This window comes from Stegostoma tigrinum, chromosome 22, assembly GCF_030684315.1.
Source record: "Stegostoma tigrinum isolate sSteTig4 chromosome 22, sSteTig4.hap1, whole genome shotgun sequence".
Taxonomy (NCBI): domain Eukaryota; kingdom Metazoa; phylum Chordata; class Chondrichthyes; order Orectolobiformes; family Stegostomatidae; genus Stegostoma; species Stegostoma tigrinum.
Window position 1 is genome coordinate 22,630,772 of NC_081375.1, and position 72,089 is coordinate 22,702,860.

At 39.0% G+C, this 72,089-nt stretch overlaps 1 protein-coding gene across 2 annotated transcripts; it reads left to right on the plus strand.

Annotated features, from left to right (window-relative positions):
• The first annotated feature begins 40,214 nt into the window (after positions 1-40,214).
• Positions 40,215-45,131, plus strand: LOC125463874 (chromobox protein homolog 8-like). 2 transcript variants are annotated; one of them, XM_048555643.2, is made up of 5 exons: positions 40,215-40,421; positions 40,550-40,593; positions 40,684-40,749; positions 40,872-40,938; positions 41,060-45,131. In XM_048555643.2, exons 1-5 carry the CDS (start codon positions 40,353-40,355, stop codon positions 41,930-41,932), a joined length of 1,119 nt encoding a protein of 372 aa, XP_048411600.2. In that variant the 5' UTR covers positions 40,215-40,352; the 3' UTR covers positions 41,933-45,131. The 2 variants fall into 2 exon arrangements, with proteins under 2 accessions (XP_048411600.2, XP_059509679.1); XM_059653696.1 differs by lacking the exon at positions 40,684-40,749.
• Positions 45,132-72,089: the final 26,958 nt, after the last annotated feature.

The following is a 72,089-nucleotide window of genomic DNA, read 5'->3' on the forward strand; positions in this document are numbered from 1 at the left end:
TATGAAAGGATTCAACAGTATGATTATCACTGGTGTGCATGACTAAACAATAGATATGAACAGGCAGCGTGAAGTTTCTGTACTGTCTGCATCATTTCCATCGGTCAGTGAGAAATTGCCTACTGCAATCCTTGTGCCCATTGTGGGCTTTATCAATTTTATACCTATTTTGTTATAAAATCTGAATTAATTCACCCAGCAACAACATGCTCAACTATTTAAATACACGGTGTTCCATTCTGCTTCTTGTCACCGATCTGCACAATTGAGTTACTGAAAGCCATACTGTCCTGACAATAATCATTGCCACAGCATTCAGAGTCATCATAACATGGAGAAGGGTTGAGCCTACAGACACACAACAATGTTAAATGACACGTGGCTGAGTTATTTGTTCTCATAGGAGGAGGGTTGGCTGTTGCTGTGTGAAATGCCAGTATTGCATGATTTCTGTTCAGTTATTTTGCAATTTTGACTTCAATGGATATTTCAAGAGAGCAAATAGATACAACACATTTTTTGATACTTTGCAGAAGCCAATGGAAACTGAGGTTGTTGCAGTTACTAAGACACTTTTACACAAATGTTATTCCACTGTGTAGATTGTTAACAAGCAGATCATGCCTGGTTCCAGGACATTATTCACCAATACATTTCAGAAAGAGTAACCTCACAGATTGCTTATTCTGATGGTTGAAGAAATTCTGTAAAACGCTACACGCTTGCTGTCATATAGTAGTTGTGGACCCTCTGTTTCAACCTTAAATTTCCTGGTATTATCTTGCTCCTGATCAACCATCTGTCTAGTAAAGTGAAACTGACTAATAAATCTATGCTGTGGCATGGACTAAATAATTAAGTCTTTCCTATCGGTTTCCCTTACCAGCATGAATTGTCACTTCTTTTTGCTATCCTTGTAGTGACAGATTTTAACATGATGTGAATTGGAAAATGAACCTCAGATCTAAAGATGAAAGGAGGATAACTTTCTATATATAGCACACGAAAAAGTGACATTAACATCTATTTTCTGAACTAAATGTCTGTAGCAATCTTGTTTAATTTTAGAAAATATCCTTAGAAAAGTAATATGTAAATGTGGTGTTATGCACTTTCTATCATGGCTACTTCACAGACCAAACATACCTTCTGATCTCAGGATGAATTGGTCAAAACAACAACATAATACTACTTTGTAGATATGTCCTCTCTCTGCCACACACAGTTCATGCCAAGCGTACCTATATCCTTGAGAATGACCTCTGAGGGTTGATTACCAGAACAAACAGAAGTGACGACAGCAATTTGATAAAGTGCTTTTCCCAAAGTAAAATAAGCAATATCTTTCTATGGCATTTCTAGGACAATTACACTTGATGTATAATACCTGTATAGAAACAGCAAGATTTACTGAGCAGCACAGTTCAATTACATCATAGAAGAAGTTTATTAGTTTTAACTGGATACTAAAGAATTGTTTTCTCCATATTCACAGTGTAAACTCTTTTGTATCAGCAATGTGTAGTTGAATTATCAACTTAATTAGATTTTTTAAGAGTAATTTATTGTATTAAACTATTTTATTGACATTTAAACCGTATTCAGTCTGCTTGGCTCCAATATTGTGCCTTGATTTGTGCAATCACCTACTTAATAATTTATATCAAACGCGCAGAAAAATTAAAATTCATTACTCAGCCTTTCTACAGAAATCTGATTCTCAAAAGGCATCACTAAATTAAGAAGAAAAGAAAAGAAACATAAACCCACCCTCTCTTCTGACAAATGTCTCCATTTAAATTTTAACCTGCCAAAGGTTAATGGATCCATGGTTTTTATTTTAGATTTCTGTTTACAGCTTTTCATTTTTCTGTGCTTTGTACTTATAGTTTCCACTTAATTTGCTAATAATATTAAGCAAAGTGAAAAGACGGAAGACTGTAATAATGAACTGCAGTGCAAAATGTTTGGGAAACAAAGTTATTACTTCAGTTAATGAAAACATAACTTGGTTAGTGTATCGAAACAAGTGCTCCCAAAGGTGTCCTCATTAAGAAGAATATACTGTATTATGTGGTTAGTGTGTATTGTAACATTCTCGTCATGTTTTGCTGCATCTCAAGGGGATAACTACTGTTTCACTATATGAACTTTTTAAAGCTTTATGGATTATATTTATGTTTATTTTTGAAAGATTCCACCCTTCCACGTTTGAATTAATACAGAAGCAGCCGGCATTTGTCTAGTTTTTTAAGTACGAGGTTTTCTTTTGACAGTTAGTCCAGACATGCTTCAAAGCCATGATAGGATCTTTTCTTGTCATCAACTGTTATTCTCAGTTGAGTGGAACTGAATTGCTGATTTGTAAATATGTTCGAAATTAAATTTGATAGTTTCCTTGAATCATCTATCTTGGTTTTAATGGCTGAGTTAATTAAAGTAACAAAGGCACAGCATTTATTTTTGAGAAACTACAAATAATATTTATTTCAAGGCTTTTAAGTATTTTGTTTGTTTCCTGATTGAAAAGTAATGTAGCAATCAGCATTAAAATATGAAAATTGCACACTGGCCGATAATTCTGATAATATAATGTAAGCAAAAACTATCGCCATGGTTATTTGGACTAGAATATTTTTCGGGTTAGCTATGAAAATTAAAACTTACGTTGAAAAGGAAGTATTCTTCACAAAACAACGCACAAACTTAGAAACATGCTGTGTTGCTTAGAGTTAAGTGCTAGAAATTTCAATACTTAAGTCTTCATTGAAGCCGCATGCCAAAGGTAATTGAGTCAGTGTACACAGTTAGGCTTCAAACAGAACACAGATGCGTTCTTGCTAACCAGATTGCCAATGAGCATTTACTATTAAATTTGCAGGGACAATATGTATGTTTACCACCTGCTCACATGGAAATTGTCCCGGCTAACTAAGGAGGCTATCAGAGGTAACATAAAAGCATAAGAAATAGAAGCAGAAATAAGCCTTTCAGCCCAAAGATTCTCTACCCATTATTCACTATGTTGACTGATCTTTTATCTCAACAACACCTTCTAGCTCTGTCACCATGCACTGTTACCATGTCCATTACTTTCCTTAGTACCAAAATTTTATTAATTGCTGTCTTCAATATAACTAAAGACTGAGTATCGACAACTGACTGTGGTACAGAATTTCAAGAATCCACAAATCTTTGAGTGAATAACTTTTTTCTCATTTTCTCCAGTTATAAATAGCTGGCTTCCATAATCCGTTCCCTAGCCAAGGGAAAATATGTCACAGCATCTACTTCTATCCCATCAAGCTCCTTAAAAAATTATATGTTTCTGTGACATCAGCTGTCTTCCTTCTAAGTTCAAGACAGTATGGGTTTAATCTATTTAATCATTCCTCATAGTGTAATCTCATCTCAGTACACAGCCTCGCAAATTTTTCTTGCACTTCCTCAAGCAAGTAAATCCTTCCATCCGTTATGATGTCTTTATCCACTTTTGTAATTAGTTTCTTTCTTAAGGTTACCACATTACAACATTATTAATGATAAATTTTTGCAATATCCCTACTCAAAATCAGGCTAACTGAAGTACAGTTCCCTTTTTTCCTTCCCCTGCCTTTTTTGTCTCATGAGTAATACACTTTTATATTTACAATTATTTAGATACCTTCAAACCCAGGGGAACTGTTCTAGAATCTAGGGAGTTCTGGAAAGTCAAGACAAATGCATCCATTATATCTGTAGCTAATTCAATTAAAATTATACAAGCCATCAAATTCAGTGGATTTGTCAACTGTGTGTCCTGTTATTTTTTTCATTATTATTTTGTTGCTAAGAATATTACTAAATTTCTCATTCTCACTGTACTCTAGGTTTACTACTCTTTCAGGAGTGTTGTCTATGTCTTCTACATGAAGTCAGTACAAGGTATTGGAGTTTGGGAGGGTAGATAATGAGATGGAGAAAGGAAAGCATTAGAGCAGTTAACTTTAGAGGCATGATTCAGGGTTTCAGTGTTGGAGGGATAGAGGTAGGAATGCATTTAGACACTTCTGCCCAGATATAAGTAAGCAATATTATGATGGATAGATTATGAGCTTTCAAGCTCACTTGAGGATTGAATGCAAAGATTGTGAATATTGTGATTTAGATTGAGAAAGTGATGCGTAAGATGCAGAAGTTAAAGACAAGGAAATAAAGTTATGACAAGGGACAAAAAAAAGGACATTGGTCTTGCCTTTTGTTAATCTGGATGAAGTTACAGCTCATCTAGGATTTGATGTTGGACCAGCAACAGGCTGCTTAGTGTCAGTAAGTAAGTCATGAGAAGTCATGGAGAGTCAGCAGTAATGGTCATTGGTGGACATGCAAAAGCTGACAGCTGTTATATAATGGAGAAATGCCATGTACATAAAGAGGAGGATGGTGGAAGAATGGTATTTTGTGGAACTTGAAAAGTAATATATTTTTGGGAAAGAAGAGATTGACAAGACTTTTTACAATGAAACAGCCAAAGGTTTGTAGCATGATTCAATTAATAAATACAATGAAATTGCCTGGACACATTCTAATCAACCTCTACACTCTTAGGGATACTATGAATACTCATACATTGGGTTGTGATTTTCACATGTGGAGTTATCTTAGTACTGAATGCAACAATGAATAAATAGAGGATCGTTGCCCTTGGAATGATAAGCGTATTGAAACTGAGTATGAAGACTGTTATTTTGATGGTGCAGGCTTTGCTGAAAGGCCATTATTGACAAATCCATTTAGCATTCTACAGCCGTGCTGAGAAAGTGAAAAGAAACTATTTTCTTGAGGCTAAAACTGGAGTTAGTGAGCTGAATAGTTACACAACTGAATGGGGAAAGGGGATTCAGGGGCAAGACTAATAGTGCTGGAGATAATGCAGTAACTCTGCTTGTGCTCTAGGCACAGTCTTACAATACATTATAAATTATACACTCTACCCTGAGACTGTATATACATCATCTCATTCATGCATCACAATTTTGAAATATTTTCATATTTGTTTTATTGTTGTGGTTTTGTATCAAAACTCACACCTCTTGTTACAGCTCTGATGTCTACATAGCACTTTGTTCATGATTATATTCTTTCAGAACATGTTTTAATTTTTTAAAAGAAAATATATTAGTCATGATATTCATTATAATTAGCTTCTACAATGATAAAATAGTTTGAGATGACTTTAAAACAATATTCTGCAGGAAATCTTCTTTCTCATTTTATAATATGTATCCTAAAGATGAAACTTTTTAAAAATGATGCTAAAATCATATGAAACAGAGGTTATGATGACCTTACACATTATATGAGAATTAGTATTCATGCCTCAAAGGAGATGATCTCAATCCAAGTGAAAATGTTGACAGGTCACAGAATACAATCGTATTGGTTACAATACAGTGGCTAAAAGAAGCCACATTGCAAGTACTAAACATGTAAATCTGACCTTACACTGTGTTATTGAATTACTAAACTCTTTTCCCATGCTAACCAATAGATTTCCCTTTCTCTGCCAATGTACAGTTTTTTTTTTATTTTCTGTCAATGTTGAATTTAGCCATAGTTTTAAAAGATAAATAACACACACTTCTCATGAACTATTTTACTGGCACAAAAAGGCCATATTAAGCAGAGGTTAACTTCTTTATATTTTACTTTGCAAAAACCACTACCACATTTTTATTTGAGGAATGTCACACATGGAAAGAAACGAATAATGAAAATGGCACACATTAACAGACAGCACTCATTCAACCAATGGGCAGTGATTACCAGAAGTAAAAGTATTTGGAGCATTTGTACAAAGCTAAACAGAATGTTTATTTAAAGTGACAACTCAATTTTGTAATCAAAACTTCTTTCCATGTAAAACATATTTAGTTATACAAAGTGGCAGTTTTCGTAATCAAATTGATTTTGTTCAGAAGCTGCTTATAGATTACGAATCTCACATTCATCTAGTTTAATTCATTTAAATTCATTTTAAGAGTCTTTGTTCCTCTTTTCTCAGGTTACTGCATGAATCCTTGACTTAGAACATGGGCAGTCAACAAGCTGCTAAATCACACATTAGGACTGATTTATTGTGTTAAGAGTTGCCAGGGTAGATTGATTACTTGCTCTACACCTCTCTGCATTGAGCTCTTTAGTTTTGCTCTATCTCAAACAACCCCAAGTGAGATTGACCTTTTTCCATAAGGGAAATTTTTGGCACTGACCCATTTTCTAAATCTCTGTTATTTCTTTCAAAGTTTCTTTTTCCTAAGTGGGTTAGAAACTCTTTAAGGGATAAGTTTTAGGTGAAACATTTCCTTCTTCCATTCAGCCAAACCATTCTTTCTGTGATTGTAGGTCTATTGACTTATGTTTCCTGGAGAAGTCAAGAAATCTGATTCAGTACATTTCTTTAATAAGTATCTTGTCAAGACCATCTAAAGCACTCATCAAACGTCTGTTGGAAAAGCTGAAAAAGGCCAGAGAAAGGTTCAATCTGAAATAGCTAGGAATGTTCCATATATCTTCGGATGCCCGAATAGAGGGAAGAAGTAACATCCATCAATATTCTTATTCTGGATTGCTACCTGATGATAACTGCAAGAACATTTCTACTTGTGAATTTCAGAGAAAGAATGTCACTAAGGTGGCTGTGATGCTCACATGGTCAATACACTGACACAATGTCTAGGCTCAGCCATAAAATGTCAGTATTTGGGCATGGTACAAAAAGGTATGAGATAATGAGTCTTGTACGAGTTAGTGCTTTTATGGGAGGAGAGTCAACACTAAAAAAAAGGCTGCTTCAAACTATTTCCAGGAATTGTTCTCAGAGTCATTTGCCTCAGAAAATTCTTCCAGAAAACCAACAGTGAAAGGGACAAATTCCAGCTATGAAACAGTTCCTTGGGAAATGGAGAAATGAGCATTGTATTTACTCAGAAATTACAGCATAATAAACAGTGTAATGACAGATGTATAACAATTTTTGTATTATAGGTTGGAGATATAAAGTGAAAAAGAGGAATGGGTGACAATCTCAAACATTTTCAGCCATTATTATATCAACAACTGTTCAGATGTGCCATTTGGTAAAATTATACTTCTATCATGTCAATTATATTTTCAGTACTAATCGGAGATAAGCCAGAAAATTGAAAAAAATGTCATTCAGAAGGTCCCTCCTATTTGTAGGCATAGCTCAGGTGTATGCAATTTTGGGAAATAAAACCATAGCTAACCCTGAAGGAATTATCTGTAGAAAATTGTTTTGGAACCTAGGGAAAGTATAGGCAAGAACTGAAGCTTTCTAGCCATAACATGTATGAATATTTCCACTACAAATAACTGTTTCAGGAAATACTGATCCATTTGGATTGTATTTATTGCTTTCAACTTTTCAGGACTAAAATAAACTTCTTCCAGCTAAAGGTGTGAAGTTTATGACTTTCAATCTGCTCACGACTAGTTCCTCGGGGGCAGGCAACACGCAAACTTTCAGCTGTCTCCTCCTTTAAATGTTTGTAGTGTTCAGCCGAGCGGGACCCATGCTGCTGGCTGTCGAAAGGTATTTGCGATCATCTGCCTCCAGCTCTTAAAGGTAGCCTTCCCTTCTTAAAGAGGTTTTGCTTTTGGATTGTATGGAATGTGCAGTTGACTGTCAGTATTGTAATTATCTCAGTGATATGGAAACGAAACAAAGGGGAGAGAGGGGGTCTTCCTGGTTCATTGATGTGGCACCAAAGTAATGCAGGCGAATGCTGTCATGGGGCCCTGAAATCCCTCCTTTGGGGAATTGGAGCAGCTGGCCATGGAAGGACACCATTGGGGTCTGGCTATATTCCACTGTATGGAACAAGCGAATGAAACCAATATGGGTAGTCAAGATCGATGAATTCATTGTCACGTGGCATCGTTTACTGACCACAACATCAGCCTATAGTCTTCTAACACACCACAGCCTTCTCAATTACCCAGGCACTGGCACACAGGATTCAGGCCTGACATTCGGAGGCTCATTTTACTGTCACACACATTACAATGTTGCCCACAACATGTCTGCCTCTCGCTGGCTCCACGTATTTCAGCTATTCAGCTTTGGCAGGCATATCAACTAAACATAGTCACAGACATTTTTCCCTCTCATTTTCAAGCCAGTATGTGGAATGAAATGCCAGATGGATGCTGGTACAGTTACAACATTTAAAAGACATTTGGATAAGGACATGAATAGGAAATGTTTGGAGGGATATGGGCCAAACACAGACAAAGTGGTATTAGTTTGGTTTGGGAATATGATTGATGTGGACTAGTTGGGCCGAAGGGTCTGTTTTCATGCTGTTGTGACTCTATGACTCTGTGACTCTATAATAGATATTAGCAAAGCACCCCAGCACTGCCTTAGCCACAAAGATGAGATGGTGTTCCAAAACATGGGCCAACAGTGACTGATCCTATCGCGTTCAACATCACAGTGAGCATTCACGATGATGTTATGTTCTTGCATCATGCTTCAGATCCCTATCTGCTCATCCTCCTACCAGGCATGAGGTGCAAGTTGCAGATGATACAAACAGGAATCTCTTGCTTTCCACCACAACCTCTGGTTTCCAATTTTCAGATGCAGGAAGTCCTCACTTAATACTGTGGTTGTGATTTTGAAAATTGAATCTTTAAATTAAATGGCTAGGGGTTAATCTACTAAGGTTAGTCATGACAGTCACCCTGCCGGCCAGGAGGACAGAGACGAAGGTCGAGCTCTCACAGCCAGTCAAGAGGAGGGGCACTATTGCCTCTCAGAAATGCGCTCTCAGGCAATGGCTGCGCCATGGCAAGGACTAAGCGAGGCTTGAAACAGACAGCCTGGAGCCCAATGAGTAAAGGCAGCTGGTGCACAGATTTCAGGCCCCACTTTCAGAGGTTCAGGGAGGTGGGGGGCTGTATAGTCAGAAAGTTGAACACCAGGGAGAGGCCACAAATTGGAAGATTGAATGTGGGGAGGCTGGGAGTGTGTAGCGGCCTTAGGTCAGAAAGCAGAAAGACCACACCGGATGGCACCCGCTACGAAAGGAAAATAATGTTAAGAAGAATCTCATGATGCATAACAAGACTGCTGGCTCTGATAATGTATCCACAGTAAAGTGAAACAACTTTAAATGGGGCAATCTTAAAAGGGATATTACTATAATAATACCACTAGGCTAATGACAGCAATCTCAGCAGGAAAAGAGAGAGCGAGAAATCAATGCTGTAACTCTTTTGAGGAAGTAGGGCAGGTGGTGGCCTTGTGGTATTATCGCTGGACTGTTAATCCAGAGACCCAGACAACATTCTGGGAACCTGGGTTTGAATCCCCCTATGGCAGATGGTAGAATTTGAATTCAATAAATGTCTGGAATTAATCTTCTAATGATGAACAACAAATCCATTGTTGATTGTTGGAAAAACCCATCTCGTTCACTAATGTCCTTCTGGGGAAGGAAACTGCCATCCTTATGTCATCTGGCCTACATGTGACTCCAGACCCACAGTGATGTGGTTGACTCTTAATTGCCCTCTGGGCAATTAGGGATGGCAACAAATGCTGCCTAGCCAGCGATGCCCTCAACCCGTGAATGAATAAAAAAAACCATCAATGCTCTGACAGTCTCTGCTAAAAGCTCAGACACTGACACTGTGCAAACTTTAAATGTTAGTACAAAGTTGTGAGCAATAGATATTGAGTCACCAGGTGTGAGAGAACTGTAGCAAACCCAAGGAACAGAACACCGACACTTCACCGGAGGCACACTGACAAAGTTACCTAGCAGGGTGACCAAACGTCTGCAACCAAACCCACCGGCTCAGCAAGCAAATCTGCAACCTGATCCCCCAAAATGTGGAAGCATTACTTTAGCACACTGATGGTGTGCTCCACAAGGTTTCTGGTGGCTGTATAACTTTCATTGTATGCTCATTATATGCACATAGTCAAATGGTAGAAAAGCTTCATCTGCAGGGTGCAGAGCAGGTATTTGTCATCTCCTGGTAATCAGCTTATTTTCTTGGATGCCCCAAAATGGCAGGAACAGTAGAGTGCCTCCTGCTGTTAGTATCGTGGGCGTTCGTTGAAACTATGGTTCATGCGTGGTCGAACACTAGTTCTACCTTAATGGGATTGTATCCTTGTGGTTATTGTACACATGGGGTTTCCTCAGAGCTATGTATGTGTATGCAAGAGATCCCTGCGCCATCAGAAATGGCTCCACCCTGGGAACGTTAGGTGCTATCTCATCCTGCTTCTTCCTGTTTTTACAGAACCTAATACAAATACCAGGTCACTACATCCCACCAGTCCAGTGATGGCTAATGTATGGATGATAATGATCCAATCACATAGACATTAAATATGACTGTGAACTTGACTCCTGGCTATACAGCCACTAAAAGGCTACAGGCTCCATTGAAAGAGACAACACAGTTCAGTGACCATGTCCTTGTTGAATCACTTATATTGGTCATTGCTTTTGGGTGAGGTGGAGATATGAGAAATGCTCTTTAAAATTCACAGTGGGCAGGAACCACTTCTGAGTGAGCTTGACAGGAAGATATTTTCATTAGTAGGGGAGTTTTGAACAATGGTACATAATTACAGAATAAGTGGACACTCATTTAAAACTGAGATGTGAAGGAATTTCTCTGCCTGCAGGCCGCTATGGTAATCATTGCCAATAATCAGACTTAAGGTATATAACATTATGAGGAGAATGGTAAGGGTGAATAGAAAGAAACATTCACAATTGGAAGGATCAAGAACAAAAGGGCATAATTTTAAGGGGAAAGGCAGGACGTTCAGAGAGGATTTGAGGAACATCATTTCACCAGGTATGTGATGGGTGCCTGGAATGCACTGCCTGGGAGGTAGGTGAGGTGAAAAGCTCACAATCTTTAAAATGTACTTGGATGAGCACTTGACATGTCACAAAGTTCAAGGCTATGACTTCGTGTGGGAAATTGGACTAATGCACACTGGAGTGGATTTTTGGCAGTATGGACTTGATGAGTCAAAGCGCCTTTTCTGTACTGTATAAGTCTACGAATCCATGAGGGTGGCAAATGTTTAGAATTCTCTACCTCAGACATACTCCTTTAATTGTGGAGACTAGATCACTGAAGCATTTAAAGGAAGTGAATGATGCCAGGGTGTCGAAGGCTATGGCAAGCTGAGGGAGAAAGAGTTTGAGGCCTGGTGCATATCAGCAATGATCTTATTAAATGGTGGGGAAGGTTGGAGGGGCTGAATGCCCTTGTCCAGATACAAAAAAGTATGGTAACATATCTCTATCACATCTCATGGTGTGCAAATGTGGCCAATAGCCCTATCCTCCCTAATTGTTTACAGCAGTTTACCAGCAGGCTTCCACAAACAATTTTCACAAATTTGTCCATTGTATAAGGAACTCAAAAACACCTCATCTGCAAGTTGGTTAGTTGCACCTTTAAATAGCACTGATGAGGGCTGTAATCCCTCTAGAACATGTTCAGCTGGAAGTGATCACAGTTTCACTGGAACTCTGTGGTCAAAGTTACAAAATTCATGTTAACATTAAAATTAATTCCCCTTGTAATGATGGCAAGACATTATGAGCTGTGTCCAGTTACTGCTACTATGTTGTACATTGCAGTTACCAATGCTGTCTATGGACCCAATGCTTATATGTTGTGGTTAATGCAGTGATAAAAAATGTTAGTAATAAAAGTGCTTTGGTTTATTGCACGAAGCAGATATTGCACAACTTCACTTAAGGCAATGCCCAGAGGAATGGTATTACTTAACCATTTCATTAAAAATTGGGTTAAATAAATTTTCAAAGAAATAAATCACGTGGTAGTCCTTTCCTGAAGCCATGCAATCAGAGGAACATGTGTAAGCAGCCCAGATGCTTTGGAAGGACTTGCACAAAGGTACTTGCCAGTTTTAAGTGGAAGTGGAACCGAAACTAGTTCACAAACTTCACACAATTGGAGCTATTAAAATGTTTTCCTTTTTTTATTCCTTTAAGCGCAGCTATTTAGACTGCCCAAGACCAGGACTGACTAGACCTGAATAACCGAAAACAAAGAGCTGCGGATGCTGAAAACCTGAAACAAAACCAGACATTGCTATAAAAACTCAAAGAGGAATGGCGGCATCTGTGGCGAGAAAATATGTTTAATGTTTCGAGTCCACTGATCCTCCTTCAGAACAGACCATCTCAAGAAGAGTCACTGGACTCAAAATGTTAACTGCTTTCTAGACCTGAGCAACAACTGGGCTAAGCATTAATGGTACAAAACTCACTCATGTGCAAACTAAGTTTGAAGAAGATGCGACAGCTGGTGTCAGAGTAATGACTTGCATATGCAAGCTGCTGAATACCTGTTTCCAGAGGGTGTCACTCATACTGAGAATTCAACATTTTCTAACTGAGGTAATGTGATTTTTATCTGATATTTGTCACCAGCAAAATATTAGTCTTACACCAAAAAAAGGCATGTGAAGTTAAATTTCTACAATTGCAGGGCATTCTGCATAATCCCTGGAATTGGCTGTAGGCAGGATATTGCAAAGACACCTCCTCATAAGACATCATTAGCAACTGTTGCATTCAGTAAGTTTTTTTTTATGTACTTAATATGATTAAGGCAGAGACTGTATTGAACAAAAATTGTGATTGACAGATCATAATTTTAATTACCTTTGGAAGTAATTCTCAGAAAACATCTTTAGAATTAGGAAACCTGTTCAGCATCATCAACTGCTGGAGATTTCCAGGGAAAAATTGAAATTAAAAATGACTGTACTGTTGGTGGAAAGGTTACTTCATCATTTTTAAAAGGTTTTATTTTCCAGAATATTACACTCCCTGTTCTGTTGGCAGTTCAGATGTATTTTCAAATTTCTAATTTTAGTGCCAAAGCAATTGTGAAGTGATAAGATGTGAATTTTGCACTCAGAAATGCTCATGCAGCGAGTTCTAAACTGATCCTGATTAATGATGTGGGGCTTTGGATGGCAGGGAGACAGTTGACGCCATAAGAACCAAAGAAGCAAACAGTGAGTCATCCCCAGGCTGATCCTGAAGAAGGAAAATTCAACAGATGCTAGAGACCTGCGCAAAATGATTGTTGAGATTGCAACATGTGCCAAGAGATGTTTGATCGAGGTCTGATTGGAGTTGATCTGCAGACAGGTCCTGTGCAGGAGAGTGGGGGAGGTGAAATAGAGGGGCAGGGTCTATATTGGATACAGTCTGCAAGCAGGCCCTATGAGGATGGTGAACTGGAGGCACCTGGCCTACGCCAGGCAGTCTCCAGTATATTTGTGAAAACGCAAGGTGCAATCCTTATCCTTCCAGCTCCACAAAATGCGAATATTGAGATGCTTTCTTACTTTTTTGAGTTTAAGTAGAACTATTTAGTCTACTTAAGGCCAGGAATAACTGGGCTGAGCACTTATGGCACAAAGAAATTGAGCAGTTTAGGCCAGAGTTTAGAAGAATGAGAGGAGATCTAATTGAGGTACATAAGATGCTAAATGGGATTGACAAAATAAATATAGAACAGATGTTTCCCCATGTTGGGCAATCTAAAATGAGAGATCATGGCTTTAGGATAAGGAGCGGCAGATTTAAAACAGAGATGAGGAGGAATTATTTCTCTCAAAGGTTCATGACTGTGGAATTCACTACCCCAGAGGGTGGTGCCTGGCGGGACATTGAATAAATTTAAGGAGGAGATCTCAGATTTTGAATTAGTGATGAGTTAAAGGATTATAGGGAGTAGGCAGAAAAGTGTAGTTGAGACTGAGATAGATTTGCTGTGATTGTACTAAATGGTGGAGCAGGTGGGAGGACCTGAATTGCCTATTCCTGTTCCTAATTCTTATGTACGTATAAACTCTGCCAATTTGCAAACCAATTTTAATTGAGATCTAGTAGCAAGATTAGGGCTCTGATTTGCATGTGCAAGCTGCCTAATACCCACTTCCAGTAAGCGTCATTCACACCTAGATGTTAACTTTTTCCAGTATCAAATGGCAATTTTATTTGATGTTGATCTCCGCTGAACTATTGACTTTGCACTATGGACTGTAAAGATGAATTTCTCTCCCTTCTTCAGGCACCCAGTATAACTTCAGGAAATATTTGAAATATTTCAGTGAAATATTTGATAGTTCACAGACCATGGGCCCTGATCATATCCTGGCAATAGTACTGAGGACTTGTGTTCCAGAACTAGCCATACCTCTAAATGAAACTGTTCCAGTATAACTAGAAAATAAAGCATCTCTTACGTGGAAAATTGCCCAAGTTACGTGTTGTCCCAAAAGGGAAGGGCAAACCTAATCCAGCCAATTATTGCCCAACCAATCTGTAAAAGAGAGGAACTCAAGAGCTGAAGTAAAAATGATTGCCTATGGCATTAAGGCAGCATTTGACAAAGTATGGTATCAAGGAGCCCGAGCAAAACTGAAGACAATGGTGACGGGGGGAATCCCCTTTGTTGGAGTCATACTTGGCACAAAGAAAGGCGCTTGTGGTTGTTGGAGGTCAATCATCTCTGTCACAAAGATATTACTGGTGGAAGTCCTTAAGGTAGAATTCAAGGCACAACCATCTTGAACTGCATCCCCAATAGCTCCTGTATCATAAGGAGTAGTGTGGATGTTTACTGATGATTGCATAACGTTTAGGAGTAATTTCATTTTCTCAAAAAACTGAAGCAGGCTGTATCCATAAGCAGTGAGCTAAAACTCAAATTTGAGACTGCAAATAACATTCATGCCACACAGTGCCAGGCAATGATTCTCAAAGCAAACATAATCTAATCATCTCTTGTTGATATTCAACAGCATTAGGATCACTGAAACCTGTGCTATATACATCCTGGGAGTTGCTATCAGCAAAGAACAGAACTGAACCACCCATATAAGTAACATGACTACAAGAGCAGACCAGAGACTAGGAATACTGTGATGATTAACTCACGTCTTATATCCTTAAATTCCATCCACCAGAAACAAGGCATGTCGAGATACTTCCATTTCCTCGGGTAAATGCAGATCCAACAAATGTCAAAAAGCTCAACATCATCCAGCACAAAGTGGCTCACTTGAGTGGCACCCAAACTACCACCTTAACCATTCCACCTCTGACATACTGTGGCAGCACAACCACAAGTCATATTATAGTAATTTGCAAAGTGTCCTGCAACAGCACCTTTCAAATTAGTTGCTTCTATCACGCTGATGACTTGTGTGCTGCTAAAAGTCTTTGTTCACTTTTGTTCAACACCCCTCTAAGATCAAAAATGACTTCAGAGTATTCTGAAAGTGGCTTAATTAGTTTCATGTTATGACATGACTAGGTTCCAAGATATGCCTATGCAGCCTGAGATTGCTTTGGGGATGAATAGTTAAAAAAAAATACAAATGCGCTCTAATTGCAATCGGGTTGGGTCAGGCAGCGTTGCATGGATGGCGTTTCAGAATGCACTGAACATTTCTCCAAAAGAGAAACAAGCAAAGTTATTTCCAAGTGGAAAAAAGTTTCTGTTTGTCAGTCTGCAAATAGATCCTGATGTAGAAGTAAGTCTCTGAGAATAAGCCAAGATTGTTTTATTGAGTCGGAAAGAGCAGAAAGTGGAGGATAGGAGTGGCAACACATTTTTGGACAATACATATCCAGAACCCACAAGTCAATTTAAAGGGGTCAGGGAGGTGAGCCTTTGGATGTTCTGTGCTTTCAGGTGTGCCATGACCCAAGTGAGAGAGAATTGATCAATGTGCAACTTTGTTAGTGATAATTGTTTTTTGGGATGACTTTAGACATAATATGCTTACTGATAGATGTGATTCAAGGGCCAAATAATTGCATAGGGTGAGAGTGACCTGTGTAGTGAGGGCCAAGTTGAAAATTCCGTGATCCATTTGATAGTCTATGCACTTCTGACTGTGTGAGACATATCTTTGTTGTATCAACTATCTAATGTGAAACTTTATTTTGCATAATCTGTTAATTAATTGGTGAATTATATTGGGTTTAGTTGGTTTTTTGTAGCTAGAGCCTTTAAAAATGAAATTTTCTCTGGTGATTTTCTTTGTGTTGGTGCTATGAGCAGTTCCTTCTATAAGTTAGCTATTTGGTCTTGATAGGGATCAGAGCCAAACTTGAAGGACAAAGGCAGCAGATGCTTGGGAAAACCACTACCTGCAATTTCTCCTTCATGCCATCATGACTTGGAATGATGCTCCTTCACTTTTGCTGGTCCACAATCCTGGGAATCCTATTCTAATAACTCTGTGGGTGTACCTGCCAGATGGACTGCAGCGGTTCAAGAAGGCGGTTTGCCAATACATTCTCAAGGGCAATTGGCAATATGCCCACATCCCGTGAAAGAATAAAAATGCCCTCTCTTTAGAAATATGGTACTTGAAATAGGAGATATCTAGAGTTGGAAGTAAAGAAAATAGCTTTTAATTTAGTGACAAGAGAATTGATGTGAGCATCTGTCCTTTTACTCAAAAAGCTGTCTTTCCTCTCTTTCTCTCAAACTACAGACTTGCGACAATGGCATCTAGGTTCAAAATTGTAATTGCCATTCTCCATATTATCTGTTTAAAATGTGATTAAATTCTGTATTTTCTAAGTTACAAGTCTGGCCTTTTATTTATTGCTGTTCTTTTGCAACTGTAATTTTTAAGACAGCCATTTTATTAGTGCTTTCTCAAGGTGTCTCTATTGTTTTTTTTAATCATGCAGTTCATTCAGTACTGGTTTCCTTTTCTTGCTGACTCATATTGAAAGTAAGTAAATAAACACTGTGTTGTAGTCGCACAGTGTGTGGTTTATTTCCATCAGAGTGGGACACAGCTTCTTGCCAATGATTCTTCTCATAATGAGTTCTCATTTCATCCTATGCCAAATGTGGGGGAGGTGTAGGGTGGAGTACAGGCATTCGAAGGAGCAGAGCATCAGAGATTACATTTGAGTAGGCCGTAATATGCCTCTCAGGATCTAATTACTAAGCCACAGTGACCAGGCTTTTGATTTTCCTAAGGTGCATTTACACTGCAGCTACCAGTCTAAGATTGCACTTTGGGTTCCAGCCAGGCAGAACCCTGTTTACATTGCTGGGCTCCTGCCTGGCTGGAACTTTAACTGTCCTGTTTGATAGACAGGTTTGCACTTGCCTGAATATTTGCATGGGGCACAGCTGTCTCCCAAAAATGACAAATCTAATTGTTTTGAGAGCAGAAGGTATAAAGGGTAAGGATGGTCGGTGATGTGATCTGGGAATCCCAGCAATCATACTTTTAAATTAAGGTTGAATAAGGTGATAAAATATATGCTGGGGGAGTGGGGTGGTAGGTGGGGATGATGGTGGATTTAAACAGTCTGCAGTGTTTAACACTGCATTAGGTTTACATTTTGCATGGTCGAAACCAAAGTGGTATTGGTTGAACTCCACCCAGTTAGGCCATTTTGCCTTGCTGCTAGTGGCTGTGATTACTTTCTGTATCTTCACTTGAAAGAATCCAGGAATCCACCCGACTCTTCACACACTGACGGTCACACACACTCATACCATTCCTGCCTGAGATCAACTATTTACCCCAAATAAAAATTATTTGTTCTAACCACAAACCGTCTCAGTCTTTCCCTTGCTCAGTTCTGCTCTGCATGTGAAAATGCCTGCATCCCACCACAAGTTTATGATGTTGAAATAATCAACCAACTGGCGCACTGCGCTGATTGATGTGTGTCTCAGGTCTGTCAGAGTGTTTGTTCTGAAATTCCATCATGGCAAGAATGCCCCACATCCAATGGAAACACACAAAGAAAATCAGCTATCAATGCTTTCAAAGTGGAAAGTATTCACGCCTCAGCCAGGATGCACCCTGTGATTGTGAACTACAGAGACATGCATGACAGTCCTGGTTTTATTTCTGTGTTGTTGCTTCAGACTAACCTGAGGTCTGCCTGTACGTTTACTCTAACACTGCCTTTGTGGTGATTTGGCATCATGCCAGAATAACACTTGCAATTTGGTGCCAGTTTTAACTAAACTGACTTGATATGAATGTTAAACCTACTGTAGAAGCAGTACAACCAGAATGTCTCACACAGATACTATAATCATAGCAGAAGAACAGTATGAATCCAGCAACAAGGCCCAACTTGACAGCACAACAAATTGCATTGAAACTTCTTGTCGGAATTTAACACTGAAATGTTTGCTTTTTTTTGAGTCAATCTGGATTTTCCCATCTGATGTACTTTCTATGTTTAACATCAGTGCAGAACAATCTGAGTCTTGTACCAGTTGATCTTGCGGAATGTGCATATGTTGTAAATTGTTTACTTTCTTGTAGTCTAACTGCTGAAGGCAGGACAAGGTGGATGTGCCAAGATGACATTCCAGAGATCAAAACAATGTGCTAGCCCCTTGTAACCCATAACTCCCCTTCAATAGCTAGAATGAAAGTAATTTCTGTTTTATTACAGTACACAAGAGGATACTACTTGTAACAATTACGTAAACAGGACATGATTTAATCTATACTTTGACAGGCTCCATGCATTAAGTTATTAAATTACAATTGGTCTCAGCAGCATGAAATGTTTTTAGAACAAATATCAACCCATATTGTACAACACTCCAATGGCTTCAGTGGGAAAGAAAGTTGGGCATCATGCAATTGGTCTGTCTTTTTGAAAGAACAGTAGAACTAAAACAAAAAGTAAATCATTTGGCTCTTCCGATCTTTTCTGTTATTCAATACAATCTGTCCCAACTGCAACTTTCTGCATTTCCTTAAGATCCTTTCACCCTGCTTATATGCAAAGATTTATTGATCTCTGACTTGAATCTCCTCAACCACCAATTATCTGTAGGCATTCTGAGGTAAAGAATTTCAAAGATTCACAATAATGATGAATAATTTTTTCAAATTTGTCCTCAATGACTGATTCATTATTTTGAGACTGTAGTTTTACTTCTGGAAACTCCTACTAAGAAATGCATCTATCTAGCATCTGGATGTGAGTTTGCTTGCTGAGCTGGAAGGTTAGTTCTCAGACATTTCGTCACCATTCTAGGTAACATCATCAGTGAGCCTCCGATGAAGTGCTGGTGTTATGTCCCACTTTCTATTTATCTGTTTAGGTTTCCTTGGGTTGGTGATGTCATTTCCTGCATTGGTGATGTCATTTCCTGTTCTTTCCTTTCAGAGGATGGTAGATTGGCTCCAAATCAATGTGCTTGTTGATGGAGTTCCGGTTGGAATGCCATGCTTCTAGGAATTCTCGTGCGTGTCTCTGTTTGGCTTATCCTACGATGGATGTGCTGTCCCAATCAAAGTGGTGTCCTTCCTCATCTGTATGTAAGGATACTAGTGATAGTGGGTCATGTCATTTTGTGGCTAGTTGACGTTCACAAAATGACATGACCCACTATCACTCGTATCCTTGCATACAGATGAGGAAGGACACCACTTTGATTGGGACAACACATCCATCCTAGGACAAGCCAAACAGAGACACGCACGAGAATTCCTAGAAGCATGGCATTCCAACCGGAACTCCATCAACAAACACATTGATTTGGAGCCAATCTACCATTCTCTGAGAAAAAGAACAGGAAATGACATCACCAATGCAGGAAATGACATCACCAACCCAAGGAAACCTAAACAGATAAATAGAAAGCGGGACATAACACCAGCGCTTTATCGGAGGCTCACTGATAATGTTACCTAGAATGGTGACAAAACGTCTGAAAACTAACCTTCCAGCTCAGCGAGCAAGCTCACATCCAGAACCTCAACCTGAGCTACAAATCTTCTCAAAACTCGCTATCATCTATCATATAGAGCCCTTCAAGTATTTTGTATCTTTCAATAAGATTCCTGCTCATTTTCCTAAATTTCAGGAAATTCAGACCTAGTGTACTGAATTTCGCCTCAAAGCACAATCCCATATTCGCTGCAATCCATTTTTTATATCTTTCCTTAGATAACGATAGTTCCTGTTACATGCAATCGTTTATCTACAATTAGTTAGTAACATGAACATTACATGACTGTGAACGCCTTCTATTTACAAAGGCCATGGGTTTGATATAAAGAGTCTGATGCTCATATGTTTAGAATGCTTTCTATTCCAGGATAGCTTGCCATCTGGAGAAAGCTGCCACTTATTCAGCAGGTATTCTTCCCAACAGACAAAGTGGTGATGGTGATGATCTCTGCAAGCACTGTGTTGCATGCTTGATACAGGTGCACTCTGCAGGTTATTTGATGCAGCACATGCCCCTGGGTGGCTTGGAAGTGTCCAACAGCATAAAATATTCATGTCATGTTAACCTTTACTGCTAAATGAAATGCCTTCCTTGTTGTGTGTCACTCTGCAGCAGATGGCGCAATGTGTGACAACTCATCTCATGTAGAGGAACTGCTGAATGCTGATCTCCTCTGACATGTCCAAGCAATGTGAAGAGCTTTACATACATGAGCCTTAGTTAAATATCAAGTGAGGACAGAATGCTCAGGCATCATTTGCATTTGCTTTTGGTGTCCCTTGCGAACTATTTTGAAGCTTTGGCATGTTTAGAAACCTGAAAAAAAAGCACTGATCCCAAAATCACCCCCAAAAAATTACAGAGTATGCACCCAAATAAATAATGCATGTAGGAATTTCTGCAATATTTACCAGAAAATACAAAAATAATATAAATAATTACAGGTGCCGTTCGGTTATCATTGAACAGGTCTGGCCAAATGTTGTCGGGAAATGAAATTGCATCATGTATTATACAGATAAGAGACAGTTTTTTTTAAAATTCATTTGCCAAAATTGTTTCAGGTGGTGGGAAATGTGTATCAGGGACTTCAAGTTTCTCCATTCAGCAAGAGGAAAAGATTTTCCCAAGGGTCCATTTTCCACTGCAATAAGTCAGAAGTCATACGACACCAGATTATAGTCCAGCAGGTTTATTTGAAATCACACAAGCTTTTGGTGCACAGCCCCTTCATCAAACGCAGTGAGAGAGCAGCGCATACAGACACAGAGTTATAGGCAGAGAGATCAAGTGCAGAGAGATCAAAAGATCATACAACTGATGTGAGAAGGGCATTAGATGATCAGTAAAGTTTTTATAAAGTCAATGTCACTGCTGTGCTGTCATGACAATCAGGCAGGACATTAGAAATATACAAAAGGTGACACCTCAGGTCAGACACTGAATTGTAGATGTAAGGCCTGGTTCAGAATCTGTCTCGGGTTTTAACCTGGGATCAAGCAGGTTTTATTCCAAAAGCAGGAATTTATAAGATGATACACTGACTAATTGTGACCATGAATTATATGTTTTTTGAACAAAATAGAATGTATCTGCATGTAAACAAACATCTTGGATGAAATGATTCACCCCGTAGATTTATGAGTGTGGTTGTGTGTGTGTGTGTTTGTGTGTGTGTGTGTGTGTGTGTGTGTGTGTGTATGTGTGTGTGTGTGTGAGAGAGAGAGAGAAAGTGTGCATGTGTCTGTGTGTGAGAGAGTGTGTGTTAGTGTGTGTATATGTGTGTGTGCTAGAGAGAGTGTGTGTAAATGTGAGAGTATATGTGCTTCAGAGAGTATGTGTGTGAGAGAGTGTGTGTGTGAGTCTGAGTGTGTATGTGAGACAGGGTCTGTGTGAGCTTGTGTGTGTGAATGTGTGTGAGTGTGTGTGTGAATGTGTGTTTGAAAGAACGTGTGTGAGAGTGTGTGTGTGAGAAAGAACGTGTGTGAGAGAGTGTGTGAGAGTATGAGAGTGTGTGTGAGACAGGGTCTGTGTGAGTTTTTGTGTGTGAAAATGTTTGTGTGAGAGACTGTGTGTGTACATGTGTGTGTGTGAAAGAACGTGTGCAAGAGTGTGTGTGTGAGAGAGTGTAATAAGTAATTCAAAACAGTAACAATTAATTGAGGTAGAGAAATTATAACAATTTATCAAAGTGATGTTGTCAAAACAGGAAAGTAGGGAAGATTTTACAGATACAGAAAAGTGTGGTGGGGTCACCTGTAGTGCAACATAAATACAAGATCACGGTTGAGGCCATCTTTATGGGTACGGAATTTGGCTATCAGTTTCCACTTGGCAGTTCTACATTGTTGTGTATCACAGAATCCAAATTGTGGGACTTCAAGATACGTTCTCTCTGTGTTTGCATGGTGTGTTCAGTGAGAATATGAGTATACATACCTGTAGTGAGCTGAGTGTGGGAGATGCCACTGATATTTATTGTACAGGCTCACATTGGGACAATGGTCTCTTTATTGACGGTAGAAGACCGATGACAACCATTTAAATAAATATTCATATAAATGGTCACCTTTAGCTCAGTAACAGAAATAATGGGGGAAGAAAATGTAAAGCGTAATCATTTTAAGCTTACAAATTTTGTGCAATAGCCCTTTAATTGCTTTCAATAAAAAAAATCTAGTAACCGTGGTGGACAGCAGCCTATTAATACTTTGCCAATAATCACATTTTCACACTAAAAGGTCCGGATGTTGCTACCATTTGATATCATCAGGTACTTTTTAATTGTATTAATAATGATGAAAGCTGAGAAATTACTATTTCCATTATTACTTTGCTGTTATCTTCCTTGTTTGCAATTTTGCCAGGACAATAATTATTTTAAAAAAGAAACATGGGTTAACAATTCAATTAAAATAGTGGACAACTGACTGATGATTGAATGTGCTAGATAGTTGCACACCAAAGTACAAATTGTTATTTCTTGGTTAATACTTATTGCTCGGGTTCCAAAGTAAGATGGTAGCTACTTGTTTACTCATCATTGTCACAGAGTAAAAGGTTGTGACAGAAACTTGGTGCTGTATGTATGTAGTGACAACATATTCATCCAGACATGCACAATCCCAATATTTTAAACAGGCTGGCCACCCATACCCTAAATGATCTGGACTAAGTAAAATATGGGTCTTTGCGAAACCTGGACCACTTCAGGTTTAAATTGATCTTATTATAAACTGGCCAGGGTGGCAGTCTTTTTTCTTTATATTTAATTGTAATGTTCTAGTTGTAGAGACAACAGATTAAAACTGAGATTTATGGTCTACTAGATTCCATAATTTTGAAGGGAAAGACAAAACATAAGAATTCAAACAATTTGGCAGAAGGAAGACTTTTACCGCACCTTTGAGATTTATAAATCAATAAATATATAGGCTGTATGTGGTGCTTAATACTAGATTACCAATGCCACTATAAAATTTCAAGCTTCGTGTCATAATTCACATATTTGACATTCCTATTAAATGCTTTATGCAATGGGAAAACCTGACATGCATTGCAATAGGGTCTGGAGCTATTTAATGCAGTGTTTCATATTCCATACACTGTCCTCCATGTTCGTAGATTTGATCCAAACTTACAGTTAAGGCATGGTCAAGACGCTACAGTTGACAACTATATATCTGATGAACTCCAATTGCCATCACACTTGAGTAGGATGTTTGGAGCTGAAATGTTCAAAATCAGTTTTTGCGATAGAATTTAAGAGGCAGTGAATACGTAAGCTGGAAATCAGTGTCTCAAGTTTACAGAAAATTAAATAACAGATCATTTGTACTTGTCAATCTTTCATCTTCTCTATTGGGCTTATGTATTTGGCAAAGGATATTACCTTACTTATGCACCTCTCGTGTAGGGAAGGGAAGAATGAAGCTCTGAATTTTAGTGTTTCAGACTGAAATGAAAAGATTTATCTCCTTGAATGGGCTTTGAATTGCCCATTGTAAAATTTTTGATTTGAAGGAATTCAATGGGCTGTTTGATCCTGCTTTTGCTGAGATCAAAGTGAGGTGGAGCTGGTCTAGATTTTAGAGCTATTCATGAAAAACGTTGGGATTTTCAAATCACACATATAATACACATAACACAGCCAGATGCTGCTGAAGTAGGACATTTCATGGTGTGCACCATTAGTTAGATATTTTTCTATGCTGTACAGTGGCTCAAGAAAAAGATTTTGTGCTACAATGTATTGGAACTGATGGCAGTATATCGCATCTGGGAGCAACAGTCTACTTAACTAATGAAATTTGATAACTGAGAAAGATACAGAGAAAAAAATGGAGAAGGCAGCTAAGGGTCAAATTGAATGCAGAAAAAGAAATAATTAGAGTAAAAGAAGGGTTGGTATCAAAAATACCGAAAAGGCAAAAAGAAAAGATGTGAAGAATGTCTGCAATGGATTTAACACGCAAAAAGTGTGGAACATTTTTAAAAGAATAGCAAGAATGACAACATATCATTTGTACAGAATAGTGTAAATTTACTAACAGGTTCTGGAGATTTGCAACTGATTAATTATCTCTAAACCTACTGAATTTTCTGTTTTTTTTCAGCTTCAGTAATAGAGTGCAAGAATGTACATGATGGTGAAGCATATTTTTCATTCCATATAAACTTCACCTTTAAATGGTCAGACTTGCTTTATACCCAAAGTATTTTATTGCTTCATGCTTCTGTTCCACTATTGCTCCCACACCAGCATCCCCCAATCGAATAGTTATACCCTGGTTAACATGTTGGTAGATACTCATTATATAGCTCGTTCATTTTTAAAACTAAATTTTACAAAATGAAGAAAGGGTGGGTTTGTTAATTTTCCTTGTCAGAATTTTACTATATTTGAAAAATTGTTCAGAACACATACCCAAGGATATTTGGAAATTCAATCTAATTTCCAATACATTATAATTTGAAAGCTCTAATGATAGGTTAATCTCACCTCAAATTTCAGAAGCTCGGAGTGATCCTTCACCTCAGGGTGACTTTGAGTCCTTAAATTTCATTGGAAACCAATGCCAGTGTAATGGAAATTCAATTTACAGTATTAAGTAATGAGTCTGTCTACAATATTAAGTCATTACTCTATCTGCAATATTAAGTAATGAAGCAAAACAATGAACTTTGGTGAACTGCTTATTCATTTTTCTCCTATTTACATAAAGGCAAATATTTTTCAAACTTGATCATTCTCTCATGTTGCACGCTGCTAATATACAATCCTGTTTTATAGTTACTTATTTATCGCACACAAAATGGGGAAAATATATAATTTATTTGTGCAGTCAGTTTTTATTCTTAGTATTGCTTGCTATACAGATCTGAGATTGGATGTTATTGTCCAAAATTTTTTTTAGATGATGTTGGTAACCACCACAAATTTAATCCACAATAATATCACACAAGACAACAAATGTTACAATCAATCTGTTTTCCATGAGAGCATATGCTGTTCCACCTAATACTTTTAGCAACACACTTTTGAGAGTGTCTCTGATTGCTGAGGTTTACCACATAACTTCGTAGCTTGGCACATTCGTATTAAAGGACATGGGGATTGATCACCTGACTCAGCAGTAAAAGCATTTCAACAGTATATAAACATTTTTTCTTCCCCTTTAACCACAGGCCTTGAATGCTTTCATTTATACTAATGGTCATCTCTTGAGACTATCAGAAAGAATATTACAAATAGCAGTGGAGACAGCACATATCCCTGTCTACTGCCCATGCCTAATGTACACACAAAGCCCTGTTCTATTTAATTAAATTATATCTGAAACCAAATTTACATCAATTCAGAAACGGGAGCTCACACTTTTTTTCTGCTGACTATCTTTGTTACTTCTAAAGGTTTAGTCATTGGCCACTGCTTAGATTGCTGAACATTGCAGATCAAATCAATAAATTTGATATCTTATCCGGATCAGATGAATAAATGTATCTTACACTAGACAGGCTGTGTTGACCTTCATTAAGTCTGGTAATGCACTTTCTAAATCCATGGCTAAAATATACCCCAAATCATGCTCAGCTGTGAAAAGCTCCTGTACTTCATTATGTTTCTAATTTACTTCACTTCAAACCAAAACAAAAGGAACTGACTGGAAGCTTCTCTCCAGAAGCTGTTCGTCCACTTATGAAAACATTGATTCCCCTAGACTTTAAACTTAAAATTGCCTTCTCCATATTCTTTAGGAAGCATCTAGAGATATTTAAGTATGCTAAAGGTACTATATAAATGCAAGCTATTTGTGTTGAATGTGATTTATATATATTTCTGAACATGTTAAGTTTTGGCAACAGCTTCAAAGTTCTGTTCTTCACATGATAATCTGAATTACACAAAGAGTTTGTGAACACTGTTTGGATATTTGACAGATAAATTGGCAGGTCATTTTGTGATCATTGTAATTTGTATTTATTCTATGGTATGTAGTTCCTTCAGGTGTTATGAGTAAATGATTATTCCATCCTAACACCCAACTAATAGACTGTAGCTTTGCTTGAGAACAATGTTTTCAGTCGTGGTTTCACTGTCTGTAACAGAGATGCATCATGGGAGTTGCAATTTTCATCCTGTTCCTTTGAAACCACATCACACCGAATACACCATGACAACGCATGTCACATGGCAACCAGGAAATAATCCTTTTTTCCGCATTTTCTAAAGTTTAAGTCATTAAACTAACAATCATAGCTTACAGTATTTGGGATGTAATTTGCTACATCACTAAAGATCTGACGTTTTGAGTCAAGTATAGCCTGAGGGATATCTTTGTGAACCTCTTTGATGCAGACTTAAATGTTACAAACACTAGCAGTCAGGCAGGCCTGGAAGATGAAGAATGACTGCTTAATTCTCCCTCACAGTAATCTTCCCAGTCTCCCTATGAGAAAAATGAGTAGAGATCTATCAAACTTAAATAAATTTATCTTAAACTGAAATTAGACTTAATTAGTATTTCCTATAAACAATTATTTCATTGCAAAAATATTTTAGTCTCAATTGTTTGGCAAAATTATAACAATATGCTCTGGTTAATATCTGCTGATTTTACCTAGCTCTATATCTAAACACATTGTTTAGATTTCCATAGTGGCACTTTATGAAAATCCAATAATACTTCTTGGGCAGTATTTCAGAAGGAATTCTTTTTGAGTGTAATCATAACTTTATGGATGGCAATCACGTAATCCCGTCTCTCAAGAACTTGCTACATTTTGATATTTCTGATCACTGTCTTCAAGACTATGGCTAAGAAGTGGAGGGATTCTTAAGATCTTGCAATGAGATTCAGGTTTCAGATACTTTTTTGGGCATTCTGTATGTGATGCTCATTTTTGTTGCAGTAAATCTGCCTTGCAGCAATATAAGGAATTTCACTTATTTGTTTTTGAATCATATTTATGTGGCTTCGCAATATGTCTTATAAATATGTGATTTTCATTATAAATATGCACTTAAACTTCATTTCCAAGTAGTTCATGCATTAATTTATACTTAACAGAGGGAAGGCAATGGCCTCATGGTATTATCTCTGGACTGTTAATCCAGAGACCCAGATAACATTCTGAGGACCCAAGTTCGAATCCTGCCATGGCAGATGGTGGAATTTGAATTCAATTGAAAAAATATCTGCAATTAGCAATCTAATGATTACCATAAATCTACTGTTGATTGTTGGAAAAAACCCATTTAGTTCACTAATGTCCTTTAGGGAAGAAAACTGCCATCCTTACCTGGTCAGGCTTACATGTGACTCTAGATCCACAGCAATGTGGTTGACTCTAAATTGCCCTCTGGGCAATTAGGGATGGGCAATGAATGCAGTGATGCCCTCATCCAAAGAATAAAGGCAAACAAAAGCTCTTTGAAAACACCAACTTTGACAAATTGCAATGTTTCGGCATCACAAGAACTCTGACATGTGCAGAAAATGCAATTTTATCTGGTTATTGATGGCCATAAAAAATTGTGAATCTTGGAACAGGCTGACAAACTGGTGGGCACATTTGAATCTCATTCTTGTATTTTCATTCGTTTTACTTTCTGTATTTACAAATATTAATCTCATCCAAACATGATTATGACATTCAATTTCTCCAGAATGTCACTTTTCATTTTTTCTTATGGATATATTCCACCAGAACTTTACAAATCTGCTCCAGAATTGCTATACTGATTTGTTATTTAAATATATTGTAATTCCTTTTATAACAATAGTTCCAGGAATGCACAATGAAGTAACCTTTAAATGTGTAACATTTAATTGCCATTTGTCATTGCAAACAGGTTTTCTTAAATCTTTAACAGAATTGCTCACAATGTAGATTCCAGGAAAACTTAAGGAATATGCAATGCAAAAGTAGATGAGGAGAAAAATCATGACAGAAAGAATTATCAAATAGAAGAAGTTCTGATATTAGCTTGGTTGCAATGTTTCTGCATCCTTACAGAGAAAGAAGCAGAGAAGCACATAAAATTGCCCAAAAAAACTAAATTAATAAAAGGCAATTTGTAAAGGCAAGTAGCAAATAAAATCAAAAAATGAACATTTATTGTTTAATCGTGATCAGTTCAGAGAACTAGGCATTTTTAATTGTCTTCCTAAACACCTTTTAAGGTATGAGAAAATAAAAAGTGATCCTTGTGAAGTTAAAATATTTCATTGACTGTGTTTGCTGTTGAAACTTACTTTTATTTTTAAAGGAATATTTGTGCTTAGTAGAGAATGAAGTGGAATATAAAAACTACACTGGTGAGAAAGGAAGTAGGCAGGTACAGGGCATTAACATGGAAAGGATAGCAGATAATATAAAGGATACACTAATAATATTGAAGGGAAGGGTGCAGCAGTTTAGAAACTGAGAAAAAGACATCTTCTTGTGGAGGCAGAGGATGTGGCTGGTATTGGAAGTACTTTGCAAGTATCTTCATAAAATAAGGTATAATAAAGCATCAGTGAGGAGAGAAATTGGGTAAAATAGAAATAGATAAAATGTAACTGCTTCAAAGTTTGGGAGCAGTCAAATTAGCAGAGTGATGCCTGGTTTGCTGAGGGATGAAAATGTCAGAATGGCCACAATCTTGCAATTTTCCTTGGGAAGTGATGCCAGAGGACTGGAGAGTTGCAAATGCTACACCAGTTCAAAAATAAGAAGGGTTGTAGCGTTAGTCCTTCTACTGATGGTGGTAAAACCTCTTAACATCTTAATCTGGGATAGAGTTAATGCTAATTGAAAAGAATTGTTAATAAATTATAATCAGCATGAACTCCAAAAGCAAATCACATTTGATTAATTTTGCTCAGTTTATTGATGAAGCAAAGATGAGTGTTAATGATGGTAGCACAGTTGATGTATTCACAGGCATTTTAAAATTAAAATAATTCACAATACACTTGAAAATAGAATAACATTGAAACCAATGGGATTAAAGTGATGGTGGCAAGATGGGTGCAAAATTGGCCAAGAACTGAAAAACAGAGACCAGTAGTGAACCTGGAGAGTGGAAGGAAGCACACAGTGACATGCCCCACGGTTAGTTTTAGGCCCACTGTCCTTTTAATGTATATTCATGGCCTGGACTTGGCTACAGAGGCACAATTTCAAAGTTTGCAAATGATATAAACATCTGAACTGTGTGAAGTGGTGAAGAGGATAGTAGTAAGCTGCAGAAGTTGTGGGCTAATGTAAAGTATAAGCATATGGCAGATAAAGCTTAGCACAAAGAGGAACAATATGAAATCTTGATAAATTAAAAACGTGGGGTGATGTACATAAAATTGTGCAATTTTAAGGGGTGCAGGAAAAGAAAGGCCATGGGTTCCTTAAAAGTATCAATGCAAGTTGCTGGTGATTTTAATAAAGGAGTAAAGGAGCCTTGATTATATGAATAGAGGCAAAGAATACAAAAGAAAGAAAATAGTTCTAAGCAATTAAACATCATTAATTAAGTCTCAGTTAGAGTATCATACTCAACTCTATGTAACATATACTTGAATGAACAAAGAGGCTGCAAAGTGTTACTGGGGTGAAGAACTTCTGTTATGTGGAAACATTGGAGTGGCTAGGGTTGTTCTTCTTATAGAAGATCAAGGTGAAAATTAATCAAGAAAATTAGAGGTGTTCAAAATTATAAGCATTTTCACAGAGTAACTAAGGAGAAACTGTTACATGCAAAAAAAAAGTTTATAATGAAAGAACTTGGCAGAGCGTTTTTTCTGAGCTGGTCAATTCTATGACTTAATGTTCAAAACTTGACCTACCTCAGCAATTAAACATAGGTGAATAACTTTGCTTTCAACAGCAAACTACAGTGAGAATAATACCTCATTTATATTTCTTCTCTTTTATAGTTACCCTACACAGAGTGAGATTCCCTTTTTAAGAAGAGACAACTCGCCGATTCTCAGATTTGTCACAATGCCGTTTTGTAATTACAGTCCAGGAGATGAATGAAAGATACTTCAGGTGATACTTGGGAGATTTCTCTCTTTATGTCAATGTTTCTTATCTCACTTATGTTGAACTTTTCTGTTGCGTTTACTTCCCCATTCAAACTTTTATTCCTGGTCCCAAAATCATTAAAAAGAAAAATATGCCAGCTCAGCTTACTAGTGAAGTCACAAACAAAACTTTAAAAGACCAACTATTGCTTTTTCTATTAGAATATACCATAATTCTTTAACTCATCCTACAAAAATGTGTATTGCTTTCTAGAAACCATGCAATTATAATTTGCCATATCAAATACAAACAGAAGCCATGCAGTTTACACTTGAAAGTTGTTCCACTTAAATTTTCTTCTTACAAGTAATAATTTTGAAATATCAGTAGACTACAATTGTCAAAGTAAAAGCTATTGTAGACAATTGCTGTAAACAGGGTAACTATGTAAAGTGCATTTCCAAATATAGCTATGAACGAAAGAAACCTCTCTGTAATGACTCCCATTGCACTCTGAGAGACATACTCTAATGTCACTTCTTGTTTAATTTATGCATTTCACTTGGAACTGATGTTAATTGCTCGCTAATGACACTGAGCCTCTAATATAGAAAGACTGCTTGCCTAAAATCCAATCAATTTTGTTTTATCTTCAACTTACGTTGTAGCTATTTAGTGCAATAATCATCAAGAAAATTATTTTGCTTAATTGCCTTAATTTTCTACATGTCCTTATTTGAGATGTAGAATGGGGGATGGGATGGTGTTCCAATGAGGTGGGCTCAACCAATTCCAACTTGGGAGTGTTGGCCCTGTGATCATGGAAGGTGGTGTTGATATGTTCCATTGTGCACAAAATAACTGAAATTAATGACACAATGAACGGATGATATGAAAGATCCTACAACATATTCAGATGCTCATTAACAGAAACCTGTTCAGAGTACTGATGCTATCAGAGGTAACAGATGTTTCCAGCAGAATCATTTGAATTGACATCTATATCATGATTAAATTTCACTATTTTATGACTCCCTTGAGCCATTTAAACCATGTGGGTTTTGTTTAGTTGGTTCAAAGGAAACATAACATTGCAATATCCTTTTTTTGATGTGATGCTCAAGCTAATTTATATTCTTTTTCTGAAAGAATTGTAAGAACTCATCTCCTAACTGTATACTGTTAAACCTACCTGCAACATCTATATTTTTCCAAATCCTCCTTATGGTCTGAATCCATTATTTTGTTCTCTGGGGAATAAAGTTCTGCGTTTTATAATCAATAGTCAGATCCCAACAAAGTCCGTTAGAAATTAAATTGCTTTAGTGTGTCAATTTCTATTGCAAAGAGGAGATTTGAATCATTAAAGCCTTATCTGTGCTAGGATGATGGTCAACCATTTTGTAACAGAAGGGTTAAAATATCTCATACAAGAGTAGTTTGTTAAATTGCACACCATGACACCTTTAATCAAGAATTAATTACAGAGGATTTGTAATTTACTATCACAGTCACTTTACAATGTTAGAAGGGATTTAGAAAACCTGGCTGGATACAAACAGTAGCTCTGTAGTTAACTTGTTAAGCAATCCGAGGTAAATAAGTCATATCTTTAGTTCTAACGTAGGGTCACTAAACTCGAAACAGTTAACTCTGTTTTTCTCTCCACAGATGCTGCCAGTTTCTCCAGCACTTTCTGTTTTTGTTTCAGATCTTCATGCGTTGTTCTTGTTTTTGCCATGTTGCGTCTTTAACAGCGTCATGACACCTATCGGTACCCGATATTGATGGTACAGTGAGATCACTGCTAAAAATTAGACAAAAATGCTAGTAATAGCACAATGCATAATCCTTTCAAATCAGTGCCAAAATATGGGAGCAGCTCGGAATACTTAGCGGGCCACTCCATATAGAATTTTTAAAAAGAACTCAATGGTATATAGGTTGACTTCAAAGGAAGTATCTTAATTTTTTTTAAAACAACAAACTCCAAATTAAGTTTAGTCTCCTATGAGCTGAAAAAGACGTGATAACGTAATTGTCTTCTACTCTAACATTTTGAAAACAAATTGAGAATACTTTGCACATAAATTCGACTGACTGGGGTCTGACATACTCAGTAGCCCGTGGACTATGTCCAACAGTTGTTCGCTGCTAGCAATATGGCAGATAGAGATTTTGTCAACCAAGCAAGGTGCGTGTTCAAGTTACATAATTGATTCACCCAGACTTCCCTAGTCTAACACTCAAATCGGGTGGTCACATTTCACAACTGCAATAACATTGGTCACCGGGTCACATTCGTTCTCAAATGGTGATTTGTTCTTTAGGGAGCAGATAGGTTATTCTTTAACGTAACAACTTAGCGTAAAATGAACCATACCTATGAATTATTTTTGTTTTATCTCTGTGACGATGCTGACAAACAGAGTTAATTGAACCACGAGACAGCTGAAAGTACATGTGATAAAAAATAGTTCCGTTGAAGATTACATAAAAGTTGTTGCTAAAGATCTTAATGATTTGCTATGAATATTTTTCGGCTTGGATTCTGTAATGAGTTCTCCTACGTCAAAGATATCATATAATGGGTGTACCTTGACAAGTTTTTGTGGTGCTATGGTGATATCCCTGCTGTGGACCTGGTGATCTGGATTCGAGCCCTATCTGTCTCTAAGGTGCGTAATTACACGCTTGAGCAGGAAGCATCTCCGTTTGACTTACCTCAAATTACATTAACAAGCCATCTAGCGTCAATGTCCGTATGGAGATAGGCAAAGTTTTTTTAAGGTTTCATGCAAGGTAAGTGACTATTCAAGAATGCAGTTATAGATAACTGAAACTGTCAAGTTGAATGCAGAACGCAAAATAATGAGATTTTTGTAGAGATTTCAAACTGTCGACGAGCAGAGTCAGATTGTTTACCAGCCCTAACACATTGCCAAGAGAAAGTCCAATGAACTGACCGAGGCACTAAAGGTGTTGGAATACCAGGAATATTGCTGCAATATTTGATTCGGAATGGCTGGCGCCCTTATTTATCTGCAGAAAAGTGTTCTGTGCGGCCATTTGGGCGTGGACAGAGGAAGGCCTTGAAGAGGGATTGCTGTATGTATGGTTCTTATTACAAAAATTGCCTCAAAACAACGGGGCGTTTGTGATATGCGCAGCACTCTTGAGATGAACGTGAACAGTTTCTGTTCTGAACTGAATCCCATGCGTTTAAGTTTGTTTCTCAGCGCCTGGCTGTTACTGAACTGTTGCCCGCCTATCTGCTAACCAACCGTCTCGCTTCAGGGGTTTTCCAGAAACTTGCTTCTTCAAAATACTTCCCACTTGTGTCGTTGCCGTTCCACTCCACCCCCTCCATCAGAAACAGCCGCCGACAGCCCACAAGGGTGCAGGATTATCAGAAATTCCCGCTATAGTTAATATACTGAGTTGTATATCTCAACAACCGGCCGCAACATCTGCTTGACTCTGGGCAGAAACGGCGCAGTGTCACGGTTTTTTTCTGGGGAATTTCTATGAGCTGTAAATCATTATTAAAAAGCATTGACGATGGAAACTCACTCACAATACTTCATGCAGTTTATGAATTGTTCACATTGCTTTGAAGTGCTTGTGCTTAGTCGTTCAGACAGTCGAAATGCCCGGAGCTATCAAGTAAACCAATTTAGCATTACCCGGAGGGAAATACGTTCAAAATCACATAACCAAAGCTGACAAATTGAAAGACCCGTGGCACTGGTATTTTCTTTGAGTGAATGAACACTAAAATTAAAGTTTGCGCCTACTGTCCATTTATAAAATAACGAAGATTGTGATAGATTACTTTCGTGGAAAACAAACTCAGCGGAGAACTGCGTGCTTGTGGGTGTGTATAAAGAATGAAGGAGGTCCCCTTAGGGAAAAGTCTGCAGGCAAAATGAAGCCGGAATGCAGTGTAGGTGCCATAGCATTGAATTATTACAGGAAGGGGATTGTACTGAGAAAGCTCTGTGGTTGTTGAGTAACTTTCTTGGGCAAACGTTATGAGAGAATGTCGTTAAACCACGGAATGAAAGTCTGACATTGGCATTCGATTAAAATGTGTTTTCCAAAGAGACATTGAACTAATGTTTCTAAATGGTCACACGCATATGTGTGTGATAGGTTAAAATTAATGGTAAATTTCTGTTCATCCAGCAGTTAGGCATTTTTGCAACAACATGCAAACTGTTTACTCAGGCATCCTGGCCACAACTTGTTAATCAATCAAACCTATTCCTACAAGATCAACTTAATCCCCGGGACTAGAGTAGAACTGGCAAAGATGATGAGGCTATTTTTACTACATACGTCTTGACCATCGGGGGAAGAGTAGTTTTGGGGGGAAGAATTTAACCTGAAAGGCAGCTTTTGAACTCAAACCCACAAACCAGTGGCTGCTCGTCAAGCACATTCAACACCGCCACCAACCAGCTTCCCATGATTCTCGATATTACTTAAAGAGGAAATCTTGCGATCAATGCATTTGTTCGAATAATTTCGATCGTAATAGTTTCGTTTAAATACGGCGTCCCTTTCAAAAACACGTGTCTAACCCAATGTGCTCAACACCCTCGAAAACGAGAGAGAACTGATTGAGTGTGGAGCCTGCGATGTGGAAATACCAGTCAGAGTAATATTTTTCCTCCTTCAGCGAATGCAGCTACTGGATCGAGCACACCACTTCAACGCTGAGCTCGCCCCACCAGCTCTCCCCGTGACAATTGCGAGATTCACTATTCAAACACGATGTTAAACAATCAGCAAATAAGATATATCATATTAGTTAGGGTTCTGAATTAATACGTTATTAGGCGAGGTTTGAATCAAAGGGGATGTAAAGTCAAGGTACAGATCAGCCATGGTCTAAGCGAAAGGCGGAAAAGGTTCTAGTTGCTGAACACCCAATTGTCGTGCCTTGACCTCGTGTCTGTAAGTGTATAAACTTTGTCACAAGGGTCTTATGGCGTATCGATTCTTTCCCTAAGTCCCCGAGTCAGACCTACTTGTTCCGGATTTGTGTCACAACATATCCGAGCGGTTTGATTTAAAATATACCTAAACTCAGTCATCGAAGTCCAAGGCAAAGGTCGATGGCTTTCTAGACATCAATGAAGAGCGTGGGAAAATGTTGCTGAGGTAAAAAGTCAGCCATGGGAGTGACAGACGGACTCAAAGGGCCGAATGCCTTGCTCTTGCTGCCATGTTTATTTTTAAGGTGGTAATGAAGTTGAAACGACTTTTGAATGTCTTGGAGGTGTTGGATTTCTGGGTTAAGTGTAAGACTCTCTAGAACCTAAACACATGATCAATTGGTTGCGAGTCAAAAATATTTATCACAACAGCACTAGAATTGGTATTCTAGCTAGAATAGAGGACCATGTGCAGGCGGATGGGATTAGTTTAGAATAGCATCATGGTCGGTTCACACATGATGCACTGTAATCTTCTATGGTACTTTTACGCCATACTCTGTTGATAAATAAATAACAGCGTTTGATTTCCCATAAACAAAAATGAGTCTTAAACTCTTATTTTCAATACATGTTGTACATAATTTCTTCTTGGTCCCATGAGTGCAATGCCAATCACGACTGCGCAAAGGAGAATTACCGAGTTTGGACTGTCTGCTCATATTCCCAACTGGATTCGAAGCTATGTAACATTCGTGGATGAAATGTCATCTTTCTGCAGAAGGCATGAGTCTAAAGCAGAACCAGATTGGACAGTCCTGTCCAATGTCGAGTGGGCTTGCAAATGTCAATAACTTTAAACTAATTAAGTTGACAACATCGATGAGAGAAACCACAGGTACAGTTGAAGATGCAGATGGTTGGTCTAAACAGAAGGCATAAATAATTGGTTTTCGTATGGAGAATAAGTGCAGGTTGCTTAATCCAATCAGTGAGACAGTACAGGTTGTATAAGTGCGAAAAAAACCTCACAAGGAAAATGGTTTATAATCCACGTTACTTTAGGCTATAGGTTTTCCGCTCAGGTTCCGCTTAAAGTTTCCGATTAAAATTATTCAATACTGTGAAGAAAATCAAGTTCAATCATCCTTGTTTAACTATTTTACAGACTGCAGCATGAATCCTCATTATGTTCAGCAAAGTGCACAAAACACTTTCATTTCAATCCAGTTCCATAGATGCATTTACGTGTGTAAATTTAAATAATGCAAGCAGTTGGGGATAGACTTGAAAGAGATCAACATTTAACATGATAAACAACAACTATTTTACGTTAATCTTACTTTAGTTGCATGTAACATTTCCAATAACCCATGAGCAGAGCCAATCTGGTCTTTTGCCATGCTATGTTCCTTCAGAAAACAAAGCAACTTTGCTAAACCTAATTCTGGCCTTGATGAATTATGCCGCTGCATCCAATGGATGCAACTTCATTGCGGGAGCATAAGAATCAGCTCATCCTTAACCACCGAGTCTACAGAGATGCCATCGGCACAATGAACTGTTTCATAAACCAAAACTGACAACATAATCTGGAGTCACGAAGAGGCAACTGCCCTCTACAGAAGGTGATAGTGAGTTGTCTTCTAAATTCTACATACATAACTTATTAAGAAAACGGAACATTTGTTAAAAAGCCACAGCAGAATTAGAGTGCTAAAGGACAGTAACTGCAATTTGGACGAAAATTTATTCAGGTCACTTTCACCCAAACTCTGATATTGAAATATCATCTTTACCCCTTCAAAAGCTGAATACCCTGATAAGAAATCTGTAGCTTTTCAACCGTAAAGGATCTCAAACTATGCCGGTGATGCCATACACGAGGTTCCAAAGAGGATCAGCGCCCAGACTTGTAACCTGAACGCTCCATCTGTTACTACATGAAAGTTCCAAATGTGTAAGCAATCCACCAGCCACGGCTGATCTAAAAACATCTCACAAGAGTGTGGATGGATGGGTGAAAGAGCTACCTTGGCTATTGATGATTTCGCCTGTAATGTAATGATTTCGCCTTTAAAGTAATTAGTTTTGCAACTTAACCAGGAGCCTGAATTGCCTACAGTGTTTGAAAAGCTACTCAATAAACAGAGTTAGGTAAATTGTCAGCCCTTGCATGCTTCCGATCAGATAATCTTACGCCCTACTATTTATAGAGAATTGGGGGATGTGTACTTCAGCACCAAGAACGGCTAATCAGCTTGTTTTAAACCCTGCTATTAACATAACGCCCAGGGGAACCCAGACATTTTCTGAAAATAACTATTATGCATCATACCCAGAGTATAATATGTTTATCGTCTTCGAAATAAATTCTAAAAGATCAACTCAAAGCGATTAAGAAAAAATCCATATCTTCAAAGGTCAGCTCGGTGTCTCCATTTCTAAATATTTTTTCCAGAATTTGATAATCAAAGGATGCGAGTACTCTCAGAACTTTAACTACAGAATAAGCAGGGGAAAGTGACCACAGAGAACTTCTTTTCACTTAATTTGAAATCACGGTCATTATTCGGAATTAAATGAACTAAATTAATGGAGCAAAATAATCTACATATTCACAATTCAGTCCATGTTAATTCAAGGTTCATTTGTCACGGAAAAGGAACAAATGCCAGATTTGATCACATGATATTGACAAGCTATGTACTGTTTTGAATGTACTACCACGCCCAACAACGAGATGGATCACGGTGGTGTGCACTATGGCTGTGACGGAGGACGCACTGGATAAAACAGCCAAGATGTCCAGAAATAGCAGGCTGCAACACGCACAAAATAGTAATATTGAAACATTAGTGCGACCTGGATTGTTTTGTATTTGATTGTTACAAATGGATGGCCACTTTGCTCTTGGATAGCCATCCTGAGAGATGTATTAAATCCCTGCAGCGTTATTCACATATATTCACGTTGGCAAAACATATGCTAGCTTGGAATTTACAAAATAAGTTAAATATCTGTACTGAAGTTGACGTGGACTGTTCTACAGCGTAATAAATCCTTTGTCTAATTATAACTTATTCTCGACTCTAAAGGTCAACTGCAATCTTGTTGATTGTCCATATAATTCTCCAAACTCTTGGAAAGCTAAACAGGTTTCTGAGTTAATGTGCTGAATAACTGTACGGGGCTGTTCTATAATGATCTTGTTGTAAGGGTACTTCAAACAACAATGCTCTGCGATCTCATTCGAGAACATGCTTACGTAAACTTAAGTTTTTTGATTTATCGTTTAGAAATGTTCGTTTGTGAGTTTTAGGGGTTCAGCTGTTACTCAGAATAAAAACTTTCCAACGCCCCCAGTTACATCATTGGTGTGGCAACTGAATCACCTAAAGTTTAAATCTGACACGTTTTTTCCTCAGGTAGCAGCTGCACTAACAGTGTCTTTGGCACCAGAGGCCTTTGCGGTTTTAAACGCTTGTCTTCACTCACCCATAGCGCCACCTATTTCCACAACAGAAAGTTTATATAAGAGCATTCATGTCAAAGTAGGCAACTCACAACGGTTCTTTAAGTAAGGCTAAAACTTATTCAAGTCAAAATCAATTTATCAAATCAATTTCTATTTGCTCCGGCAACGCGGAATTCCTGAACTAGCTCAATACGACTGTCCAATATTGTACATTCATTGCGTCGTTTCCTCCAATCACAGAGACACCTTTGCGTGTTACTTTTTTGTGGAAGATGGTTTGAAATATAAAGTGCCTCGTGGAATCTTAATTCAGAATAAATGATTGGACTCGCGAAGTTAATGTTTGATAGACAGAATAAGTACTCCGAATGGTGATTACATGCAAGAAGAAATGAATGCAGTTCATAAAATACGACTTTATTTTCCTCTTACAATTCACTCAGAATCAATATTCTACATGGATCATTTGATAATGTCGCATGCTATTGCGGCGTTGTGTCTCATTTGGAGTTACCAATTATATACGCAATTACATGTGAAGTATCAACCCGATATTAATGAAGTGCACGCATCACATTTTACTGAAATAGTTTCCTCTTTGCAAGAACCTTCAATCCCCGGCTTTGCTGATGCTGCAACTTGTCAAGGGTCTGGTAATTAATTAGACACATTGTCAACGTAAACGTTTTAACAGGACTGCACAAATGGGGAGACTATTGATCTCTATTTGAGTAACATTGTAGAAGAATATTATACAGTGCAAGTTAGAAATGTGAGAACTGTAGTATAATACAAGTATCGTGAAGTGCATCGCGTTAAACGTTTCACGATGTACTGACAAATCAATAGTGCTTTATCCCTGTAATGTATAACACAAACGGACTGCACATAAACAATAAAATGGCTCGTTAATTTAGATTATATGTATTCATCATGAATATTTGCTATAATAAAAATAGCAATTTGAAGCATTAATATCCAATATTTTGCGTGGAATAAAGCGATGTGATGTACAAAATATTCTACCACAATAACATTGGGTTGACAAAGCTATGTTGTAAAAATGTCGAATGTAATCAAATTGTTACAGAACTTTGGCAGCAACATGGGCATTACCGACAACTTTAGTGACCAAGGACATTTCCATCTGCCAAAGCTGCACTACCAGTTCAATGACAGCTCCCACAAAATGGATCCTGATGGACATTCAGCTCTTTCCCATCTCTCTCCCTCACACACACACATACACACAAACACACACACATCACTTCCTCATGAGCAAGTTCCGCCTCCCCACTCGGGACGCTGCTCCGCCAATCAGCTCCCGCCGTAACTCAGCTCTCGTGAGCGCTGCGCACGTCCACCCTAACCCCACCCCCCTCACACCAGCCCCCTTTCACTTAGCAACCGCGCTGTTGCTAGGAGAAGGGGGGGTTTGCTACTAAGTCGCGGTGGAGACTGGTCACGACGTCAGCGGGTTTGGAGTATTATGGGTTGGCAGCGAGCCTCCAGCTGAGGGGAAGCTCCGAGCGCTTTCACTGCTGCGTTCCGGGAGCCAGCGAGTCAACATCATGGAGCTGTCGGCCGTGGGGGAGAGGGTTTTCGCGGCCGAATCTCTCCTCAAGCGACGCATCAGGAAAGTATGTGAAGCGCCGTTCCGCAGACTGACTCTGCCTCTTTGCCATTTCCGAGCCCGGCAGCTTTTTAAGCGATGTTTTTAATGACAGGTTTGTTATTTTCCCCCCCTCTCTTCCCCTGCCTCCTTTAGGGTCGAGTCGAATACCTGGTGAAATGGAAGGGCTGGTCTCCGAAGTAAGTATCAGCATTGCAGTGCTTACAACTCACAGAGGCGCGCGTCGCGTTGAGATGGACGCTTATTTATCTTTTAAATCGCCTTTTAAGGTACAGTACGTGGGAGCCAGAAGAAAATATCCTGGACGCCCGTCTGATATCAGCCTTTGACGAGAGGTGAAGGCCTTTGAGCGACATTAAAATAAAGATCTCTGTAAACTGGTTCTGCAATTATTTCAAAGATTCATTTGAACGCGAATTAAAGCCAGCATTATCCACGTTTTCCTGTTGTCTTGCAGGGAACGTGAAAGAGAAATGTACGGGCCAAAAAAACGTGGACCTAAACCCAAAACCTTTTTACTGAAGGTAAATGCTGTTTAATGCTTCAGAAATGTGGTCGAATTATTTTTTGAGTGCAACTGTTCGTTCTTAACCTACATCTCCAGATCCTTCAAAAATGAGTAGTTGTGCTGTTTTTGCTTTACAGGCGAAAGCCAAGACCTATGCCTTCCGGAGTGATGTAGCGAGGGGACTGAGGATGTCTTACCCGGGCAGGTCTGCTCAAGAATCCGCCTTCTCCTCCACCAGGTCGAGAGAAGGTCTCCGGAGAGACCCCGCGGGAGCTCTGCAGCACGCCAGCCTTTCCAGGGGCGAGACTTCTAGAGAGAGGACTGCTCGGGTCGAGGAGATGCCCAGAACCCACCACAAAACAGCCGCTCATAAATACCGGAAAAAAGGGGTTAAACCTGGTAAAATGGACTACAAGGACGGTCAAGCTATCCGTGCAGGAACCCTCAAAAGGAGTTCACCGGACGATGTTGAAGGGAGGACACCGACCTACCCCCATTTTAAACGTCGGAAATCTGAGGAGCTTGATTCAGGGAGTGATGATCTGGAGGAGAAGGTTGAAAGTGGGTTAATTCACTTGACTGAGAGGCAGGAAGCAAAGCTGGGCAGTGCTGTGTCCAATCCCAGAACGCAGCTGAATCGCACTTCACTGAGCTACGGGGATAGTAAATACGGTGCAGACTCTCACTCCCTTCGGACTAAACAGGGCATGGAATGCGCAACCTCTAAGAGTGAACCAGGGATCGACACATCTGCACTTAACAGTAAGCACGCATCGGAGGGCACGGTGTCTAGGAATAGTGTGTGTGTGGCCAGTGACAGGCCCGTTTCAAAGTCTCCCTTGCTGGCTAAACACCAGGTCTCCCGATTTCTGTCGGAGCAGGAAGAGTCTTGGAGCCCATCACTGAACAATCTGGAGAAAGTGGTGGTTACGGACGTTACGTCAAACTTTCTGACTGTCACCATCAAAGAAAGCAGCACAGACGAAGGCTTCTTCAAAGACAAAGTTTAAAAGAAATGAAACTTGTTTGCTAAACCTGGTGATGGGAGCGCGTTGATCGTGACTAACACCTGTCAGTCACAACAGCACTGAGGTGTTGCTGGAGAAATTGTGACTTTTTATTTCTTCTGTGGGTTGTAAATATTTTCCTGCGAGTGGGTAAAACGCGGTTACTCCTCATGTGCAAGAGACAAAAGAAGTCCTCGTTTCGTACGCCTGTGTTCTGGGCTGCATTTCAGATGCAGTTGGGTAAAACGGTGTTAAACACATCAAGAGGTTAAAGCCAAATAGGGCAACGTTTAGACGTTTGCTTTTGCCCGGTTGGTGAGATGGGAGTCGGTCTGCCTCACCACCTGCCAGTCAACAGAGCCCCCATGTATGTGATGGTGTTACTCAGCTTCATTTCATTTGTAGATATAAATGGACTTCGAGGGTGTTTGTTTGACTCGGCACTCGATTTAGAGTCTAGATTATGGCTAAAATGATATTAACTTAACAGTAAATAGCATTGACTGACTGCAATGATTTAAGTTGACTTTTTCGTTTTCCAGTCACCGGACTTATGCCTCCTTTACAATGACAACATTCTTTGTTCTTAAAAAGGTCTAAATACAATGTGTGTTTGGACAATGCCAATTGCACTTTTCGTTATCTCTTTAAAACATAAAAAAAGTTGTTCCGGAGCAGGGCGCTGTACTTTTTGCTTCCAGTTTTAATGGTTGACTTGTAACTAAGTTATTCATCCGTGGGCAAACGGGGAGTCTTCCCATGATACAATAACATGACGATTGACTGTATGAATAAAAATGCCTAGAAACCGAGGAAAGGCATTCCCGGGTACTTTCACTCAATTCCCTTGTCCCTTCAAACTCTGACTACTTCTGAAGGAAATTGCTCCTCGTTTTCCCCAGTTTTGTATCAAGACCGAATCACACTCTTTGAGACAACTCTTGGATACACACCGTATGTATGAACTAAACTGAACGTTATTTGACACCCAAGTCAAAAACCTTTATACTAAATCCAAGGATGGCTCCGTACATTTCATTTTCAACTTGAGAGAGGACTGTCTAGACTTTGGTAAACAAGTATATTTGCATAGAAATTGCAAGTATAAGCTCGTAGGTTGCTTTTTGGAAACTCCAGTACATCTGCCCCTTACCTATTTGACCTTACAATTAAAAGCAGGGATAATCCCTCTTCTGATTAATGTTGTGATGCATTCATTATAAGCCAGTCACTAGTTTATTTTAAGCAAGTAACTAAAAACAAGAAAAGGGACGTAATATCCAAATGACTTTTGGAAAAATGTTTGTCATTATAGGTCATGCTCCTATAGCCATATTGCTAAGTTATGAATGATGGTGTGTGGGGTTGGAGCTATGTTGACTGATGGCTGTATTCTGTTCCTTTATCAAGAAAACTACCCTATGTTCCAACAATATGTTGTTTTAAAAGCACAATCGCGTTAATACGTATTTATTGGATCCTTGTTTCCTCTATCACAAATAAATTGGATTTTAACTGCTCCCAGAAATCGTTCCAAAGGGAATTTTGATTCTTCTAAACTAGCTTCTATGTAAAGCTGTGCTGCTCATATGTGGGAGACCAAAACCTCACGGGAACTCGGAATGGTAGCAGCATGTCTCCAATTTGAAATTCGTTTGCAACATTGAGATGGAATTCTATCACCAGTTCCCATCGTACCCAACGATCTATCCACGTACCGCAGACGGTATTTCAATGAGTTAATTTTGTCACCCAACAGACGGCCAGATTTCTGGCTTGCTGAATGGATCCAAAACAAGGCAGGGGAAAGACGGTCAGTCCTGCTGTCATAATGTAACATTTAGTCAAAATTCTCATTTTCCTTTTTTGTGTGTGCTTCGACCTTATAGTTACTGGTTAACTTGACGATCAAGTTTCCTGATACTCGGATTTCTATAAAGTTGATCGAGTCACTTTGAGAATGGGATCGTTTAAGAGAACGCCTAAGGTTGGAAGGTATCCAACCTTTACACAATCCAAACGTGTTGCCATTCCTGGACCACATGGCTAAGAATAATCTTTAACATGGGGTTACGCTGACAACGCTCAGCATAACTATTGGATGCCTGAAGTACATTCCCAAGAGAAAGGGACATTCTTGCCCTTCAGGTCATTTTGTATAGATCAGGAGTTTTTCTTTGGAAGTATTTAGACTTTGCAAAAGCAACATTCAAGGAATTGACACGAAGAGCTCTCTACCACACGTAAGTAGGCATTTACCTTTAGAATGATTGCTGAGGGTCTGACACAGCCAGCAGATAATTACTTTGGATGATATGCACACATTGGTCAAAATGATTTACCAAAGGAAATGTGTTAATTCTAATGATACGAAATCACCTGTAATTATGGCCAGTGACATTAATGGGAGCAGTTTTATTATTCATGATGGTTGGTGTTTATGAATGAATATTTAACGTACGTGTTTTTCTGGCGTTGGAGAATGAACAAAGGAAGACAATGCTCAAATCTCAAAGTTGAGGAAATCAAAATCCCTTGGTCACTTACAGACTGATGGAATTCAGATGACATTGTATCTACTTTTGAAATGAGTGTATATTAGATCTAGAATTAAACGGATCTTCTGCACGTTGAATGTTTTGACTATTAAAACTTGAAGAGGCCGTGCCTGTAGCTGAATGTAATGTATATTAGTGTGTGCAGGCCGTGTCAATGGGATGCTCAGTATTGTCAGATGATTTGCAGAACTAGTGTGATATATATCCCGCTTTCAAAAACGGTTGCCATAAAGGTTTTAAGGGAACTTATTTTGGTCGCCCTACGAAATAAAACAGAAACTAAATGTAATTTTCAGAAGGCATCTTAAAGTTTATTATAAGCAAAACTGTTAGTGCTTGGGAAAAAATCATTGACCATATCACAAAAATAAATTGGTCAGAAGTAAACATATCCCACCATCACATTATGCATCTACAAAATTTGTGAAATGTAATTATGATCTATAAAGATTGAAAAGTTTGGAGGCGATATGACGATAAACTATTTTATGTATTCTGTATAATGGCCAGTGTTTAATACATTGCACTTAACTCTACTTATTGTTTCGATATTTGACTATAAATGTACTTTGTAAATAATGGTGATTAAATTGAAATAATGTTTTAAAATGTTTATAACACTTGGAGTCTGTCATGCTGTATGGAAACATGCATTTAAATAAAATGAAATATATTGCGAAATCCAGGTTATAAATAAATTCCATTGCTATGTATAACTGTAACTTCATTAAATACAGATTCCTAGAAGGCTTTATTGGGGCAAATTGCCCTGGGCCTTGCCTTGGAGTGCTGAAGTCTTTTCATTGACGCACCATATATTCTTCTGATAACAAAGCCTGTCTAGCTCAAGTCGGTAAGCTTTATTGTAACAGGACTGAAGGAAAGAGTTGTTTCTGGATATCATCATTGACCCCTAGTTTTACTAGTGAGCATTGACAATCTTCAACTTTCACAGCACTTTCAAGCAAATATACTAACATTGCTTCAACTAAACACCACTGTGTTAAATTTGCGTAAATTGGTTGGTGGTCTTTTGCAAATTAATGTACGCTTTACTAGTCTAAACAAAGACGTAGAATGCGTTCTCTGTGTTAATTTGCCTTGCAGTCGGCAACAAAGAGACAGTTTTGCATTATAGCGAACGAAAATAGCCGGTATTTTCTCCAAAGGAAAGAGGAAAGTTGAAGTCAGAAAAGGAGCATAGAAACATTCTTTCCAATCAGCAATCAAATTTGCTTTCAACGACTGAAAAAAAACCACTAGCAGAATGACAGCGCATGCGGTCTTTCCCTTTGTCCCAAGGTTTGTGATTTAGTAAATCATAATGTTCATTGGGAGAGCAGATGTAGATATGATGGGCCAAAGTACTTCCTTCAGTGCTGTAATACATTTGTGACTGTGATTAACGCCACAGACATGAACATTGTACCAAGTTAGACGTGTTCCTTAAAGTGATTCGACGGTCCCTGAAAGTTGGATGGTCTCATTTCTGGGGGATTTATGTTTGAATTTCTGCAGCCGGAAAGTCCACAAAGGGTTCTCTGAAAGAGAAATCGCCATAAATTTAATTTACATACTTGGCAAAAAGGCGGCTCAAGCATCTATATCAGGACACAAACCATCGATGTGCTTTCGAGCTATTTTAAAGGTCTCTTTGAAATTAAAATACACTGGTGCCTCAGTTTCTTCCTAGGTTTGTTGTTCCAGGGTTGTGACTGTATATGTTTTTACGGAAATCTGTTCAGTAAAAGCCTTCTCATATGCACACAGAAATGGCGTTGGTTGATGTGGTGGTCCAATAGGTAACTGTTGGAGAAGGTGGCTCCAAAACACTGTAAGGCAAAGACAAGTCGACCATGTCCAACGTAACAAGGCGAGAAACACATGAGGCAGCGACCTGTAAGAAGATGAAAAGAAAGATGAGCAAAATGAAAATTGTCTGTTATAGTAAATCAATTAACCGTAGATGTCACTTTCTCACTCATGCTGATAGATTGTGATGATCAATTTCCTTAATCTTGGAAAATAAATAGATGCAGTGGACAGGTTCCATCTCTTCAACACTTGTAAATTGTAGGCATTTGGGTAGTATTTCAGGCATTGGTTACTTCCCCAGAAAGGATGCATATTTTCGCATGTTGTCGAGCCAAACTGACTGCCAAAAAGGTACATCCTCGTGCTCCGCTTCATTGAAACACTGCGAGAGCGAGCTTTGCGACCGATAAGCAGAGACAATTTGTAATTTTTAAACACATTGAACTGTATACGTCTGTGGTATGCTACGTGCTTCTCAAGATGAAGGGCATCGCCGCCAGCAAAAGCAAAGCAAAAATATTTGCCAGCTCTTGGCGTCCAGAGGCAGTGCTAATCATTGGCCTGTTCAAACTCCTATCTCTCCTCTCAATGACAAGCCGTAACCTGCAGAAGGGAGCTGGACCGACCAAGGTTCTTGTCAATTGAACCGCCGAGAACGTGGTTGTTCATATTACATTATGATTCAGTTACGTGCTGTGGATCATTGTGCTACGGCTGAGTTGAGACCATTTCAATTCATTAAGTGTGCGGACCTTATGGCTGAAACAGCAAAAGTAGTTGGCTGGAGGATATTGCGACCCATCCGTTTGATTGAGGTTCCAGAACAAATCTTAAAGGAAAATGAAGAATGGTTCCTGAGAATCAGATTCAAACCTCTGGACTTACCTTCAAATAAGACTGACGAATGCAACAACTAATCTTAGGGAAAACTATTCCAGTTTCATCATTTTAGATTTCAGGTGGCTATGTCTGCTTTAGAGCCGAATTGTCAGCAAAAGTAATACGGAGGTGGATTTAAACAGAATATGAGGTTTAAATTTTCCTTTCAGTATGAGAAATGACTAATTCGTAGGACCAACCATCAGATTGCTGAATTGGCCACGCTTATTTGGTTAATTTGGTATCCTCAGGTTGGATTGGAAACTGTTCAATACTCTTCTTGTACTCGGACTCATCCCTGTTGTGTGTAATCTGAACCCGGAACCCTGAAATAACAATAGTTTCTGGGCATCAAATCATTTTGGATGATACTTGGAAGGAGATCAATAAAGCCTCTGGAGAATCTAAGAATGAACATTTATCCCACATTGCCATTTATTATACTTTCTAATGAAGAGGGTAGTTTACAGCAGATGAACAGAACAGACAAAAATAAAACACTTACCGACGCCTGAGAGTTCTTCCAAATGACTAAAACGTTATCCATTAAAAAACAAAACGCTATCAATCACCACAATTGCTTTTTGGTCCATTCTCATACTTCAACTCTGTCAGCGCTCCTTTACCCAAATGACACTATACAATCAGTCAGAGTTTGTGCTCAAAATTGGAAGGGCGGGGGGTTCGGAGGTAGGAGGCTGATGTCGGGTACTAGCCCTCATCATTATTCACTTGGAAATCAGACAAGAAGATACAGTCACTGCACATGAGCAGTTAAATGTAGCAAACAAGATGTTGCTGTCCTACCTCCCCTCACTCCGTGTCAAGCAATACTTTCCTGTCTGCGTCTCGTTTATAATCACTGAATGGATGTAGGGAAAGTACATTTGACATAAAGTTAGGTTAGGGCTTGTTAATTCCAGTGCAATGACACTTCTAAAGACTTTTGCACAGCTATCTCTCTGGATTGCACATTGACTTTACAAGTGTATAGAATCCTATTCCTGCCGGCTGTAATCTCTCACGTGGAGCAAACGTTCCATTACACTATTTTAAGAGTAGGACAATTCTTTTTGATGTGCCAACCAATATTCATCATTCAGTGGATATGGCAACATGGGGTTTATCTGGTCATAGTCATATAAGATGGTGTGGAAAAAGTTTACATAGAGTAGTGAGTTTCACCTTACAAAGGGAGCTCTTGTGGCGCAGTGGTAATTTCCCTTCCTCTGAGCCAAGAGGCTCGGGTTGAAAGTCCCACCTGCTCCAGAGGTGGACCATAAATCCCTGAACAGGTTATTTGAAAATACCGATGAGTGGCAGTGTAAGCTAACCGTGCTCAAATTAGCTGTCAAATTTCCTCCATTACAACAGTAACTGTATCTCAAACCACGACTTTGATGGATATAATCAAAGAACTGCGGATCCTGGAGATCTGAAACAAAGACTGAAATTGCTGGTGAAACTCAACAGGCCTGGCAGAATCTGTGAGAACCAAAGTCTGGCGACTCTTCATCAGAGTCCACAATTTATTCATGAAGTATTCACACTTTCTTGGATCGTGCATTTTGCGGCCCTATATAAATGCACACCTTTCTTTAATGTATTTTTAACGCCTCTGTTATTGAACAACTGAAATGCATTTTATTTGTAGCACAATTTTGCAAAACATCTATTTGTGCAGCAAATGTTCGAGGAAATGTGTTAGTGCAATTGTATGCAAATTAAATACAGCTCCTTTGTTATTGCGATGAATGGAAAAAAAGTTTTCAAGTCAGAACATTGTGCAAGTATCGAAAGACTCAGGCGCTAAATAATATAAAAGAAAGGCCTCTGTTTATTGCACAAGTGAAACCAAAGTTTCCGACTGTGCCTCACTAGGTCAATTAAAACATTCAAGGCCATTGCACTTCAGTCTTGCCAGGATATAAATAACCAACCAATTAAACTGCCGTTTTAGATCAATACAAGAGAAAGATCTGAATACTGTACCAACGTTTGATTTTCAATGACTGCTTATATCGCCGGGGATACAGAGTGAATTTTTATGCAAGTCAACACCAGTGACACGATGACTCAATGTCAGTGAAACTAAAATTAATCTTTTAGGCCTCATTTTATAGCAAAGTCCAGTTTGTTGGAAGATGCAGCACCTATGTGTTAATATGGAGGTTACAACCCGCCAACTTCTTATGGCAAAGACAGAATGTAATTGTTTGCACAGTAAAATTCCGGGAATGGCCTTTGAACTCTTTAAATGATAGCGACTTCTTTCGCTGAACACAAAGCGAAAACACTAAGATAACAATCTGCTTCGAAGTTTCACTAGAACGCCTTGGGTTCTTGCTGCCTGTAATGCTGATAATATAATTTTATAAGTCAAGGAAAGAAGGCTCGGGCCTACACAGACGTATCGGACCATAGTGATTCCCTGAGATGGTCAAAGTACTTACCTGCCCCGTGTCCCATGTCGGCTCTCGACATTTAGTAACCTACTTCATCAGTCTGAACCTCACAATTGCGGGGTGGGTTTGCGGGACTGAGCCTTTTAACAAAGGGCATGAAGCATTTCACTAGTTAACACAAATACCTTGTTTCGACAAAGTGTGGAGTTGAAAGAACACAGCAGATCAGGCAGCATCAGAGGAGCAGGAGAGGCGACGTTTCGGGCCTAGACCCTTCATCAGGACTGATGTCGGTGAAACTAAAAAGGACTGACGAAGGATCTAGGCCGGAAACATCGGTTCTCCTCCTCCTCTGATGCTGCCAGACCTGCTGTGTTCCTCCAGCTCCACACTGTATCGATTCTGATTCCAGCATGTGCAGATCTTGCTATCTCCGAAATACTTTGTTTCTTTCACCGTGACTGTCATTTACACTAATGTCTCCACCAACATCGCACTGGCATGATTGTCTCAGCAAAGACAGGTGAGACAATTCTAGGAAAGAAGGAGAAAAGCGAATTTAATTTAAAAAAAGTCAGGCAAGACTTTGAACGCTGTGGACGTTGCAATCACTTTGTTTTATAGGGGAACACGGCACAATCCAGACATACACCAGGACAATGAACGTTTACGGATTTGTTTAGAGTTAACGAACGGAATACACAACCAGGCGCTCTTAATTTCCCCAGAAACGTGCCTGCTTTCCAACGATGAGTGCCTATAGCTCAAACAACATTCTACAGTGGGAGGCAGACGCTTCCACACAACTCGTGTTCTGAACATTCTTAGCATTGCAGTCAAATACTGTGCAGTTCTCGAGTCATCCCAGATTTGTCGTCAGGAATGGATTGGATATTTATGAACTATTATAGCATCGGGGAGGGGGGTCGGAATGGGGAGAGGCCTTAAGTACATCCCGACTTTTTTTTGTTTTGGCGCAGTCACTCGTTCACTTCTGGTTTGCATTGTGCAGAGACCTGATTATACAGTCAGCTAGGAATGCGGGAATTAGTTTAACCTCTCAGAATTCAATTGGCTTTCACTTCCAACGGGTGCTTCAATAGCAGTTGAAAACTGAATGCCGTCCTTTATTGTCTCAGTTTTATACATGGAATTCCACTTCTAGCTACCAGACCGCTACCTGCACATGCAACGCAAGCCCAGCGTTAATGTAAACAGCAGCCAGAGGTTCGATCAGAATGCCTTGAAATAAACATTCGCTGGGCTTTTTTTGGAGGGGGAAAGGGGAGCAGAATTGCGTCTAAACCATAATTCTTCAAAATGCCTTGAAATAAACCTTTGCTGGGCTTTTTTTGTGTGGGGGGGGACATAATTGCATCTGAATTGTAATTCTTCATGCATTCCAGGGTTGCAGGTTTCTGCTTGAATGAAATCCTACAAAACACAAATCACTGGGTGACTTTACTCGAGTGGTGGCAAGAACGATAGAATAAAGCTAAAGCCTATGAGAACGTGCGCCCGAGTAACGTACTGAATGTAAAATTGTGGAGCATAAATCCCATTAAATCATAGTCACAGCAGCATTTTTTCTTACTGCTCAAACTAGTGGAAACAATTCTGAGTACACGCATGCTTATATGGAGCCACTGAAACTCTATCTTGGGATGTGGGCAATGTAGGCAAGGTCAAGACATATTTGGCCAACCTGATTGTTATGAGAAGGTGGTAGTCGGGCTTCTTCTTGAACTACTGGAGTGTTGAAAGTAGTCGCACTATGCTTTTTGCCTTAATTCTGTACAACTGCAGAGTCAAACAGATAGGTGTGGAACTAGACCTGATAAGAACTGTAAGCTTCATGGTGACTTTTTATTAATAACAGCAATTTTTTCACATATTTTTAAAAAATGAATTCTTAAACTGCCATTCAGGAGCCTACCTCCTTTGCACTATTTATTCCAAGCCTCTGTTATCAGTCTACCAGCATAACTGAGCCTAGCAAATAACCATCAGCCAACTCAATTTAAGTATATGCAAGAAATGAGAGAGAATCAAATGTTAGCCATATTTAAAATTCCAATTCCAAATGGAATCAAATTTGTTTTGTCAATTTGCTTTATTTATAACATTTGATTTAGTAACTCAGGCATAGACTTTAACACTTGAATATGCTTAAATCAAAATCTGTTAAGATAGCATTCTAATCATAAAATATGGTTTTATGAGCTTTACCATGTTTTTATATGGAAAAATGTTACAACTGCATAAGTGACTGAGTTGAATTTTAAAATGTCAAAATGTTTTGGTACTACATCATGAGTCAGTTATCTGGTCAAGGCTCCACCCCGACATAAGTTACAGGTTGGGAGAAGATGATCACATTTTACAATGTCAACAGGGATTTGAAAATAATGTTTAGGAAACCAAATTAAAAACGTACCAGAGATTTGATGGAACCAAAAAGAAATGTAAAATAATCAGCGGAAACCAAAATGAGGAAAAAGAAACAATGATACTGGAATACTAAACATGAAATTGTTTAAAGATATAAAAGCCCCTTCTGGAATTCACTTCAGTTTAGATCTAAAGTTCAGGCTAGATTGTGGTCAACGCAACAACATGTCACCTTTTGATCAGACATTTTACAGTCTTTGGAGCCAACATTGCATGAACAACTTCAGACCATAATCTCTGCACCATTTACTTTCCTGTTCTTTTGCAGGGTTTGGTTTTACTTTCACTATTTACTTGTTTTTGTTATGCAGCTGTTCACCATTTGCCATTCAAATCTGCTTAGGACAACTCTCTTGTTTCTTTAGTTGCACAATTACTATTCCACACTAACTGACTCTGTACTAATAATACTTCTGTAATTTCGTGCCTCCTGAATTTCACCCTATCATGGACCTTCCTCTTTGCTCTTATTCCAGCATCCCTTCTTTCACTTGCCTTAAAACCTACGACATTTCTAAATTTTCCCACTTCTGATAATAGGTCATTGACCTGAAATGTTGGGCTAGATTCAAAGGAGGCAGTTGGAGCTTGGCTAGACTTCACTGGGCAAGACAATCACTTCATTTTGTCAAAGATCTGCTAAATTATACCACTCAGATACTAAACTGGGAATGTTGGACCTTTCCCAGGTCCTGGTGGTATAAACCCCACTAGCAAGGAGCGCTGACAATTTGAAGCTGGCATTCTAATGAATGACAACTGAGTGATGGCATGATATGAAGGAGGGTGCCACCAGCAAAGGTAGGAAGTGGCTCTTAGTGGATCACCATTTCCAATTCCAATATCTTGTTCAGCACTGAGTAGTTTTGAACAAAAAATCTTGAGGAATCTGCAAGCACCCTCACAAGTTTGCTTGTCAAGCTCCCCATATGCTGCATGAGATCACGTCAGCAGTACTCTGTACAGTTTTTATCCTCTTACTTGAGGAAAGATGTAATTGCATTGGAGGCAATTCAGAGAAAGTTCACAAGACTACCTCTAGAAATGAAAGCTTTTGTCCTTTGAGAAGCGATTGAACAGATTAGGCCTGTACTTACTGGAGTTTGGAAGAGTGAAGAGAGATCTAATTGATGGATATTGATGCTAAGGGGGGATTAACAAAGTAGATGCAGGGGATGTTTTGTGGGGCAATTTAGAATGGGGGACATTGTTTTAGGATAAGGGGTGGCAGTCTTAAAATAGAGGTGAAGAGAATTTATTTCTCTCAAACGTTCATGGAACTGTGGAACTCTCTACCCTAGAATATGGTGGATTCTGGATATTGAATAAATTTAAGGAAGAGATAGACAGATTTTTAACTTGTAATGGGTTACACAGTTATGGACAATAGGCAGGAAAGTGTAACTGAGGGTCTCATAATACAGCCGTGATCACAAATAAATAACTATGTTTGAATAATTTAGTTCAACCTGATGATTTGTAACTTTTAATCCTTGATAGATTCCAACAGCAGGCCATTAAATGATAAAGGTACAACATTAAGAGTCATCTTTTGAAGGAATGCTGGAAAGGTGTTTTTGATGCATGATACATCAACAACTGTAATACATGACATTTACCATAAATTTGCCTATTAGGGTGAGTAAAATGACATTAATCTTGGAAAATGTTTGCAAATTCTATGATGCTTCACTCTCACTTTTAAACTTTATTGCTTTCAGACTACATTCATAATAACAAAGTAAACGTGTACACCAAGTACAACATATAACGTTCGTTCCATCTGTAAACTTTGTTAGGCAAATTTTTTAGGTCACTGGTGACTATAAAACTGAGTGAGAAGTTATGCAAACAATGTGTTAACTGTATCATGATTGGTTAATCTTAATGCTGTTAATGAAATTCTTTGTACAAAATTGCTTGCTGTAAAATCACTGTTCATTATCTTTTCAATTTGGGGGAGCATTAAAATTCATGAAGTTTGGGAGCAATTAAAAAAGTCTGAACTAATTCTCCACAGAATAAAGAACATCTTGGGATAGAGATATCTTTTGTGGAATTAGGAAAGAGTGAATTAGGGATCATGGTTGCAAGACAAGCAAGCCATTAATTAAACACAATTTACTACTTATTGTAGCTAATTAATGGAACATGCTATGACCCAGACTGGTAATTTGATTGTTATACCTAGAAAGCATTTGATGGAATCCAGTTCAACAGAAAGTAGAAAATGATGAAGCTGAAGAGATACACTAACTGTTTGTGTGACTTTGAATATTGATCTCATTAATGAGCAAGTTAGAGGTAATTCTAGTCTTGACACATTTTTTCTTCATACCATAGGCCTATATAAGTTTATTCATGACCATGTCTTGACGTGCAGTGCTTAAATATCTGAAAGAACATGTGGCTTAAGTGTATAATTGATTGCTGCATGGACTGTTAGAGCAGCAGTTCACAGCCAATTAATATTTATATTCGAGTGCTTTGAAATCTTTGGAAAGTACAAATGGTGTTATGCATGTACAAGTCTGTCTATCTTTTGTAAACTTTAAAATGTTTGTACATTATAGACAAATATTTGAAGAATCAATATTAAATTTACTGTTGGCTCTGTTTGTTATAAATATTCAATGTTTTTAACTTTAATTGTTTAGCTATTTATTGCTTAAGTTTTATTCATATTTCCTGCCTACCTTGATCTCTATGTGTCAATCAGGATGTTAAGTTCTGATTTTGGACATCTGCACCAACACCAGTTCAATACCAATTGAGAGGCAATGCTAGTAATTTGGCTGGAGCAATTTTTCTTGTGGCTGAATGATGAAAGCACAGGTGCATGCACCATTGGAACCTATTGTCTATTACCATCAGATTAATGTGTCGTAGACAACAATGGACAGTTCCCCACTAACGAAACAAGGCCTATAATGTTACAAACAATAGCTGACTTGAGCTACTTCAATACCAGCAGTAATCTTTAGACAAATAATTAAGGAGGATTGGAAAAGAGGTTAATTAGAAAATGAGACAATAAAGAAGAGGAATGGATTGTGACCCACCATCTGTTTCAGATATCAAGACTGCTGCTGATCATTCTGGTTTTGATTAATAAGCTACATTGCACACTTCTGGTTTGATGTGAGAATATCCTTCCTACACACATGTTTGAAGCTTTTGCACCATTTAACCCAAAATAGATTGTGGCCAGATTGGTCGACAGTTGTCTTTTTTAGATGTAATTGATCAATGTGCCAAGTTGTTTTTTTCCAATCTCACTAAGGTACAGTGACCAATTTAATCTAGCAGCCTTGAACATAATTGATAACATTTGTGAAAGAAGTTACAAAATTACTCTTGTTTCAAGCCAGGCTTTGCACTTCTATCATCTCAGTGCTTAACTACCAATTGGCTCAGCTGACAATTCATTTCTGTCAATGTATTGCCTATGGCTAAATATTGGACAATGTCTCTTGAAGACCTGAGAATAACTCCAGTGATAGGCATGAAAGGATATAATCAAAGACGCAGAGGAGGCCCTTCAGCCCCTCAAGTCTGTACCTCCAATAATATACTGCTAGCTACATTTGTCACACATTCCCACACTGCGCCCACAGCTTAAACTTTGGAGAAGATGGAAGCAATGTATGAGAAAAACATTCAAATTATTGCTCAAATGAAATAACAGAAAACAATGGAGTCAGACGCATATTGAGTGGGGAGAGCATTAAAATGGATGGTACAACTGTAAAGTATTAGATGGTAGAGTGGGAGCTTTAGGGCAATGGGGAAAATCTTGAATGTGAAGGTGATCAGCATGAAAAATTAAAAAGCTGGTAAGGCTAAGGGAAGTTTAGAACATGTAGAAAGGGAAGCATTCGGAACAACTTGGATTTATATCGCAGTTTTAACGGAGAATGAATCTCAAGATAGGGCACAGCATGACTGTTAAGCCAATAAGTTGAGAAAGATTTTATGAGGTTGATATACTAAAAGCAAATTAAATAGAACACTGGTGTGAGAATTGGCTAAGGTAGCACAAGCAACTGAAGGATAAAATATACATGGTTTGTACAGTTGAAGAAACGGGAAGGCAGGGTGGCATAAATCTCATAGAGGAACATAAATGGTGCCTTGAAAAATAATGAGATGACAGAATTTCAGAATAAGCAGCAAGACTGCTAACATGGTATACATTGGGCCTGAGTTGATTCAATGCATAAATGAAAAAGAAGAACATGCAAATCCTCTTTTGGGTGGCCTGCCCTGCAATGATTCTGACCGAGCTGATATTGCACCTCAACCATTACCTTTAAATATTGCTCAGTATTAAACGGAGCAATAAGAAACATGACACATAGGGAGTAGGAAGTGTGCACAGTCACAGTAAAAATCACAAGATCATTTAATTCCATGTTGAGTTTGAAAGTGATGTAGGACAGCCCTGAACAAAATTCTTAAACAAAGCTAATTATTCAGGTATGAAGAGACAGCTGGCTAAGGTTGATTGGGTAAATAGACTGTAAGATATGGAGACAAATTTACAGAGGGAAACATTTAAAGAAATAATGTAAGATGTTCAACAAAAATACATCACACTTTCAAAAAGAAAGCTTAGCAAAGAAATTCCATCTGTGGCTTAGTAGGGAGGTAAAGGGAGTATTAAATTTTTACAAAAGGCCTATAATGTTGCAAAGAATAGCAGTAAGCCTGATGATCAAGAACTTTTACAAACCAACAAAAGGTGACACAGTAGTTGATGACCATGGATAAAATATGAGAATAATCTAGCCAGGAATTTAAAAGCCTTGCAAGGATTAAAAAGTGGAGTAGTTAAAATCAACAATGTCCTCTTAGAGGGAGTAATTGGAGAAATTATCATGAAGAATGTGGAACTCGTAGAGACATTGAACAACTATATTATGTCTACCTTCACAGTAGAAAACCCAAATTACCAGAAATAAAGTTGAACCAAGGTACAAATAAGACTGTGGAACTTAAAGTAATTTATATTAACAGAGAAAAGGCATTTAAAGATATTAAAATCCACCAAACCACCAGACCCTAACGATCTGCATCCCATGGCTCTAAAACAAATGGCTGATGGCAGATAATGGATAAACTTGTTTTGATTTTCTAAGATTCCCCAGATCCTGGAACAGTCGTTGACTGAGAGTTAACAAATATCAAAGTGCTAATTATGAAAGGCCAGAGAGAGAAAATAATGAACTGCGCACCATCCAGTCCATCTTTAGTTATTGTAAAAATGATCAAATCTATGAATAAAAAAAGTTTAACAGTACTTTTGGAAAATCATAATAAGGTTTAAGCAAGTTAATATGTTTTCTCAAAATTAAAATTGTGCTTTACAAAGTTATTAGAGTAGTATCTGAAGATCTTGTAACTAAAGTTATTAGTTACAAACTAATCAAAAATATTTTTATCTCGGCCTCTGAAACAAACCACACATTTAGACTTTGTGGTCAGAATGAATGATATGGATGTAAGCTGAGAAAAACATTTTTGATGTTTATGTTCTACAATTTTTAAACAATTTAAATTTCATTTGAACAGAAAATGATATAAGCTAATACAAAATGTCCCATTAGTACAGCTGAATGGTACTAATTTATCTTGGGACATTAAGTACATTATATGTTTAGACTGCGCAATTCAAATTCAACTTACAGAATTGCAGCTCTGAAGAGCATTATTAAATACAAGCCCACAATTTGAAAAAGGCTGAGGCCTTCAAGGCCTCAAGACAAACACAAGATGATTCAATATGTCGATTAAATTATGTTATTTGTAAAAATGCATTTTTACGTTTAACCTTAATTTTAGACACTAAAGGTTTCAGTGGCTGAGAAACACATAACGGTGATTATTTTCCGAAAGAATTTTGGGTGATTTTTGGGAATTTAGTGGCTGGGTTTTGAATTCACTTTGGATTATTTACATAATAAAAAGGAATAGACATTTATGTTGGCATAATTAGATTAGGAAAAAGAATGGGAAGAGAATCAAATTCAGCACGAACACTGGCGTGGGCTGAGTGGTTTGTTTTTGTGCTGTATATCCTACATAATCTTATGATTAAGTGTTGACTTAGAAATTTATAATACGAACATGTTTGACGCACAAGATATGACAGAAATGATACAATAAGAAAATTAAGTGTAAAGACAGGGAGTGAACACAGACATAACACATTTAATGAGATACGAATCGGGAATGTTCTGCTTTAAAGTATTGGCAAAGATCTATAGCTCGGGTTGTGGCTGAGGTTCTTGACTTGCTCGCTGAGCTGGCTTGTTTCTGTTCAGACGTTTCATCACCGCGCTAGGCGATATCAACAGTGGAGCCTCCAATGAAGCAATGTTATTCTACACCACTTGGAATTTATACTGTCAGGCCTGTTGTGGTCAGTACTGTCATTTCCGTTTTGATCTGTATGGTTTTATATGGGTCCAATTCTACATAGTTTTCCACCCATACTTCAATTAACAAACATATCGAATTGGACACCATATATAAACCCATACAGATCAAAACTGGAAATGACAATACTCACCAGGAAGGGCCAGACAGTATAAATTCCATGCAGAGTAGAATAACATTGCTTCAGTGGTGCTCCACTGATGATGTCATCTGCCATGGTGACGAAACTTCTGAACAAAAATAAGCCAGCTTGGCGAGCAACTCAACAACTTCAATACTCTGCTTTTCTATACTTACTAATAATGTACGTTTATTCATGTCATAGAAGTTATAAAGTTCTAACTGCTATGTCTTAAGATTAAGTTTTTGAAGGACTTGAATAATTATAATTGTGATATAAGTTAATGCAATATTACTTACAAGCTATGCTCTCTTATTGTTGTTGTTTTCCATTTAGCTCCCTAAATACAACACAATAATCAACATCAAAGTGGAAAGTTGTACAGTAATCCATAGCAATGCTAAAGATGATTAAAATCCTACAAAATTGTACATGAATTTTTTAAAGAAGAAACTTTCCAACTGTGCTGTGCAGGTAACAGTACCTCATGAATTTGCAATTTTTAGAACTGTAACTGTCCACTGTGTTGATTACATTAGAAAATTAGCATGGACCTTTGTGGTAAGTTGTATGTGGCAGGATTTTCTTTAGACTTTAAAGCATAAAAAAAACATAATCAATTAAACAATAAATACACAAGTTTTTCCTTTTTAAAATTTGGAGGTGATGTTTCACAAGAAGTTATTTGAGCAGATCTCAATTTGCATATGATTAGAAAGAAAATACTCCTGCCATCTGCTCTAATGTGACCTTTAATGTGCACCTCATAAAGGTCCCAAGTTTATACTTATTTTTTGCATTTGTGTTGTGAGTTGTGCTAATCTTTTGAAGTACTCTATGGCATGAATGAATCTACTACTTGTTCAATCAAAACTAGGATGTAATGACTGATATATTAAACAGATCTGTACAAAGTACTGAGTAAAAATAAACTAGTTTTCGACATTTTGTTTCTATGTTTGGAGTCTGCGTAAATTTTGTTCTATTGTTTGGCACAGTAAGTGGATTGAGTTACTGAATAATGACACAGTTCCCTTATGGAAAAGTATGCAGTGTGAAAACTGTGGTTGAATCAGATAAGATCTTGTTTGGTGTAATTGTACACAATGTAGAAACAGAACATTGACGTTAGTGTAATGCATAACTCACATAGAAATGGTGATTTGTTTTCATTAAGAATGTTCTTATCTGACATATTTTTGTTCCTCCTTTAAAGACATGTCAGAAAATGATAAATGAGATGCTTCGTTCTAACAGTAATTTCAGAATGCAGCAGTAGTCTTTACCAGTGTTGTAATCATTTATTTAACTTTCATTACTATAGTCATTTTAATGCAGGATGAAAATTGGCAATATACACTAACAGTGTCAGTAGTATAACAAGAGAAATGTTCTATTTGTAGCATCTTTATAAGTAATGTACAGGTTGGAGACATTTGAGATTGTAAACATTACATTAAAAGTTACATCCAGGCACAAATAACTTCATATTCCTATGAATATTTTGTTAAAACGTACACAATAAAGGGCTGCCTAAGAAAATTGTATCCAATATACCACAAAATTGAATGAGCTACTTACATTTTTTGTTTATTTTATATTTCTAAGTTCTTGACCTTTGGAAATTATACAAAAACATTTTGCAGTTTTAGTGATAGGAGCTGCAGATGCTGGAGAATCTGAGATAACAAGGTGTAGAGCTGGATGAACACAGCAGGCCAGCAGCATCAGAGGAGCAGGAAGGCTGACATTTTGGGTCTAGACCCTTCCTCAGAAAACTTCTTCATTTTCTGAAGATGAGTCTAGACCCAAAACATCAGCTTTCCTTCTCCTTTGATGCTGCTTGGCCTGCTGAGTTCATTCAGCTCTACACCTTGTTATTGCAGTTTTAGTTATTTCCTTTTAATGCTGCTGTTGTTCCTCTTCCTTTCAAGCAAATATCTTGCCTTCAAATATTTATTTATGGTCCGAGTTTACACATGAATCAGGCAAAAGGTGCTGCACAGTAATTTCCTTTATGTAACATTACTTAATAGGCAAAATCGTAATATACAATACCCATTAAGTGAGTAGTACAGCTCTGAGTTCAACATAGTATCTCTTGACTTGATACCAGCACTTAGCTGTTTACATTAATAACTGAAGAAGACAGAGGGTTGGCATAAATGGGGCAGTTTCAGGATGACAACCTAATTATTGACTGCCACAGGGATCAGTGCCAGGATCACAATTATTTACAATAACTATTGATGACAAATGAGGAAAGTGAATGTATTATAGCTAAGTTTGTGGACAACACAAAAATAAGTGGGATGGCAATTGGTGGAGATGACACAATGAGTCTGTAGAGGGAAATAGACAGGTTAAGTTAATGGATGAAATCTTGGCAGATGGAATATAATGTGGGAAAACGTGAGGCGATGCACATTGGCAGGAAGTATATAGGTGCTGAATACTATTTAAATGTAGAAAGATCACTGAAATCTACAGAAGTATTTTGGAGTTCTTGTACATGAATCAGAAAAAGCTAACATCCAGGTTTAGTGAGCAAAAAGGAAGACAAATGCATGTTGACCTTTATTTTAAAGGGAATGGAATGCAGAAGTAGGGAGGTTTTGATCAGACTGTACAGGGCACTAATTAGACCACAGCTGGAATACTGTGAATATTTTTGGATCTTGGAAGTGGGATATTGGTGTTGTAGGCAGTTGAGAAAAGATTCAATGGGTTTAGATGGACTGTCTTATGACAAGAGGTTGTGTAGATTGGGACTTTACTCATTGAAATTTGGAAAAATGAGAGGAAAACTTGTAAGATTTTTAGAGGATTCAACAGGCAGTACTGGAGTACTGTGAGCAGTTTGGTCCTCTTATTTAAGAAAGATACCGCTTCACTGGAGGAGTTCAGAGAACGTTCACTAGGATGATCCCTAGTATGAATGGATTGTCTTATGAGCAAAATTAGGCCTCTGCACATTGGAGTTTAGGAGAATGAGAGGTGATTTGATTGAAACATACAGGATTCTCAAAGGGCTTGATAGGTTAACCGCTGAGAGGAAGTTCCCCCATGGGACCGTCTAGGACCAGAGGGCATAGTCTCAGAATAAAGGGCACCAATTTAACACTGAGATGAAGAGGTACTTCTTCTCTCAGAGTACTGTGAGTCTTTGGATCTCCTTGCCACAGAGAGATATCGGGGCAGAGTTCTCGTGATACTTAAGCCTGAGACAGACGGATTCTTGGTTAGTAGGGAAACTAAAGATTATGAGGAAAAATGCAGGAAAGTGGACGTGAGGAATGTTGGAGCAACCACGATCTTATTGGATGGCTGAGCAGGCTTGAGAGGCTGAGTGGTCTACTCATGTTCCTATTTCTTATGGTATTTTGGTCTAATAGTGTAGATGTGGAGAGATTGTTTCCCCTTGTTGGAGTGTCTTGGATAAAGTGCATAATCACAGAACAAGGGGTCACACATTTAAGACATAGATAGGGAGGAACATTGTACCTTAGAGGTTTGTGAATCAATGGAATTCTTTATTGCGGAGGTCTATTGAGACTGGGAATTAAGTATATTCAAGGCTGAGATAGATTTTAAATCAGTAAGGAATTAAATTTTTTGGGGAAAGGGCAGGAAAGTGGAGTTGAGGATAATCAGATCAGATATGATCTTAATGAATGATAAAGCAGACTCAATGGGTTAAATGACCCACATCTCTTTCTGTGTCTTATCGTCTTATGGTTTCTGAACCAGCCTAAGGATTTGATCCCTTATGAATATAGTGGTTAACTTCCAACTTAATACATTTCTATAAATTTTTACAATGCTTTTTAAACCATATGTCTCTTTTCACCTTTTTGATGTCTTACAAAGAGAAATCAATAAAGTGTAATGTTACACTTTAGTATTTCTGTGCGAGAGAGTTTGTTCCTGTGGAAAACACACAGAATTGAACTTAGCTATTGAATTTTGCTGAATTGGTCTTTTCAAGTTGCAATGAAGATCAATTTCCTTTGTACACCACTCCTCCATCATCACAGAATGCAAAAATTATACATTTTACATAAGTCCAAATAAAGATATATACTTTTCTAAACCATTTTTAAAAATTAAGCAAGACTATCCTGAATTTTAGTTTTTTTTCGTATTGTTCATATTGTTATTGGAGAAACAATTAATAATTGCTGTGAGCTATATTGGCAAACTATTATTATTTCAATATTGTGTAACTCACTCCACCTTATCAGAAATTGTTGGCTGAATTTAAAGAATTAATCTCATTTCAAATATATTGTTTGGTCTTTACTTTTCAGACTATATTGTACTTGGGTGGAAGACCCTAAAACATATATTATATGTAAATATAAAAGTACTGAATAGATTTGATGGCTTTTTTTTCACAAAACCATTTTCATTTATTTCAAATTAATTCATTCAAAGAATGATTTCTGAATCTTAGCATAAGTCTATTAACTGACAGTGCTAGACAACGTCTATGACAGAACACAAAGTAATACGATAAACAATTTCTTGTCAAATGCTGAGCCAGATCCACTGACTCTCTCATGTGAACTATTCAATGCATAAATAATAATCTTCAGATTTAAGTCCTCCTCCTTCTATTGTGCAGCACAGCTCATGGTAAATTTGAGTATTTTCTTTGTGTGTTCTGGATGTCATTAAAACATGTGCTGCTGCAGACAAATTTAACAAGGAAACATATCTCGCAACTTGAGTCTGGCGGCTGTTAGGAGCAAACAAAGGCTTGTTGAAAGTGTGTTTGGTTGTTAATAGTGCAGCTGCAGCAGTTCCTGTTTCCTTGGCATATGTATAGAGTCCCTACAGGGTGGAAGCAGGCCATTAGGCAGCCCACACCAACCTTCTGAACAGCATCCCATCCAGACGCACCCCCTACCTTATCCCCCTGCATTTCCCATGGCTAATCCAGCTGGCCCACACATCCCGGACAGCACAGGCAATTTAACATGGACAATCCACCTAATCTGCATATCTTTGGACTGTAGGAGGAAACTAGAGCACTTGGGGGAAACCCATGCAGACAAGGGGGCATCCACATAGAGAATCACTCAAGGGTGGGATTAAACCCAGGTCCCTGGAGCTGTGAAGCAGCAGCACTAACCATTGAACCATCATGCCACCTCCATCGATCCCTTAAATATGTGCCAGACATAATCTTGTACATAATTAAAATCTTGGATATATCCCTTTAAATTTGTGCATGATGGTGGAAATATGGCTTGGTTGGCCCCCTTATTTGTATGACTTTGGACTATATTCAATGTGGTAGAAATTATATCACCTCCTTAATATCAACCAATTTAATACCTGTCTCTGCTTCTCTGCTGCTGAACCTCTCATCCATGCCTTTGTTACCTCTAGATTTCACTATGCCAATGCACTATTGGCCAGATATCTATCTTCAACTCTCTGGATACCTGATGCCTACTGAAACTTTGCTATTCATGTTCTAACTTGCACTGCCCCATTCACATATTACCCTGTGATAATGGGAACTGCAGATGCTGGAGAATCCAAGATAATAAAGTGTGATGCTGGATGAACACAGCAGGCCAAGCAGCATCTCAGGAGCACAAAAGCTGACGTTTCAGGCCTAGACCCTTCATCAGAGAGGGGGATGGGGTGAGGGTTCTGGAATAAATAGGGAGAGAGGGGGAGGCAGACCGAAGATGGAGAGAAAAGAAGATAGGTGGAGAGGAGAGTATAGGTGGGGAGGTAGGGAGGGGATAGGTCAGTCCAGGGAAGACGGACAGGTCAGGGAGGCGGGATGAGGTTAGTAGGTAGGAAATGGAGGTGCAGCTTGGGGTGGGAGGAAGGGATGGGTGAGAGGAAGAACAGGTTAGGGAGGCAGAGACAGGCTGGGCTGGTTTTGGGAAGCAGTTGGGGGAGGGGATGAACTGGGCTGGTTTTGAGATGCGGTGGGGGAAGGGGAGATTTTGAAGCTGGTGAAGTCCACATTGATACCATTGGGCTGCAGGGTTCCCAAGCTGAATATGAGTTGCTGTTCCTGCATCCTTCAGGTGGCATCATTGTGGCACTGCAGGAGGCCCATGATGGACATGTCATCTAAAGAATGGGAGGGGGAGTGGAAATGGTTCGCGACTGGGAGGTGCAGTTGTTTATTGCGAACCGAGTGGAGGTGTTCTACAAAGCGGTCCCCAAGCCTCCGCTTGGTTTCCCCAATGTAGAGGAAGCCACACCAGGTACAATGGATACAGTATACCACATTGGCAGATGTGCAGGTGAACCTCTGCTTAATATGGAAAGTCATCTTGGGACCTGGGATAGGGGTGAGGGAGGAGGTGTGGGGGCAAGTGTAGCATTTCCTGCGGTTGCAGGGGAAGGTGCCGGGTGTGGTGGGGTTGGAGGGCAGTGTGGAGCGAACAAGGGAGTCACGGAGAGAGTGGCCTCTCTGGAAAGCAGACAAGGGTGGGGATGGAAAAATGTCTTGGGTGGTGGGGTCGGATTGTAAATGGCGGAAGTGTCGGAGGATGATGCGTTGTATCCGGAGGTTGGTGGGTGGTGTGTGAGAACGAGGGGGATCCTCTTTGGGCGGTTGTGGTGGGGGCGGGGTGTAAGGGATGTGTTGCAGGAAATGTGGGAGACGCGGCCAAGGACATTCTCGACCACTGTGGGTGGAAAGTTGCGGTCCTTGAAGAACTTGGACATCTGGGATATGCGGGAGTAGAATGCCTTATCCTGGGAGCAGATGCATCGGAGGCGAAGGAATTGGGAATAGGGGATGGAATTTTTGCAGGAGGGTGGGTGGGAGTTGGTGTATTCTAGGTAGCTATGGGAGTCGGTGGGCTTGATGTGGACATCAGTTACAAGCTGGTTGCTTGAGATGGCGACTGAGAGGTCCAGGAAGGTGAGGGATGTGTTGGAGATGGCCCAGGTGAACTTGAGGTTGGGGTGGAAGGTGTTGGTGAAGTGGATGAACTGTTCGAGCTCCTCTCGAGAGCAAGAGACGGTGCCGATACAGTCATCAATGTAACGGAGGAAGAGGTGGGGTTTGGGGCCAGTGTAGGTGTGGAAGAGGGACTGTTCCACGTAACCTACAAAGACGCAGGCATAGCTGGGGCCCATGCGGGTGCCCATGGCCGCCCCCTTTGTCTGTAGGAAGTGGGAGGAATCGAAAGAGAAGTTGTTGAGGGTGAGGACGAGTTCGGTTAGGTGGATGAGGGTGTCGGTGGAGGGGGACTGGTCGGGCCTGCGGGACAGGAAGAAGCGGAGGGCTTTGAGGCCGTCTGCATGCGGAATACAGGTGTATAGGGACTGGACGTCCGCTCGGTTCGCAATAAACAACTGCACCTCCCAGTCGCAAACCATTTCAACTCCCCCTCCCATTCTTTAGACGGCATGTCCATCATGGGCCTCCTGCAGTGCCACAATGATGCCACCCGAAGGTTGCAGGAACAGCAACTCATATTCAGCTTGGGAACCCTGCAGCCCAATGGTATCAATGTGGACTTCACCAGCTTCAAAATCTCCCCTTCCCCCACCACATCCCAAAACCAGCCCAGTTCGTCCCCTCCTCCCACTGCATCACACAATCAGCCCAACTCTTCCCCTCCCCCCACTGCATCCCAAAACCAGCCCAGCCTGCCTCTGCCTCCCTAACCTGTTCTTCCTCTCACCCATCCCTTCCTCCCACCCCAAGCCACACCTTCATTTCCTACCTACTAACCTCATCCCACCTCCTTGACCTGTCCGTCTTCCCTGGACTGACCTATCCCCTCCCTACCTCCCCACCTATACACTCCTCTCCACCTATCTTTTTTTCTCTCCATCTTCGGTCTGCCTCCCCCTCTCTCCCTATTTATTCCAGAACCCTCACCCCATCCCCCTCTCTGATGAAGGGTGTAGGCCCAAAACGTCAGCTTTTGTGCTCCTGAGATGCTGCTTGGCCTGCTGTGTTCATCCAGCCTCACGCTTTATTATCACATATTACCCTGTGTTCACTGGCCTGAAGTAGTTTCCAGATAAGCAATGCCAAGATTTCAAAGCTCTCTTCCTCATCTTCAAATCCTTCCATGGTCTTGCTTTAAACATTTTTGAAACCGCCTCAACCCTCTGAAATTTCAGGACATCTAATTTCTGACCTATTAAGCATGCTCATTTTAATCATTCTGACATTGATGACGCTACCCAAACCCTCATCCCTGTAATTCTCTCCATTAGCCTCTCAACCTCTCTATCTCTCTTTTCCCCAATAAGTTCTTCCTAAAACCTATCCATTTGGCCAAATATTTTGACCTCAGTCCATACCTCCTTATGTGGCTTGAAGGCATATTCTGTCGCAGATTCCTGTAAAGCGCCTTGGGAGGTTTTAATACGTTAAAGATGCGATATATGTGCAAATTGTTTTCTTTTACCCATTTTCTGGGCAATATCTTGTGGCCAAAGGATGTCTGAAAGATCACCAAACTCATTTTGATGGTCAAAAAGAGTTACATTGGGGCTTAATCTTATCATGAATCGACTGTCTCAATTTTGTCGCGTTTCATAGAGGATTTCCCTCCATGAAGCTGAGTGAGCTTTTTTGGCTGTCATCACAAACTTGCCCCATTAACTAGGTAGCAAGCCCCTATAGCAGCCCTGTCATCTGATGTTAATCCAATTCTCCCACTCACCGCAGGTGGAACTGTCTGGCACTGCAAGAATTTCCTTGCATCTTTGGTGCTGATGCCTTCTTTGAACCCCAGTAATACACCCTGTTGGCAGATTTTGGCAGCCTGGAGCTGCCCTTCACCGTCATTGTAGTGGCACAGCAGCTAGAAACCAGTGCTTCTCATGGCACATAAGTGGCATGGCTAACACTCACACATACGACTGCACATTCCTATCCTTTTTGCTGTTGAGATCAGAAGTTGAGAGCCCCCGGTGAAACATAAACTGGGCATCTCTGAGCAGGTTATTGCTGAGCGGGTGCTGCTTATTGCACTGTTGATGACACCTTTCAACACTTTCCTGAGGATCAAGAGTAGACTGATGGGATAGTAATTGGCTGGGTAGAATTTGCCCTGCTTTCTCTGCACAGGATATAACTAAGCAATTTACTACATTGTTGGTGGATGCTGTGTGGTAACTGTCTGGAACAGCTTGTCTTGGGGAGTGGCAAGTTCTGGAACAAAAGTCTTCAGGACTATTGCCAGAATGTTGTAAGGGCCCAGAGCCTTTGCACTACCCAGTGCCGCCAACCATTTCTGGATATCACATAGGATCATCAAATTGGCTGAAGACTGGCACGTGTGATGTTGGGGAGCACTTGAGGAGGCTGAGATGGATCATCCATTCAGCACTTCTGGCTGAAGATTGCTGTTAACACTTCAGGCTTATCTTTTGCACTGATGTATAGGGCTTGTCCTAGGGGAGGATGAGGATGGGGATATTTGTGAAGACTTCTCCTCCAGTGAGACATTTAATTGTCTCCACCATTCACAACTGAACATGGAAGGGCTGCAGCGCTTAGATCTGATCCACAGGCAGCACCCCCTTGACTTAGCAGAAGGCTACTGTCCATAAATGATGAGATGTGGCTATTTTGTTGCTGTCCATGCAGTGTATTTTCTGTAGAGATGGCTATGCTTGCTGCATATGTGAGATTGACATTGCACTGTGCCTGACAGCAACATGTGCAGCCCCCTTGACTGATGATTGCTGTTAGGCATGACGAGCTTTATGTCTGTACCAAACAGCAAGGCTTTATAGAAGAACTGTGAGCCTTTAAAGTCTGACTGAGGGGGATAAATGCAACATTGCAAGGCAAGGCAGGGATGCTGTGATCATCCAGGTAGGTGCAATGTAAGTGAGTGCTGAAAGCAAGCAAAGAGTCCTGAGAAGCATTGTGCTCCAATCCATGAGCCTGTCCCTGTGTACAAATTGTCCTTAAAGCAACATTGCAATGAGACTTGCTGGTGCACTCCAAAGTGCAGACGCAAGCTGTAAGATGGTGATGCATTGTGGCTAGTGTCAGATGTCAACCTCCACACATGTAGAAACACGGTGCTCATGGAATGTGCCTTGGGATGTTGGTTACTGCTGTCTTAGATGGAGCCCAGAGTCACCGGTACTCACTCATACTTTCATATCCGGAATTCTTAGCATCTGATTGCCATCTGGAGGGATGAAGATGGGAGCCTGCATATTAATGAGGTGAGATTAGATAATAATGAGGGTGATAACAAGCAATAATCCATAGTAATAGATTCACTTGAAAGAACCTTGCCTCAATGTTTGAGACTTGTTTGGAACATGCAACTTTTTGGTATTGACATTGAGACAGATCTCACACAACATTACAACTAATTTTCCAAAATTTCTCACCAGAGCCCATATTGTTCAGGGTCTAGAAGTTTCTGCTTTCAAACATTGTTACCTCCTCACAGATGCTGCAAGGCCTACTGAATTTTTTCAGCAGTTTCTGTTTTTATTTCATTTTTCACCTGGTGGTCACTAAGGCAGGAGGAGAGTCCTTTATCTATATATGTAAAAGGTTTAAGATCTGCTTTAAACTCATTCCTAAACTGGATTTTAAGGAGCGAAGTAGGCTACTTTAATGAGGACTTTTCAGTGGCTTTTTAAAAAATTGGTTCAAAGCATTGCTGGTTAGGGGCACTTGGGCAAAGGACAATTTATTGCCTATTTTCAATTGCAATTTATGATTGATGATGGTGGTGTTGGAGAAGATGGTGCCTTATTAACCTGCTGCAGTCCTTGGGATATAGGGAGACAACATCACTGTAAGAAAAAGAGTTCCAGTCTATTCTACCCAGTGACAGTGAAGTAATAGTGATACATTTCCAAGTTAGGATGGTGTGTGACTTGGAGGGGATCTTGTATGTGGTGGTGTCCCCATGCATCTACTTCTCTTTTCCTTCTAATGTGTTTGGAAGAAGCTAACAAAGGGATCATGGTGGGTTACTGTAGTCCAGCACATACTGCTGCCACTGTGCATTGTTGATGAAGGGAATGAATGTTGAAGATAGGAGTCAGGGTGCCAATCGAGCAGGCTGTTTTATTCTGTTTGGTGTCAAATGTCTTGAGACACAAAAAGCAGCCAACACCAAACTGCAATTTTATTTTAGATAATAAAATGTGAGGCTGGATGAACACAGCAGGCCCAGCAGCATCTCAGGAGCACAAAAGCTGACGTTTCGGGCCTAGACCCTTCATCAGAGAGGGGGATGGGGTGATGGTTCTGGAATAAATAGGGAGAGAGGGGGAGGCGGACTGAAGATGGAGAGAAAAGAAGATGGAGAGAATTTTATTTTCTTTATTTTAAATCTCCCTGCACAATTAAGAGTAGCAGAGGTACACATCTCAGCCCTGTTGGTGGCCTGGTTGTTGTGGCCACCCTGAGATCTGTTCTTCTCCCAGTCCTGAGATTTCCAGCTAGTGGTAATTTTTAAAAACGTAACCTATTTTTCCTAATCCACTTGTTCAGAGATGTTATTACACATCTGTGGAGCAGGTTGGACTTGACCCCCAGCCTCCCAGTATAAGAGTAGGGACACAACCATTACACCAGAAGAGAACTGCTGGTGTTGTAAGTAGATCAAAATTGAATACTGCAGCTTGTTCTTATTGCCACAGTTCCCAGCAGCTCATCCAAATTAAACAAATGAGGCCCAGTTTTAGGTTATCCTCAAGCCTCCGAGAATAGTCTCACATTCTGTGATTTATACATTATGAAAATTAAGGTTAAAGCTTAGAAATACTTTCATTATTCCTATCACTGGTCATTTCATCCACATCATCTAATCGCACTCGCCTCACTGATGTTCATATCTGTGAGAAAATATCTGAAGTTATTTTGAAATAATATAAATGCAACATTATGCATAAAAATTTTACCCAACTTTCTCTTTTGTTCTTAAATTTGTGCCCTTCATGTGACTGTAACGGGTTTTGTTGGCAGCTTAACAACAGATCTAGAATATTCCATCACATGTCAGATATAAGCTTTTGTACTGCAGATGTTGTCAATGGTGTCAAGAGTGGTGTTTTCTTGAATATCCCTGGTTTTACAATCAGCTTTTCCATTTCATCTTCATTACTTCGGTGTGAATGTAGTGCAATTACCCCAAAGTAGAAGCTGAATGTTTAGAATGGAGATGAGTCCTGGTAATTGGAAAAAGCAAAGATAGATGGGCAATGTAATCATTCATCTTTTCAACAGCGTTATTGGTTTGTGCTTTGCAGAAGTGAACAACAGAAGCGAATTCAGCAGGATTGCTAATTATTGCAGTTAGTGACTAACATAATGAGTCTCTTTCTCTGTGTCTCTGTCTCTCTCTGTCTCTCAATGCTAGTGGAAAGTAAGCCCATGCGCTTTATAATACATATTTAGCATTGAATTTCTCAATATAAATGCAAATAAAATTTCTTTTGGATTGTGTCTTTTCTGATTGTGTCGTTTGTTTGCTCAGTCTTTCATGTGCTATTCTCTCACTTCACATTTAACAACTCTTCAATTTTATGGTCAGTGTGTTACTTGTACAATGGTTTGTGATAAGGGAATAAAGAGCTTGTTTAGTAATCCCTATTGCAGAATATAACACATAGAATGTTCTTTGCCACTAGAACTAAAACAAAACATGCATTTATATGGCAGCTTTTTAATGCAGTAAAACATCCTAAGGCATTTCATGAGAATTCGATACAGTAAAATGGGAAACTGAATCTTAAATACATTTCGAAGGCAGATATCCAAAAGCTGTATCCAAGAGTAGTTAAGGGTTAATTTTTAATGTTAAGTTAATTACTTAAATCTATTCACTTTGTAGAATTTGTGTGCTTTACAATAACCAGTCCAGTATGATTTTTATACGGGAAACAGGTTATTATACCATGGGAGCTCAGTTTCAACTATTGTGACGTAGGTCTTTTAATCTGTGTCCATTACATGGTGACAAAAATGTGATGTGCCAAATTATTATTTTAAAAAAGAATAGATCTAGAATTGTCAGAACTGAGTGTGGGAGGTTGGCCCCTATACTTTGTTTTGCCTAGAAAACATGTGCAGTGAGGTTCAAATGAACCAAAGATCTTCAAGAATGAATAAAATCAAAGTCTTAAAATTAAGACATTATAAACACATTGTTTAATGATGCAAAAATGATGTTAACAGTGTCCTGCAGGTTTTCAGCAAGTAGATTAATATTGCTAAATGTTCCCCAGTTGGAATACTTTGTTCTCTCTTTATGAATTGACACCCATTCTGACAATGTAAGCAATTGAAAGCTCTTAATACTAATAGGACCAATAGAATTCAGTAATGTATCTATAAATAGTGCAATTAGTGCCGGGGACATCAAATATGTATAAGTTGTTTTAAGGCAGTAACATTTCTTGAGATTTAGATGCCATTGATTGATACTGTTTATGCCGTGATCTGAGCTCCTCAATATATTTTTGAATTACATATAAAGCATATATGTAAAAATTCATTG

What these genes read in the sequence shown, in the direction of transcription:
- LOC125463874 (XM_048555643.2), top strand. Translation starts at nt 40,353, where the DNA reads ATGGAGCTGTCGGCCGTGGGGGAGAGGGTTTTCGCGGCCGAATCTCTC. An exon ending in TGGAAGGGCTGGTCTCCGAA is followed by an intron (nt 40,594 to 40,683) that starts GTAAGTATCAGC and finishes TCGCCTTTTAAG; the next exon opens with GTACAGTACGTGGGAGCCAG. An exon ending in CCAAAACCTTTTTACTGAAG is followed by an intron (nt 40,939 to 41,059) that starts GTAAATGCTGTT and finishes TTTGCTTTACAG; the next exon opens with GCGAAAGCCAAGACCTATGC.